Source organism: Apteryx rowi, unplaced genomic scaffold, assembly GCF_003343035.1.
Source record: "Apteryx rowi isolate R43461 unplaced genomic scaffold, aptRow1 scaffold_996, whole genome shotgun sequence".
In the NCBI taxonomy this organism is placed as follows: Eukaryota; Metazoa; Chordata; class Aves; order Apterygiformes; family Apterygidae; genus Apteryx; species Apteryx rowi.
Genome location: NW_020451311.1, coordinates 125,494 through 197,582, shown reverse-complemented (window position 1 = coordinate 197,582; position 72,089 = coordinate 125,494). Strand labels below are relative to the sequence as shown.

Genomic DNA, 72,089 nt, shown 5'->3' with positions numbered 1-72,089 from the left:
AGCAATTTAAAAATTGAGGACAAGAAAGTAGTACCAACTTGCACCTATAGAGCTTTCCCCGTATAACATTGCCCTAGAATTTTGCTACAGTAGGAGTGTGGTTTTATCACAAAAAAATGTCTCCTGCTGAGGAGGTGAAAAAAAACCCAGAGAGCAAAAATATGTCCTTTTGTGAATGCTACAACATCTTTATTTGTTTGTTTTTTGATATTTATTTTCTGCCCATAATACAGTTGTTTAATGGGAGAAGTAACTAAAGAACTGAGGCTAGAAAATACAGGTGGCATTTCCTGTTCAAATTTATCTTCCCTTGACTGTGGAATGGAGGGGAATGACAAATATTATTGAAGATTTGATAGAAGAGAAAAAAATATCTCCAAGCCTTATTGCTACTTGAGGAAAAAGGAACTACCGTGTGAGCAAGAGGACACTGAATGGCAAACTTTGAAGGCAAATGCTGACAAATGTTTCACAGCAAAACCTATCGACAGGCTGATACCAGTTTACCAAAGGTTTTAGTTACATTTAGCAACATGCTTTGTCTAATATATTGCACAGACAAAACATCATTACACTATTTTATATGCACAAAACAGAGGGGGAAACAGATTTCAACTGGAAAAAAAATAAATAAATTCTTTCAAGTTAATATATTAAAAATAAGCCCCAGCCTTGGCTCCTGTCTCTTCCCCAGAGCAGATCTGGAATGTCTGTTAGGTATCTGAATAGATGATTGCTGGTTTAAAGCCCATTCCAGAATTTGGGGTTGCTGTCACTTCTCCATAGGAGGGAAAGGTGAAGTTAGGGCAAACCTCCTGTGGAAGTCTGCAGCCTGGGAAAGACAATAGTTGCCTCTATTTTTTCCCCCTGGCATCAAGATAAACAGTTTTTCTAAGATAATGGTAAACTGAGCAAGCTAAGTTTGGGAAGTCCTCTTCTAGCTTGCATTCTAAAACAAAAATCTGTTCCACATTTAAACTCCTAAAATGGAAGCAATACTAAAGTGTTGCAATGAATGGGTACAAGCTCTTCAGGAAAGACAGGCTTGAAAGACAAGAAGTGGGGGAGATTCTCCTCTATGTGAAGGGGCAGCTCAGATGTATGGAGGTCTTCTGTGGGATGAATGACAGTATGGTTGAGACGTTGTGGGTCAGAATTAAAGGTGAGGCCAACAAGTGTAACACACTGTATTGGGAGCTTGTTATAGACCACCTGATCAGAATGAAGAAATTGAACAAAAACTTCTCTAAACAACTCAAGGAAGTTTCTAAATCACAGACTGGGTCTCTTGGAGGATATTAACCTCCCTGACATCTGCTGGAAAGGCAGCATGGTGGGATGTAAGTGGTCCCAGAGATTTCTGGAGGGTGTCAGGGATAACTTCTTGATACAGGTGCTGGAAGGGCCAACTGGGGTAATGTACAGCTGGATCTGCTGTTCACAGTTTAGAATTCATTGGAGGTCTGGTAATCACTGGCAGCCTTGACTACGGTGACATGGAATAATGGAGTTCAAGATCTTGAGGGGAGCAAAGAAAGAGTAAGAAAGTATGGACCTTGGACTTAGAGGATTCAGAAAACTGGTAGGTGGAGTTGCATGCGAGGCAGCTCTGAAGGCAAAGGAAAGCTGGCAGTCCTTTAAGGACAACATCCTCCAAGCAGAAGAATGGTCTATCCCAGTGCTCAGGAAAACAGGTAGACTTATGAGGAGACAGATTTGGCTACACAGGGAACTCATGATAGAGCTCCAGTGCAAAAGAAGCACTATACAGGAAGTCAAAGCAGGGATAGGCAGCAAAGGAGGAATTTAGAAATATTGCCTGGGTGCATCCAGGTGGTCTCAGGAAAGCCAAGGCTTAGCTGGAGTTAAAACTTGCAAGGAACGTCAAAAGCAGTAAGAAGAGCTTCTACCACTACATTAGTAATGAAAGGCCGAACAAGGAAAGTATGGGCTTGTTGCTGAATGGGACAGGTTGACAGCAGACCCAGATATGGCTGAGGAGCTCATTGCCTTCTTTCCCTCAGTCTTCACTGGCAGGGTCTTCCAGGCTTCTGTGCTTAGTGAAAGGGTTCAAGGAGGAGATGAATTACCAGCAGCGGGTGAGGATTAAGTAAGAGATTACCTGAGGGAACTTGACCCATACAAGTCCATGGGACCAGGTGGGCTGAATCCAAGAGCTGCTGAGTGAACTGGCCAAAGTCCTTGCAACAGGGCCACTTTCAATTAACTTTCAAAGATTGTGGAGACTGGGGGAGGTCCCTGATGAAACGAGAAAGGAATACTTTTTTAAAATAAAAAATCCACTCTTAACTGGTTTTACCCATGACTGGAAACTCCAGGTATGATTTCCACCTATTTTTCATACACAATCAATCAAGCTGAATATTTGCTTTGACTTGAATTTTGTTTCGCGTGCTCTCGTGGCTAGTAGACCTGGAAAGATCACATGATCAGGATACAAATTTAGCTATGTATGTGTGCACCTGTGTAAGTGTCTGAACTCCCACTGTAGTCAATGGAAATCTAGTCAAGGAATACGGAGTAATTCAGCTCATGCTACACTGGGGAAGGAAAGTGCAGTTTAGTTGCTTAACATAAGCACTGCCTGCTATTGGAGATGCCCTGAGATGTTATGCCCTACCTCTAGCTTCTACCCTAGAAAGTTTGCATCTCTTTAAATCCTGTCATTTCTGCCGACACCACATGAACGTCATAGATACTGTAGGGAATCTTAAATGGTGCTAAATCCCTATGTTTAGGCTACTGAATCATGTCTTATGTGACTGATCAGCTTAGAGCTCCATAGCTCTGCTGATTGTAATAGAAGCTTGGACACCTAGCTCACAGGTAGATACCTGAACTTAGATGTCTTAATTTGAAACTGAATTCCACCTGAAGAGTTTCAGCCTGAGAAACTTGCTTGATGAGTCTGTCCTTGGTTCATAGTACACCTTGATTTACAGATACTCTTTATTAAATAAAAACACCCTTCAGAATGTTGGTAAGTATAGTATTAACAGGGCCTGGCAAAAAATTTTAAAATGTGAAAGAAATTACCAGATGAAAGTACTTGGCAGAAGAAAATAAACAGATTATATCAGTTGCCAAAGTAAAGATTTCAAAATCAAAGCTTGAGAGCTTTGACAATTTTCAGAAGTTTAGCCAATCACACTGAAACTTTTGATGCCAAATAATAACACCAAAGTACCAAGTAAGACTTCGGCATCGATGCATGTTTCAAAAAACAAAACAAAGTATTTTTCAGTAAGTCCTACCTACTCTTGATTTATCAGATGCCCAAGGAAAGAAACGTTAAAGCAGTAACAATGGTAAGAATGAAGAAAATGTAGTGTAATTATACGCATCTTGCTTATCTCAGCATTAATGGAGTCAGGAACTTGTTAAAGAAAGCCATGAAGGAAGGACAGGTTGTATAACTTAAAGATATAGAAGTCGAACATAAAAAAAAAAAAAAAATTGTACTAAGTACAGATAGATCTGATAGTAGCCATTTGTCTGTGCTACAGAGTCAGAGTGAATTAACCACATTTGGGCAAAGCACCTATTTCTTTTCTCCGTATTCAGAGAAGTTGTGTTTCTCTGCATTTAAAAAGCTATGTGTTCTTTAAATCATTCATCACTGCATTAACAGGATGTGTTACAGCTCACTATTACTTGTTTTATTTTTATGCTGTGATTCAAAAGCATTGGATAATATTCTGACCAGTAAATAAAACTGAAACTTTAACTGTGTATTTACATGGAGACCTAGTTGTGTCTCATGTAGGCAGGTAAAAAATACTAGAGTGTTAAAATTCTTTACTTCTGCCTGATCATTATTAGTGCTAGATGTCATAGATACTTCGTGAGGAGAAATGGGATTACTACTAGCAGTTTCAGACCATTGGAGAATTGAATAAAACCTCCTTATACTAATGAGATCAGTATTTTTGCAAAGAAGTAAGGCTGGCTAATTGCTGCTAGAAATTTGCAGATCTGGTGGGGCTCAGAGAGGGTTGGTCTGGCTTCCTGCTTTTTGCACTTTGCAATCACTGTATTCAAAGTTTCAAGAATCTGCTACAAGAAGTAATTAATATTGATATCTTTCCAATGTAATGTTTTGCTGTATGTAAAAAGCTTTACTTTTCATGTCCTGATTTATTTCCACAATTTCCAGACATAACAGGCAAAAAATCGAGTAGAACTGGAAGACAATCAGGATCTGAAACTGAAATGACTAGTACTGACTTTTCAGTATCAGGAAAAATAGCTATTTACTGAATTTGTGTTCCATTTTATATCTATGTTTTAGATTAAATAATACTGTCAGTTTGTAAAATCATAGGGATTAGTGGTACAGTATTGCTACAACAGGATAAAATGAAGGCCAGACTGTAAAAATTTGCCCTGGTAATACTAGTTTACCATGAAGAATCAGAATAGTTGCATTTATAGTATTCAAAAGTTCTTTTTTATTCAAGATCTTTTTAATTATGGCATTGTACAAAATCTTTGGGAATACATATTTACTTTCTTGCTTGGAGAAAAATGTAAATAAATATGAAAAAATATTTGGAGGAGTGAAGGTTTCAGTGCTAACCACTATCACCAGTCCAGTAGTTAACAGAAAATATTAAACGAGTTCACTTTCTTCCAGTGTTTTTTCAGGGTAATACTTCAGCATAGTTGAACTGTTTAAAATTAAACCCTAACATTATAACCTGGGGTTAAAGAAATTGCTCATTCCCCATGTTTATGAAAAGCCAGCATTCAGAGTATTCTGGCATAATGTAGAACAGGATACAGGGCAAATATGCACAAGGCTAACTCTGTTCTGGAGAGATGAGTCTCCTTAGGCTTCCTTTGGAGTCTAGAGAGAAGTAAGTTTCTCCACCAGCTGACTAAGAGCACCTTAACTTTAGTCCTGCTCTGAATCACACTCTGCATCTCCACTAATCTTAAACAAAAGCTAGAAGGACTAACCTGCAAGGCTAAGATTAGTCTTTGTTACTTTATCCCTTTGGGATATTTTAATTCAATATTAAGTCCTAAAGGAAGTGAGAAGAAAGTAAAGGAAAAAAATTAAATTGGGAGATCTCAAGTTCAGAAGAATATAATTCCTACGTTATAACACGCTCCTCATAGGGTTCAGGCACTCCTGCTGAAGTGTGCCTCTGCCTCAAAGCAGAGTCAGCTAGGGCAGGTTGGTCAGTATCTTGTCCGTTCGGGTTTTGAGCATCTCCAAGGATATTCAAAATATCTCCAAGGATGGAAGTATTCAAGACTGGACACAGTCTTGAGCAACCTGCTCTGGCTGACCCTGCTTGCACTAGACAGGTCTGCAGAGATGCCTTCCCAACCAGCCATCTGTGACTGTGTGAAGGTACTGTGTTCTGGAGAGCCTCTGCTACGAGCAGTCAGGGGAAGAGCCTTTGGTCTCTCTCGAGCCTAGCACTGTCAGCTCTCTGCTGGGGCTTGGGGTAGTTGAAAGTGCAACCCCACTCTGTGAGCCTGTGGATACTGTACCACAGCTGCGCCACTTAATTAGGTCTCCCAGGATCGAGGCTTACAGATTCATCTGCCCCTTGGGTGAGAAATGCCTTGTTGTTTATGAGTCCCTTAAATTGCACTTGACTTAAACCAGATAAATAAAATTGGAAATTAAGAAAACACTTATTCATAACTTTCATAAAGACAACACAATTACAAGTGTTTATCAAAGATACAGATAAAAGAGAAATTATGTTTAATCTGCTTGCATTAAAAAAAAAAAAAAAAAATCTTTCCTTCATCGTGCTTGCTTACTGGTCCTTTCCTGACAAGCTGGTAGCTAGAGGTTTTAGTCTTTGTTCATGCTTCCTCCCTCAGTGGGATAGCTGAGCTTTTATAGCTGCAATTCTAAAGTTTTGGGGTGGGTCCAGACTGGTTTAAGCTTTCTCTAGTCCACATTTCATTCCTCCTTATTTAGGAGACAGTTTGGCCATCTTCTATAAAGTAGGCATGTAAATGCATAAATCTTTGTTCCATTAAGAGTCTTTTCCTGCACTTAGCTGGTTAGTAAATAGCATTTTGCTTCAGTGAGATAGAAAATGGGTTTGTGGTGATTCATTCTAGGTGCTTGCTTTTATGTAAACTGTAACATGTATATGTTGGAGAAATACTAATCAATTTTCCAGTAAATAAAAAGCATTATGAAAACTCAGAAATGCTGCTCTGTCATTGTTTACCAGAAGAGAGATTTTTTCCTAAAATGAATAAATAGGGACTTTTTTGATAAGGAGGAAGTAATTTCCTAAAAGTTCTCCTATGATTAAAAGTGATAGATCATTAGATAAACCAAGGTGCAGGGGGTTTTTTTGGTTTTTTTTTTTTTTTTGCGGGGTGGAGGGGGGATAGAGGAGAACCACAATTTTCTCAATGGAGAAATGTGAAATACAAATAGAGAAACACCTCTTGAGGGAAATTCCCAAAGTATTTTAGGTGTACAAGAATACACAGCACTATGACTTGTACTTCCAAATCTCACTGTTTAAAAAAGAAATTGAATCCTGCATTTTGCACATCTCTTTAACTTACAGAGAACATTCTAAGGTACTCCGCTAGATTTTAAAATAATATTGTGAAATTGCCAGCACCTAATATTAGAAGAGTCTTGAGAAAACAGGAAGCTGTATTCTGATCTGATAGTGTTGTCCAAAGGTGCAAGTGTGTTAGGCCAGAATGCAAATAGAATCAGGACAGTATCTGGAAGATGTCTTAAAGACCTAATTTATGTCTAGTTGATGATGCCAATTACCTCTCAGAACTTGCATTTGCAAGGTAGCTTGGCTTGAATTTAAAACTTATTGTAATGGAAAATGTTGCATTTATGATACAATGATCAATACTTATTAAAATGCTAATATTTATATTAGCTCTTGTTTTGAGAATAATTTTGGAAAGTAAATTTTTCTTTTTTTTCTTTTAAGTTTCATTATAAGCAACTCTTTAAAAGTAAATCTGTTACCATCTTGTAATGGTTTCCTGGGGTTCTGCTGCCATCTTAGGATGGTTATTTAATGTTTTTTGATTTTTACGGGAATTGAGATTATTGCAAGGTCTATCATAAACACTTAAATAGCATAATCATGTTTATGCAGTTCAAAGTAAAACTGTACTACTTTGTTTAGAAAAGACATTAGCTGTAGGATATGCTTGGCTGGATTCTATTGATATTTGTGTGTCTAGTGTGGCAAACTAAATTGTACATATATAATTCTGACTCAGTGAGGATCAGTTCACGGTTTTTCTGGTTTATAGATTATTTTTATGAAATATATATTTATGAGCAGAGAACATGATTATGATTTAACTTTCTCTAGCAGAAGTTAAATGCTTGTTTATCTTTTGGCCTTATATCCTCATACTTGTACACACTGAAAAACATAAATCAACTGCAGAAYGTACCATATCCTATCTTAATACGTAACTTAATGTATCAGCATAAAACCTTGATGTAAAGCACTGGATATTGTTGGAGCAGCACTTAGTAATGGCAGTAACATGCTGCTTCTCTGTTACTTGTGCAGTATTGACCATCACTATCTCAACACGTGTTTGATTTTATAAATACTCTCTGCTTTCAGTTGCTTTAAAAATCCACACTTGAACAAGTTATTACTGATCATTAAGAACTGTCAGTTTTTACTACTTACTCTCCTAATATGTGCTCTATTTTGGAGTGTCTGAAAACATGTTGCTGTATGACTCAGACGAAAAAGAAATGGATTACTTCTTTACTCCTTGTTTTTGTGAATGTTAATGTGTTAATGTAAAACCCAGAATAGAGAGGTTGAGTGAGTGATCTTTTTTAGTAATTGATTTTTGTCTCTGTACATGTGTATGTTCAAGAGTAATAATGGTCCTTGCTTGCACCACTTGGGTCAAACATGCAGAGTTAAGCAGACAAAGTGTTAGACTGGAGGATGCACTGAATCCATATGTATACTTGCAAAAGGTTAAAACTTACTGGGAGATATTACAATTCTTATCTTTTATTTGTGAATGGTTCTGCTAAGGAGACTTTACTGTTAGCTCCCTCAGGTTTTTCTGTTGCATAGTTTGGCATGATTTCCTTGTCTTTTGACTTGTAGTAATCCAAATTAAAATACCTGATATGAAGCCAGTTCCCATTAAAACATGTATTATGAAGCAATAGAATTGTAGTCAAATGATGTAATTTTCTGAAGGATGTAATCATATCTGGTTTTGTTTTTGTTTTGTTTTGTTTTTTAAGAATTTTTTGTGTACCGATGCTTTGTGTCAGAATTATCCCTGATATGTAGAGAAGTTTTATAATGTAGAGTATTTATAATACGTACATATGTGCCTAATGAGCAAAGGCATCAGTGATGCTGAGAGACATTTGAGTAGTGCACTTGCAATTTGTCTTTCTAAGTTTTTCATTGCCTCTGAATCCAAAGTGAAGTATTGATGCCAGAATTTTTTAATAGAGCAGGGTAATTTGGTACTTAATAATAAATGTAGCTGAGTGAGGCAGAACTATGGCTAAGTGAGCTCTAATTTCACACTTTATGGTATAAGCTAGTAGTAGTAGTAGTAGTAGTAGTAGAGATCAAAAAGGATATTGCCTGTTCCATAAAGAGCACAGAATATCAAAGATTAGTTGAGGGTTTTTTTTCTTTCCTTGATGTTCATTTAAGTCTCAAGCATGGACTCAACCAGTGGCAGTTGTATCTACCTAGACTGTATGTTGATTGAATATGAGAACTTTCCATGATAGGATTTGGATACTGAGCTAGATATCTAAACAGGGTGTCTGCAGCCAGGCTGAACATTGTTTTAGTTGTGCTTTCTGTTCAGATTTCAGTGTACAGTCTTGAATAAAACCTTTTGAAATGCAAAAAAAAAAATGTTTTAGAGAATTACATTCCTATTTTAGAAAATTGCAGTTTGGTCTGTTTTTGAGGAACTGCAATCAGAACAAAAAAGGCCGAGGTCTCCAAAAGGATGTTAAGTAAAAGGATGTTAAGTGCCTGAGCCTAAATTTGACCTATAAAGAGCCCTTAGGCATCTAAATTCCATAGGAACCTGAATTGCAATGTCAAATTCCCTCATTGCTCTAAGTTCCACTTCTCTTCATATCTGCATCAGTCTTCTGAGGGCTTAGGAATTTGGTATCTGTTTGCTTTGTGCCTAGTGCCTGCCAGTACCTGTTTGAAAACTTCAAGCTGGACATTCACCTGCCTGTACTATTGACAGCTGTATCATCTATCTCCTAATCCAGTTACCACATGTACCAGCAAGTTGAGGGAGGGGATCCTTCCCCTTTGCTCAGCCCTGGTGAGGCCACATCTGGAGTGCTGGGTCCAGGTCTGGGTACTCCAGTGTAAGAGAGATACTGAGCTAATGGAGTGAGTCCAACAAAGCACCACAAAGATGATGAAGGGGCTGCAGCATTTGTCATAGGAGGAGAGGCTGAGAGAGCTGGGAGTGTTCAGCCTGGAGAAGAGAAGGCTCAGGGGGATCTGATAAATGTGTATAAATATATCAAGGGGAGGGTGTAAAGAAGATGGAGACAGACTCTTCTCAGTGTATCCAGTGACAGGACAAGAGGCRGTGGGCACAAACTGAAACACGGGAAATGCTGTTTGGATGTAAGAAAAAACTTTTTTCCTGTGAGGGTGATTGAACACTGGAACAACTTGCCCAGAAAGGTAATGGAGTCTCCATCCCTGGAGATACTCAAAAGTCATCTGGACATGGTCCTGGGCAATGTGCTATAGGTGACCCTGTTTGAGTGGGGAGGTTGGACAAGATGATCTCCAGAAGGGCCTTCCAACGTCAGCTGTTCTGTGATTCTGTATTCAGATTGGTCCTGTACAAAATGTATTCCATGTTTGCCAATGTGCCTTCCTGATGCCTGTACCCTCGCTCTCTATGAGTTTGTTTAAATGACAATATATAGGATTGCTGATCTAAAGCTGTGTGTTAGCTCGTTGCACCATCTGCATATGATGCTTGTCTGCAATATCATACTATGTATGAGAAATTGAATTCTAACTGCTTTACTTCCAAGAGAGGATATTCTATATCTAGTTGACAACATTTTTGAAACTTTCTCTTTTTAAAACCTGTATTTCTCTAAAATTTAGTTGAAACTGGACATCCAGTTCAAAATTACTAGTGGTGACAGCAAATGGAGAGACAGACAAACGGGGCATTTCAGATGCATTTTTCCTTTGGAAACTGGTTTAAAACATGATTGATGAGGAGCTACTAATCTTTATGTCACCTCATGTGAAATACTTAGTTAGTTTAGAACATTCAACCAAGTTATGGGAAACGGGTACTGAGTTTCAATTTCATGTTCTGCATGATGGAGCGCTCTGAAACCCTGCTGTCTTTAAGGTGTTTCACATCTTAGGAAAGTTACAGATTTTTTTTGACTAGCAGACACATTGTGTTTAAAATCTATGCATAGTAATCTTCAGTGTTGTTGTACCCATTTTTAGCTGTGGCTTTACTCTTTGCTGCTTGACAGGTAGCTGATTCCTAGAGAATGTCATTCAAATAGGATGGGATGCTCCAAGAAACATAGGCAAGGAAGTCCCTCCTTAAGGAGAAATGAGATGTTGCTAATGCAGCTCCTCAAAGCACCTGTTGTCTAGTTTCATTTTGTTATTGTCTTATTTTTTCAAGTTATTTGAAGATACTATTGTTTGTTTGTTTTTAAAAAAGTTAGGATATTCATTTTATAGGTAATCCAAACCAAAGGGAGTGTATTATATATAAATTCTTGATTACTTCATTATGACAGCTTTAATTAGTTTTATAAAATAGTGTAAGTGATAAGGCTTTTCAAATGAAAAATTCTTAAATGTCATAGTATTCTGAACTGTTTGGATAACTTTTTTTCCATATGTGTGTTGCTAAAGTCTTTAYGTTCCTGTTCTTCATAGACCCACGCATGTGCTTTAAATATTATGAATAGTCAGAATCCTATGGGACTTTTGATAGCATGTCTTACATAAGTCTTTGCAAGAATGTGACCCAAGTACTTCTTAAACTTAATTCCCAGAATAGTCACATACACTGTATACATCAGGGGGTCATCAGCATATGGCACATAAGCCAGAGATGACACATACACTAGATTTTTTGAATGGTGCAGAACTGCTCTCTGATGAGGCAACAGATTCTAACTCCTACTACATTTCTTTCAGCATACTCAGGCTTTACTTTGAGAATAAAAATATGGTTGTTTAGTGGTTGCTGAAGCATCTACAAATTCTTATTTCCTTTCATGTGAAATACGAATAGCATGTTAATGGATATGTTTGGCTCATCTGCAAAGAGGTGTATGCACGCTTGTCTAAATCCAGGCATAATATAGTCAGCAGAGCATTTAGAGGGCAATTTCAGTGTACTGTTTCTGAATAGCCCTTCAGAGGCTTCATTAGCCTAAGCACCTAAAGTTAGGTAGCAGAAGTCAGATGAGCTAAATGCACTCACCCTCTTAACAGTGTTACATTAACTGTTAGTATGGTAACTGTAGTTACAGTTAATAACAATAACTCAATATTGTAACCCATGAATAACAATATAATTAGTAAAACAGTCTTCAATTCAGTTTAAACCATTCAGTTTGAAAGCTTCCTGAAACAAAAGTATATAGGTACTGTATTTGACATGAAAGCTATAGACAAGCTTTTCAGAATCAGTCCTAACCTGAAATGAGTATTATGTCCTCAGTTTTGACATCCTTTTCTTTCCTGTTCTGTAAATTGGTTGAGCAAATGGTAATTTTTGGACATGTGTAGTATCTCAGCAGAGTTTCTGTAATGTATCAGCCTTCAGATAAGGACAATGTGTATGAAAGGTAGGTTTTGGTAACAGACAAGCAATRTAAGTGTTAAGAACTAATAGCAAAAATGGTGTTCACGTGTGCTTCTTCTGCTAAATTAACCTTCTTCAATGTGGGGCAGATATAGTTGGTCATTTAAATCAATACACAGTGCTTTCCAGTTTTTTGATAGATAATGTGAATGATGTTCAAAGGGCTTTAATATTCAATATATTTATATTTAAAATACATATATATAAAAATAATCTTATGTTTGCTTTGGACAAAGTACAGAGTTCTCAGCCAGGTACGTTTGCTGTAGTATTTTAATACTTCCCAGTCAGCAGATATAAGATAAATATGCAAACTCATTTTTATTGATTTTAGTAGTAGTAGTATTGATTTTCATCTAAAGGTCTTACAATGCATTATACAGTATCTATGGTAATCTTTCTAGGTGCTTTTATTTTGAAGGTGAACAGGTGTTTTTTCAGGTTCACATGTGATCATTTGAAAGGAAAAATGGAGTAGATGTTTCTGAATTGTTCAATAATTGGTTATGCACATGTCTTCAGACACGCTAGAGGGGCTTAACTTTTTTATTGCTTCCCTCCAATCCAGCTTCTCTATGCCTGTTAGTAGTGGGATATCTTTATTTTTTGAAAACTGTGAAGTTTGGAAAAGGTATATATGATAGATCTAGTCCTTCAAATAACTGAGCTAGCCTACTGCCCATTTATTGACACCCCCTTACTTTGTGACCTCAAGGCTTCGCTGTCGTATTACCAAAATTTAGGTGTTCCATCATCATATGGACAGACCTTTAGTAGTCATGCCATGTGGGCTACGTTTTGGCCACATGGTAGATGCACTCTGGCTCACGCAACAAAAGAAGAAGTGTCTTGGTTTAACATAACAGAAAAAGGTGACCTACGATGATTAGTTTGGGTGAGAATACTAGAGGAACACAAAGGTGGGAAGGTGCTAGAAAGTTATCACCTGTTACTGTACAGTAAATGTAGATTAACACTTTCAAATGGGATAAGTGATTCTGGCTGTTGGTTTTGGATATGCTACTCTTAAGAGGTCTGCTCCTTTCCTTTGTTTCTTTTTTTTTTTTTTTAGGAGTCACAAAGAATTTACCTTCCTAAAATCACGTTCCTTTTGGGTGTTTAAACTTTGGAACCCAAAAGCTTTTGTGATCCAAAATTATAAGTCTCATTGTAAGCCTTGGCTACATCCTAAAATGTGTATGTGGGCATGTGCACGCACACGCGCTTGCTTTTGTATTGCATTTGGCCTGAGCACTGAGACATTTACCAAATTTTTAGTTCATTTACTCTTGTACTGTGAAGTTTTCTGGATGTTTTATTTGCTGTGATGCTCAGGGGAAAAAAACAAAACTGACAAAAAAAACCCCATATATTGCTCATTTTGCTTTCTTTGCTTTTTGTTTTACAGGAGACACATGAAATTGTGGCTATCAAGAAATTCAAAGACAGTGAAGGTAACCTTTTCTCTCTTATGTAATCTTTTATGTCAACAACTATGCTTTTAATATCTCTCTGGTTAAATAAGAAGTCTCTCATATCAAGATATGATTTAAAAATGATAATGATGTATTTGCTCTACGAGTATTCAAGGCCCTTGGTCCTTCATACCTGCCTAGAGACTGCATTATATACTCAAACTAGATAAAATTACCACCTTTTTTTTCTTGGTGCATCCATGTTAACATTGCTCAGATTGTGGTCCCACGCATGGTAGTAGGACTTGTCACTTGGAGGCTAAATGTGACAGGAGAATGGCAAAAACTCCTCTTGTAGAACTGGCTTGAGGCATCTTACTAATTTAAACAAAAATGAACTTCTTCACCATTTATCTGTGGGAGGGGATTTTAATTAAATATCCAGCATTGAAATTATTTTGTTGGAAAGGGTGACTTGAAGGGATAAATGGAGGAGACTGAGAGAGGTCGCTGAGAAGTTCTGCGGGAGTTTTCAGGGATCTGTGGGAGACTTTGAGGGAGCGGTGTAAAGCAGCAGGAGTTCTGCTCTCCCTTCAACTGGCTTCGTTCTCCCACAGGATGCTCCTCTTAGAGCAGCATCTATATACCATCCAGTGTCACTGAGTTTGCAGAGAAGGCTTACTGCTGCTGGCAAAGAGGGTGGTAGAAGGCAGGACCCATGGAACTTAGTGCTACTGCTGCCCACACCCCGCACCGCTCAGCATTAGTGAAAGTAAAGTCCTGGCTCTCTCACCTGCGTTTGTTGCTGGAATAGTCAATCCCAGTATCCTATCATTGGCAAAACTGGCAATCAGCCACTGCAGGCAGCTGTCTACCTTGCATGTGTCAGAACTTAACTCTGATCCCTAATGGACTAACGCAAACAAAATGAGAAGCCAAGTGTGAAGTAATAGAGGAGTAATCCTGGACTGAGGCAATGCAGCTATGATTTGCCATATACTATGGCTTTAACTAAAAGCTCAGGAACATTCTGATGATATATTTAAAGAAATAGCAGCCATTTTATTTTAGCAAACTTTTCTTTTTTGGTCTTGTTATGGGATTGCTGATGGCCATGGAGATATGGTTGGCTACAAGGACTTTAATTTTCAGAGTTGGTTGGACACAGTAAAGTCAAATTTGCCTCTGTTATTTCTGCAGTGCAAATTCTGTTTTGCAGCTGATGATGCCAGACACTTGAAGGTGTATTTGATAAATCTTTTAACTCTGATGTTTAGAAATCTGTTTTAAACCCCAGTTAAAGAATGTAGGGGAGTACTGAATTGTGGCTATCCTCTCAAGCAGGTCACGAGAGTACTTCAGAATTGCTTTTTGGTACTTGATCTGGCTGCTTAGGACAGATTCTAACCAATGAATCTCAGTATTAAGGCCCTAACAGGATTAGTATTTTAGCCATTCTATCAAAAAAACAAAGCAAAAAAATGCAACATTGCCATTAGGTATGACTTGCCAACAATGTTATGTAATATCAGTTTACATGACTGATGACTGCTTTTCAGAGCTGTAGCTAGTTGTTTACAAGTTTCAGAACACGAGAGAAGTTCTTCTGATAGATTTGATTCAGTCCATTTAACATCTGTCTTGTTAACAGGGTAGTTCATTAAAAGCCTATTATAATTGTTTCTATTGCCGGTTTTGTTTCATTGAATTTTTGTTGTTGTTTGATATATGCATGCTAAATGCACTGGGGAAGAAAGTGTCTAGTTTTAGAAGTATGTAATCAGGTTGATTCAAGCCAACACCAAACACTCTGCTTTAAAATCAGGTGATTTAGATTGCTCTAAATTATATATTTTTAAATCAAAACATTTGTGATGGTAGTAGAGTTTGTTGGGGTTTTTTTCCCCTCCTCCTCCTCCTCCTACCCTTCAATTTTTTTTCATTCTTCTGATGATGATTGTGTGTGTTTGTATGACTTGGGCTATTCCCTCTCCCCTGCCAATCTGTTTTCACCTTTTGCTTGTTTGGAAAAACAATTTATTTTCCTTTTCTTTTTTTCCAGTGTCTGTATGTGCATGGGCAAATTCACTGAATTAATGGATTTCATTTTACTAAATGAAGAGTGCAAACTAATTTGATCTGTTTTACTTGACATTTCTTTGGTAGTATCATCTAGAACCCAACCAGTTCAGGGCCCCTCAGTGATGAGAAGTTTACAAAGCTTTAGTAAAACACTCTCCTTTTCTTGAACAGCTTTCAGACAGCTAAGTTGTCAAAACATTAGTTGAATTTCTTGACTCCTTAGAATCGCAGATTCTAGGCTTCATTGAATCAGTGTTTGCTCTACTGCCTTCTGTGACCGCTGCAGTGGTCTGCTTGCTGAATTTGCACTAAACGACTTTTGTGAAAAACTTACAAGGCATAAAAATCTGTGTTTATGTCTTAAAATTTGTCATGGCTATTGGAGGATAAAGTTATTTTTAGAATGCAATGTCTTTCACACTGACCAAATATGAGCTCTCCATTCCAGTGTCTCTGCTAAAGGCATGTTAGCCTCACCAGTGCTTCATCCATGTGATATGTATGCCTGGGATGGGAGAGGTGTCTGTACACATATGCTTCCCAAAAATATGCATGTATATTACTACTCTGCAGAATGAAAAAAATAGAAATGCAAATGATTATTTCTTATCACTTTTTCTGCTACTGGAAACCTGGATGGTAGTGAAGGGAAGTCTGTCAAGGTTATATAATGAGAGCGTGGTCATCATGTGTCTCTCTTCCAATACAGAAGGCATCCAAGCAGCAGAAAGAGACCCTGCTGGAAAATGAGCCTTTTTCTCTGTAATATCCAGTGACAGAGATTTTAATCAGGGGTTCAAATAAAATATTCATAACACTTGTTACTACGTATTTTTATTTTTTAATAAATTTTAATCTGTCATTTTTACTTTGCATTCTAGAAAATGAAGAAGTCAAAGAAACCACTTTACGAGAGCTTAAAATGCTTCGTACTTTGAAACAGGAGAACATAGTGGAGTTGAAAGAAGCCTTCAGAAGAAGAGGAAAATTATACTTAGTTTTTGAATATGTGGAAAAAGTGAGTTGAGTTTGTACTATCCTTTCCACAATTAAATCATCAGCTTACTGAAAGTCTTTAAAATTACTTCTAAAAATGGCACTATTCTAATGTAAAAAGAGGAATAGCAGAAGTTGTTCTGAATCCAAATTGTTTGTAGTTAGACCTATATTGTGAGAAAACAACACCAATAACTTTATTATTGTTTTTACGTCATGTGATGTACTTTTAGTTATCTCTGAATAGCTTAAAAAAAATCTTTCATATATGAACACAAACACATTCAAATTATATAGACTGGAATATATATAATCTGAAAAAATAATTCCATGTGAACTCTATAGTCCAGTTTAATTGTAAAGTTGGTTAAATATCCTGTGTTGTGTAGTGAATCTTGACATAGTCTTTCAGAACAAGATCATGGGTTTCTGACTGTGGAATCTGTTGCAACTTTGTCTATCCTCCCCTGTTAAAAATAAGATTTCTGTTTCTATTTTTCTGTAACAAGTTCAGTATCAGTAGTTGCTTGGAGGGATTTGGCAAAGGTTGCTATCATTATTTCAAATCCTGACCTCATTTGAACCCATTCCAAAATTTTCTTAGATTGGCCCACTACTGCCAAGTGACCTGATCTGCTTCCAGGGAGAAACAACATAGAATACATTGGTCTTCCATTATTTTTGCAACCTTTACGGCCACAGTAAACCTTACTTTTGTATTCTAACCATTTACATTTTTTCATGAAAATAACTAGATATTCAGTTACATATATGCAAGCATAAAAAATATATTACATATATGTAGCTTTCATCAGGTGTTGTTCTCTTGATTGAAAATTGCATTTAATATTGAAGTGATGTTGCACGGCTGCAGAATGCTAGTTCTCTTCAGTCAGTTGTCCCTTATGTGTAAAGATACCTCACCCTAAATATTGTGTCTCCTTACCTCAGTTTATAATTGATTATGTGGTACAATTTCATTACATAATGTGAGGTGACCTATTCTATGACATAGTCTGGCAGAAATCAGTTGTGTGTTGCACCAGCAGATCAGCAGCTTCTAATGTGGTAGATCTTACTGAGCCCTAACATCCAAAGCTTGCCTTGCTCTACCTGTGTTTCCTGTGGTTTGTCCAGGCTTGTGGAATGTCTTTGATCACATACAAACTAGAAGATACACTTAATCTTGTGTTATCATTGACTTGGCTGAGTTTACTCTAGCAATGGTTTGGAAGATCAGCATAAGAAAAAATGTTTAATTGGTCTAATAAGGGTATATTTCAAAAAAAGGTTAACATTTGTTGGGTAAATAGAGCAGGCTGCAATATCTAACATTTGCATCAAAATAAAAGAATATAATGCTAAAGATAGACATCACATATAGCCTGTGCATGATATCATTTCTGTTTCAATGGTCATCTTTATTTTCAGCTAAACTTCACAGTCTATGAGTGTTTCTCATTTTCAGATGTGTAAAATAGTTTCCACAGCTCCTTATAGATGCCTTTCAAGACCAGGGTAATTTCTGTATTTATGAATGAGGAATGGTAAAAAGAATTAAATAAAATATGGTACAGTAGGCTAATTTTTGTTTTAACTGATTATAAGTGCCTTTTGTCCTTTAAGGAATCTTAGCTTTGCAATATCCAAATCTAGATTACTTAAATTAACATTTAGTCTAATCTCCTTTATCCATCATCCCCTTAGTTAACGTCTTCACACCAGATTGTGTCTCGCTATGTTGATTTTACTATTCTGGTTCATATCTGTAACACTAATTTCTTGACTAACTTATCCAAAACTACGGGCCTCGGCGTCAACAAGAACCTAAAACCAATGTGGTATGTGGTTTCTTAACAGAAAGTGTATTTCTAAGGAAACTTGCACTCAAATACATAAGTTCCAGTATTTATTCTCAGACTACAAAACTTGAAAATTTTCTGAAATATTAGCAAAGGCTTCATTTGTTTTGTCTCGTGCTTGTGTTCGTTAAAATATCTTAGAAGAAAAACCTCAGAAATACATTATTCAGTTAAAATGTTTGTCAAAGGTGAGGCAAACTTATATTAAATTAAAAAATCTGTATAAATACCCAAATTCATAATTAAATGAGTTGTGTAAAACAACTCATAGCCAAAATACTTATTTTTATCTCAAAATTCAGTAAATAAGGCTCTTTTTTGTCTTCAAGTGGGCTGCTGCTGCCCAGTATTTGTTCAATTAGGATTTAGAGTAAGCTAAACTCCATTGCACTTCTAAGTGTGCAAAATTGGAGACATTTGCTAACATAATGGAAATCTAAAGGTCCTTCAAAAGAGGAAATTTAGCAGTATAAACATTTAAATTAGTTTATTTTTCTCCTACATCTATCCATAAAATAGTTAATATGGGCATAGTTACTTTAGTACAAAGATATCTAAGATCAGTATATGTGATATATATAGCTATAGAGTACTCCTCAGGGTACTGTTTATGCCCATATGAGGCATTTTTTATATCTTTATTATTTGGTTCACACTGATAGTTTTTTGTCCTGCTATATGAAAGCAGTAGAACTAACTTAAAAATTAAGAAACCAGTATGTTAAAGCATAGTAGGATATTTACAAAATGCTGTTCTCTACTAAATTTTTCATATAGCAATACTGAGCTGGAGTTCCTGTTTAAGCAATCTAAGTAAATGATTTTTAGAAGTTTTAGTCTAAGTGGTTTGATGACAGATTTTTAAGGTCTTAGAGTAGGTTTGTGGTTTACCTTTAAGGAATATTGTCTTCACAAGTGCTTTCTCTAGAGTGAAAACAGCTAGTAGCATGTGTATGATTAAAATACACTCCTTGAATGTTAAACTGTTTTTCACAGCTAGACTCACAGGCATAAGTATGTTGCTTTAGTATGTTGAAGACATGTTAATCTAGCTACTACAGTATATGTATTTTAAATAATATGTCTTTTAAACACTTAGAATATGCTTGAATTGCTAGAAGAAATGCCAAATGGAGTTCCACCAGAAAAAGTGAAAAGCTATATCTACCAGCTAATTAAAGCAATTCACTGGTGTCATAAGAATGATATTGTTCATAGAGGTAAGTTTGTAGTTTTACATATAGAAGTGAGCTCCTGGTAGGAATTTACTATAGGAAAAGAAGTTATAGCTTGAATTAATTTGCAYTGATGTAAATATAAGTGCTTACTTAATGTCTAGGAAAAAAACATCTTTGAATTTGGCTGGGTGTTAAGCCTGCCAGGCTTCAGGTCGCTTTAAAACAAAGTTTATCTACATATAAAACTTTTTCCACTGGTGTCTGGCATATAAGTAGAGATTGTATCACGTGCACAGTGAAGCAAAACTACACCACAGACATTGCCAAAGAAAAGGAACTGTTTAAACAATTCATGGCACTCAGTCATTTCACTTTTCAACCTAATAATATTAAGAGAACAGTAATGCAGAGCTTAAAGCTTGGTCATCTGCCCTTACCTTTTGTATAAGACAGTTCCTCCAAACTCCCGTGAGTTCAGCTCTGTATATGTACTTTCCTCCTCAATTTCAAGCACTTGTAATACATACCCTGATGTGTGAGTTTATCTAGTTTTATTTATATTATCCTGATTTAGTAAAATCTTATTTTGCTTTATGACTTTGCAAAAGTAACATTTCTAATGTATGAGAACTTTCATCTATTGGAAACATTTAGTGTAATATTTGTATTTGAGACTGATCAAACACAGGCAAGAATCTGTAAATATTTTGTGAAATGTAGTTTGAAGAAATATAGCTTATACAAATACCACAATATCCATATAGGAATAAAAAACAGGCTTGTGAAACTAGAGAATATGTGTTTTCTAAAGAAAAGGCAAGAGGTGCACAAGAAGGTTGTCATAACGCCGAAGATGAGTGCACACAGTTAATGTTTTACTGGTTAACTGGGTAATTAAATACAGTTCTACATGTTACTTTGCAATATGCAATATTCTGCATGTTGCTTTGATGTCCAGGAATATCTGTAAGCACCTTTCATCTTCCTTTATTTTGTTGGGAAACTACTTAAAAGACCTCACATTATAGCAAATGAATTCTGCATGTTCACAAACATCATCATTTGAAGCCTAGTAATATTTATTTCAGCAGTTGCTCTTGTAATGCTTTGTTTATGATTGTTTGAATATCTTAAATACATTATACTGTTCACCAAGTTTAAAAAGAGAAGTTAACAGCTATCTTCCTTTTTTCTCTATTATTCCAATACACCAGATATCAAACCAGAGAATCTCTTAATAAGCCACAATGATGTTCTGAAGTTGTGTGACTTTGGTAAGTTCAGTAGCTAGATATATGTTTATTTCTTTTTTTTTTCTTTTTTGAGAAAATCTCAGTGCAATCGTTGCAGTGCAATGCTGCCTTATTCTTACGAGTTATACAGTGTGTACTGTTTAAATTCATTTTAGTGCTCAGAATTGATTACTCATTCAGGTTTGTTGCTTTAATTTGAAAGATCTCTGAGCTTTAATGTGCATATCTTGTGAAATACCAGTGTTAATACAGCCATTCTATTGACATGTTTCTTCTTCCTATATTCTGCAGGGTTTTTACTAGCAGTGTTATTGGCACTCAGCTAAGAAAAGTTCAGATGATAAATTGATTAGAAGGCTAGCAGAACTGTAGATTTATCTAGCCTTCATATATTAAAAAAAGTGTTCTTCATTGTTTAGTGAAGACACAATAAAATTCTTAAACTTTTTGTGTACTTCTTAAAACACTGGCTTTTATGGACTGTTATGTTTGTCTTCATTTGTATATATCAACTTGTATTATTGTGTTAATCAAGGAATCATGTGTGATCATACAATTAATGACTGAATGGCTGGAGAATAAAGTCAGAGTTGTGTGTGCAATGTTAATTTTGTTATTTCCTGACTTATGAATGCCTGTTAATGCCAGCTTTAAGGCTTTGAAGAATCGGCACCTAAGCACAAGACAAACTGTGCCCATGTGAGTAATCCTCAGAAGACAACGGGGCAGAGTATATGCTGATTCCAACAACCTGTATTTTTGTTCTAAATGCTACATAAACACAGAATAAAATATTGTCTCTAAAAAGCCTACAGTTTGACTTGGTAAATAAAAATCAATTCCAGAGCACTACACAAAGGCGCTTTCACTGAGAGCTGTTTTCATGAAAGCTGTCATTTCAGACCTCTGCAATTTTGAGTGGAAAAAGGAGCTGTTGAAAAAAATTAAATTGCAACAACTTTTAGTAATACAAAAATGGTGTTCATTTGCAGGGCTTATTTCTTTTAATCCTAAACACATTTTTGCTTAAGCATTCAGAAACAATCACCCTTTTAGGAAAAGCCTCCAAATTTTCAGTCCATATGAGTTCTTTGAATTAAGCTGCCATTTATTTTGCAGTGTAAAGAATGACAGAGCTCTAATAAAATGTAACGGTACTGTTGCAGGAGGCTTCGGTAGGTGCCTTAGCCTTTTCTGGTGCTGGGGGCCTTCTGTCTGCAACTCCGCAGCTGCTTTCCCCTGGCAGCTCTGGCCCCTCCACCAGAGGTGTAGGGCAGTATTTTCCCCTGGGCCTCCTGCGGCGGTGCCCGGGGCCCTGCCCTGCACACCAAGGCCCTTGAGCGCTGCCACCGCAGGTGCCCCGGGGCGTCGGGGCGTCACATGGGGGAGCCAATAACTGCCAGGCACGGAGCTTGACGACCAGTCGGCAGGCAGCACCTGCCCCTGAGCAGCATGTGCTCCAATCAGGGCCGACGGCATTAGAAGCGGGAGCAGCCGATAGGGGTGTGAGTGGGTCCTGCTGGAGAGGAGGGCAAGGCTGCTCGGCAGTGGGCCCCCCTCGCCTGCCTTCCTGCTGACCCCTGCAGAGGGGCTGCCCTTTCCTCCCTCTTTCTCCCTCCCCTTCCTCTTTTGTTTTTATTTTTTTTCTCCTGAAAGTGACTTTCGCTGTTAGAGTTGACGCATGCCATCAGCTAACAAATCTCTGTGCGTGGACTTGTCATGACATCCTTTGTGCAAAGGAGCTTTACAGGAAAATAAGCCAACCAAATGATGTGATCATGTTTTGGATGACAGTTTTCTCAGTAAAAGTTAGACAATTCTGAATTCTATCAGCAATGATGATGTTCTCTCTAGTTTGTAAGCTTGTTAATCTCATACACTGTAGCCAGATTTTCTTTCTAGCGTTGGAAAAGAAATGCAATCACAGTGTACTCCCAGTGCCCAGGAGAAGAAGGTGAATTAAGTTGTGAGAACTTGTGTTGTCACCATTGTTTACGCAGGTTACTTTGAACTTAGCTTCATGTTTCAGATTTGGTTAAATTTAAAATGCCAAGCAACTTTTATAATTTGGGATCAATTATTATTTTTTAGCCTTACTGCTAATTGACATTATTGTAAATAGCTTAAGTTAATACTGCAAAAATATCTGTCAGAAGGGAATTAACCATAAGAATTTCTTGCATGTGTGCAGCTTAGGGTATTAAAGTTTGACTTTTAAAGTGTTACAACACATGCTACTTGTCTACCTAGCTTATTTTATGTTTTGGAACAGAGGTACTTGTCATATACAATACGACATTCCTCATCTGATGACAACAAATGCAAACAAAAAGTCTTTACATCCATCTTAATGCAGATTTTAAAGTAACTAGGTGTTTCAGAATTAACACAGTGGACAAAACAACTTGAAAAAAAAAAGTTCAGAACTCTAACAAGTTCTTTATAGTCCTTGTGCTGTGTTCTGTACATATCGTACTAGATAAAAATGAGTTTGAATGCGGTGCTTGCTTCAGCACATGTTGTGTGGGTGTAGTTTCTGCCAATAGAAATGGAAAAAGGGAACAGTACAAGATGCCGACTACAGCAGATGCATCTGACTGTTGTTGGAAATAGTTATGCATTCTGACTAGTATGTGTGCTGTTTCAGCACCAGTGTTTCAGAATTACTTGTTCTAACAATTTCTTAATCTCCGTATGATGTGTATGCATAGAAATCTTGAAACACAGGACTGGAAAAGACCTCAGGAAATTCTGTAGTTCTTCCACCTACTTGAAGAAAGGATTAGGCATGTCTCTGTCATTCTTGACTGATGTTTCCTTAGTTTATTCTTAAAAATCTTAGTGATGGAGGTTCCACTGCATTGCTAGGCACCTAGTTAAGTGCTTAAATGCCATTAATGTTAGAATGCTTTACTTCATCTAACTTAGATTTGCCTTGCTTCTATATAAGAAACTGACAATCTTCTGAACTCCCTTTTCCCTCACACCTTTTTCCTTGACATCTCTCCTACCCAGTTATGAGTTTCCTCAAGTGCTTTCTTGAAATCTGTTGTTTTATTTTGGTTGTTCCTCCCTCCTTACGTTCTGATACATTTTGCAAGTTCATTTTTGTAGTTGCTCTCAGCTAAATCACCTTCCATCTTCATTTGCTGATCTAGTTCTTTCCTGCTGCTTAGAGTTCAGTCTAGTCTTCTCCCTGGTTACCTCCTCTTATTTTCATATCAAAAAATTGTTCCCACCACCTCAGCACAACTTGGAGGAAGGAGCAGTAGTGTTCTGAGCTACTTCTGCCACCACAGTAAATAAGTAATTGTGTCCTTAGGAAGGTATTATGCTTTCTTGAAGTATGGACTCTGTCCATCATCTTTCAGCATGGTAACATAGAATCAAAGCAGTAGTAAAATGGTTTCCTACATCACCCAGCAATATATGTATCGCACTGAAGCTCATGATAATATTTTTTCTTTCTGTCTTGCTGCATCAAATCCATGCTGCACCTTATCTGTAAAGGTAGGGGGCTAATCCTTTCTGGAACTGCATTAGCTGATGATGATCTCGGGACATGCTTTGTAGCACCTGCTTCTGGCCAGGTTCCAATGGACTGGCCTGGAGGGAAGATGCATCCTGACTCTTGTTGATTCTTCAGAGACAGATTTACTGGTGGGCTGCCAGGCTTGTGCCTTACCATTACACAGGCTGCCGTGCTGTGCTCATTTGGGTCATGTGATATCTTTTTCTCTTTCCTCATTCAGTTTGGGGCTTCCCACTCTTTGTTTTGGCTATCCACTTTCTCCTGGTTATTTTCTTCCCTCTCTTCTCTAAATAGATGAACAAAAGATTTTTTTTCACTGACAAGATTAATCAGATGGGTCATGTAATTTGAAACAGAAGCAGTACCACCTAAGCAGTTCTAAATATAGTAATGTTTATAATCCCAGTGTTAGTCTTCAGTAATAAAAAAAATCCTTTCAAGCTTTTCTCCATCATCATCAGTAATGGTTCAGTAGACTTTATGGAGACAGATCAGAATTATTCCTATTTTGGGACAATATTGAAATATCTGTTCCTCTTTGTACATGCCTTCTAGATTACTAACTCTTGAAGGAAGAGGCATCTTACTTAAGAAAAGTAACAACAGTAACCTATGCCAATACCAAATTTTTCATTGCTTTCTCGAATCACTAGTCTATTAACAATCTCTACATCTAAACTTTTTACTCCAACATCAAGGAAATTAGTGCACCACAGGGGTCAGTGTGACTGGACTCCTTCAGACTAAGCTGTCAAATGAGATTCACTTTCAGAATAAAAAAAGCCCACAACCTTACAATCATAGTTGTGTAGGAAAAGCGCTCTTGGCAGTTTCTGTGTAAGAACTTGGAAATAAAGAAAAATGACTGTTGCATTTAAGTAGCACTTACTGATTCTGAAAATGAAATTATGCCTTATACCTCTGCAGGACTCTAGAATTTTTATTCTTTCTTCATCACTTAGGAAATAATAGAAGGACCCCCAGTGATCTGACTGAAGTGAATTTTGGATCAAGTTTTAATGCCACATCCCAGTAAAAAAGCATTTTTAAAATGTTGCTTCTGCAATTCAGCCCCCCAAATTTGTCTCAGTTTGAGCTCCAGTAAGGAACATACACATCCAGAGTCTTGCTGCTGAGCTCTGTCTGACCTCAGTCTCACCTTATTATTGCTTATTTGAAAACAGCAGGATCCGTGATACTTTTCTAAAAATAATGACAACATCTGCCCTGTAGTACTTCTAAGTGAAGAATCTAATAACATCATCCCTGTGGTGCTCAGCTGACTTTATAAATTGACAATAGAGGGAATGAAAACAAAATTAAATTATTCCTACCTCTGGATTTTCCAGTATATGCCCTCTTCTCTGTGTCAGTCTTCTAAGCTGTTACGCCTTAGGACAAAAGTCAGCCTCTGGTACAATTGTAAATAACTAGGCAATTGTTGGTTCTTAACAAAATGATGTGGAGGAGGAAGTTATTTTAGATTTGGGTTCTGACTGTAAATTCACTGAGAGCCTTGCTTTGAATGTGATGCTAAAGCAGATGGGAGGCTTACACCAGTGGAGCATGATATGTAGATATATAGCAGTTTTGCTCAGACTCCTGCCTTTTGTAGTTGTGGGGAAATGATGACATTCATTGCCAAGTAAGGTGGACTGTGCTAGTCTCATATGAAAGTTAAAATCAAAGAGGGAGAGTCTTCTGCAAAAAGCACCTCACAATGAAATTTAGTGGCCGTGTTTCAGTAGCCTGAGTGGCATACTGACAAGTAATTTTTATCAATCTGTTTCTATTATGGCAAAGCACCAAAAGTCATGGCAAAATGCCATAGACTTCTGAGGACAGTGCAGAAGTAAACTTGTCATTAAAGCAAGCATGCCGACATTCAGTGTTACATCAATAAAAGCCTGTGTTTCAGCAAACATTTGCAATCCCTGGAGACATCATTGTGCACTAGGGGATGTAAACTGTTTCTATTTAAATAGGTGTGACCTCTTATTGCCAAAATCGGTAGTGGGATGCATATTTATTGAAAATGGGATATAATCTTTCACATTTATTGTTTCTTTCACAGGCTTTGCTCGTAATCTCTCCGAGGGAAGCAATGCTAACTATACAGAATATGTGGCTACGAGATGGTACCGCTCTCCTGAACTCTTGCTTGGGTAAGTACAGGTTCTAGAAGAGCCATGACATATAAATCTTGGCTAATTCTTTGCGTTTTGTCAAGTACCTTTTGTGAGATTTACATATGGGGAACTGTAGTTGACTTAAAGGGTAGACTAAAAGAAACTTTCAGTTTTTTATGAAGTATTTTGGTTCATTTCCAGTAAGTTGACATGAATTATTGATCATGATCACTGCTGAAGTGGCACAAAGAGATGGTGCTAGCTTTTTAAGTGGTCAGGAAGAATTTGTGGGAGGAGGCTTTGTGAATCACTTTAATAAAGCACTGAACAGCTAGTGTCACGCTACCTGTGCAAGCAGTAGTTGCATGAGTAGCCTCAGCCAGACGATTTAATTTTTTCTCTTTTATCATCTGTAAAATGAGGGATTTCCTACCTTGCAAGGCTAAATAGGTTTTCAAATATTATATGAATAAATTCATAGGACCCAAAAGGGTAAAGGAAGGGAGAAAAATAACTGAAGTTTTACTGCATGTGGTCTTTCCATTACTATCAAGTTTTACTGTGCATTTCTTTTAAACTTCATGAGAGCAAAACACTCCTGTACAATTCAATTCCTGTGTGTATAACATATACATACTTTCATATACATATTCTAGAAATAAAGAACTGGTAGCCACAGGTTCAGTCAAAGAGGAGCTTTAAGCCAAATGTTTCATGCTGCTGAGAAATAGGTCTTTGTGGAACCTTTGATTAATACTGAACTAGAAAATAGACATTTCTTGAATAGGTAAAGCATAAGATAATAATTATTCTGTCAATAAAGTCATCCCACTATTTAAAGAGCTCTGCTAATCTTAATCAAATTAGTATGCATTTGCATTGTTATATGCAGAATAGTATGTTAAAGTTGCCATTAAAAACCTCAAAGCTGAGTTTTTCATCTTTTGGAGAAAACAGATATTATTAAACATCCAAGAAAGTATATATTTATTTAAAAAACTTGGGGAAAACCATCAATAGTGGCCTTTTTATTTATATAGCATTTTATTCTCTGTCTTTATTAATGATTAGGTTTTAAGAGGAAAGACATGAAAAACTTGACATACACAGTATTTATCTGACCTGAAATTTTCAAAACTGTTTTGTTAACCCAAGGAAATTTATCAGGAATCATGGATGCATATAATTGACTAAATTTATCTGATTAGCTTGTAGAGAAAGGGGAGGTATGTGTATTTAATGAAAATGACTTCAACTTTGCTGGTGTACTTTTTAATGCCAAGTTTTTCTGGCACAAGTAATGTCTGTTTCTTGGCAATCCTATTCTATTTCCCAGACACTCCTCTTGCCCATTTGCCCTCCCCCTGTTATTTTACCAAATCTTTATAAGCATCTATGATTTGGAAGTCTTCCCAGGATTATTAAATATTTATATTTTACCAAACACTTCTTGACTTTTTCAAACTTTGAATTGTGTCCCAGAGAGGATTCTGTGTTGTAATAGAGAAGTTCAAATACTTGAATTTCATATGAGGAAAGAAATAGCTGCCCAGTTATTCACAGAGCATCCAAAATCTGCTCACATTGAAGAGCCTCAGGTAACAGTTAGTGGAGTACTCTGTATGCTTTGTTTATAAAAGATTGCTAAATACCAGCAGATTTTAAGGCATACCAAATTGCTAGTCTAATTTGGGCAAGAATAGATTATGGTATTTCTGATTTGTGGTCTTTGTATCATACAGAAATGAATTATTTCACTAATCCAGCTGGAACATTCTTGCATTGTTTTCCCTTTGTGACCCGAGAAGACTGATCTTTACAGTCAGTAAAACAGGAGACTCCCAAACAAAATATTTCCAGTTTAGTTGCTATAAGAAGTGGACAGTTGCTGCTTTTTTGACTACAGCGCATGTAACGGAAACTTCTTAAATTGCAATTCAACTTCTTTTATTCCTGTGTGCGAGGAAGGGTACTGGTCACTGCCTTACTGGGGTTTTAGCCCATTCCTCAATTCTAGCCCTAGCTTGGTCTCCAGGCCCTAGCCTGCAGCAGTCTACCTTTTTCCCACTTCACATGTCACAGTAGAGGAGCCTGTCTATTCAAAGAGTTGCTAATAAAGCTGTGCTTATTTTTCTCAGTCTTGTTAAAAAGGTAACTGTTTCTTAGTTACACTTTCACAAACTTTTTTGCTTTCAGGTACAGAATTTTTTAAGAACAGATCGTTGGCTTTGGAGTCTGTGTGTTGCATTTTGCAAAGTCCTTGCAACTGGTCCAGCTGGTCCTTCCTTGGCTCTGGCCTCAGACCTGACCTCATGGGTGAATTAGACTAGCAGCATCACAGAAGGAAAGAAAGAACATTTAGTCTTTCAGCAAATCCTCAGTCATTGTTCCAGATTACTAAAAGGAATTAATGGCCTACAGAACCATTGTTCTTGTAATACTTCAGGAGTTTCAGCATGCTCTGCTTTGCTGCTTTTGGTTTGTTGCCAGTACTTTATTCCAGTGGGGCAAATTTTGATTTTGTGGTCATTCTGTTTGTGAAAGGACTGCAGTGTCTCATGGCAAATTCTGAAAGGCAAACAGTTCTTGAAATTTTGGCATCCTACTTCAGCTTTCCTAGCTGCCTTGGCTCTGACAGCAGGCACCTCAGTAGGCCTATAATTTTCTTCAGGCTTTTGTCCAGCTAGAAACTAGCTTTCTCACCTTAACCTACTCAACTGATCACCAGGGTTTCAGGGTCCCTTGGCCATGTGCCCTGCCTATAGAGAGACATAACTAATCATGAGTAACCAATAGGGAAGAGGCAGATTCTTTTTTCTGTCTAAGGGTTTTCTCTCGCTAGCCATCTTTTAACCATCAGCATATGGAAGAAGCAAGGGGGTTAGATTTAGGATTAGATTTGTCACCTGCAACTCCAAGTGTTGCCACATCCCAGAAAAAAGCAGGCCAGCTATAACCTTGAAGTCTCTTGAAACAGAGGTTGAGTGCAAGTTTCAAAAAGAGAATCAATAAAATATGTTTTCTATTCAGCCTTTATTACAGTCTTTATTCTTTTTATATGCTTTTTCTTTGACCTCAGAAGAATTCTCCCATAATTCTGCTCAAAACCTAAGCATCCAAAAAAGATTTTTGGAATAAGTTAATGTTTACAGAACAATTAAAATCCAACAAGCAAGAACTCAGGCATACAGAAAATGAGTTGTTTTGGTCTACAGCAGGAGCCGTTAAAAGCCAAAAACATGTAATGCTTTAGCTGTGTGTGACTGAGGTGTGCTATTAAAGAAACACACCAAGGAACTGAACCTCAGAGTGAAAATCAGAAACTGTCCAAGAGAGATTCTGTGCTTCTTCAGTGTTTGTGCCTCTGGGTTGAATGTTGCCATAGTCTACCACCCTCTCCTTTTCATATAGATTTCCATTCTCTGTATTCCAATTTTCTACCCTATCTGCCTTGCAAACCATCCTCAAGCCTGTAGTCTCTCCTGACTGTAGCAATCCATAGTGCCTGTACTTCCATACTATCTTCCCAAGAAAAGCTGGCATAGCCTTTTCCACTCTTAACATTCACATCACTTAGTTCTGTTTCAAACAAGGACTCCCTCCATCTCCTCACTGCTGACCTAGCACCTTCCATCATCAGTAGTTTGAAATACCAAGTGCCATTTTCCCCGCTACATTGCCTGCATACACAAAGACCACCCACCACAATTTCTCCCCAAAGCCCCACCCTGTGGCTTTTCTCCAGTACAAGAATTATCTATTTTATGATGCTTTCCTTGTGTTCTAACGTGTGTTTTTCAACTCATGAATAGTTTCAGAGGCATTCTGTTTTCTCTGTAATTAAAATTCCACTGTATGAATGCTGAATGCTAGAACAAAGATTGCTTATCATTTCTGTTCTCTCAGTTGCCAAATTCAGTATGCCGATCCACTTATTAAGCACAATGGAAAAATAAAATGCAATACAGAAATACAACACAGTCATTAACCCCTGGTGAGAATGGAAGTTAGTGCTAGTTTAACTTTAAATGATAAATGCTTCCAAATCAAAAAGATATTCTTGTAGGTAAATTTTTCACAAGAGGTAACCAAATCCCAGGGAGCAGTTGAGAATTCCAGCCCTGCCTTTCCAAACAGGAATACATCAGATAATCTGGTGCAGAAACAGAGGACTTCATATTTGAGGTCTGTTCTTTAATATCAAAGTTAATTTTTCTGTGTTGCAAGAAAGCAGGCCGTAGAAAATATGGCCAATAAACTCAAATAGCTTAGTAAGATGAAGTAGTGTCAGTGGGCGGAAAACATTGTACATTTGCTTTTCAGAGCCCCCTATGGAAAGGCAGTGGATATGTGGTCAGTAGGCTGCATCCTGGGGGAGCTGAGTGACGGGCAGCCCTTGTTTCCCGGCGAGAGCGAGATTGACCAGCTCTTTACCATTCAGAAGGTGCTAGGCCCTCTGCCAGCTGAGCAGATGAAGCTCTTCTACAGCAACCCTCGCTTCCACGGCTTGCGGGTAAGAGAAAGCTTTGTCCTTTTTGTAATTTGTTCACACAGTATTTGCCCTATTGTCATTGATACCATGAAGATTCTTTCATTTAGATTGTGTTTAGTGTTATCTATTGCATGCATTTCTTTGTAAGTAGGCTATTTAGATGATAAGGCATTTGTAATCCATAAGTAGCATTCTGGTTACACCAGTATTAAGTTGTGTAAATATGTTTATTTTACTGTTAAAAGTGGGTTATAAATTTACTTTCATTTCTTTGACTTTTTTGGCATGGAGGTTAGCATTTATACCCAGCTTAGCATTACTCTGCCACAGTTGCACTATGAAGTTTAGTGGCATAGCTCAGGGTGTGAAAAATTCACACCTGCTCTCTAAGGCTGCTGTGTCAGCAAGTTTGGGCCAAGGGTGCTGCTACAATGACAGAAGAACTTTCTGCCATTTGGCTTACGTTACCGGGTGAGCTGGTGTAAGCTACGTGATGAAGAAAAGAATCTCTTCCCACTGACAGCATTGTTCCCTTTTCAGGGGTTTGCCAATATCCTGTATTGGCAGAGACTCACTGGTGTGTTGAAACTGCTCAAGTTGGGATGTACAATGTGGCAAGAGCCCAAAAGCAGTATATAAGTAATGGCTCTGTTGTCTTTAATAACTCCTAGTCAGTGATTGTACTTCTGTTTTCTTGTAATTCAGTTTTGGTTGTCATTTTTTTAATTAACATTGCTTAGAAGGGTGACTTTCCAATCTTGATAATTGGCCTGAAATTGCTAATGTAAAATCCAATAAAGAGATACATAACTATTACATCTGAAAATTAAAAATTGAATACACAAATATAAAATAGAAAAAAACTGATAAGGCAGGAGTACTGTATTGTTAAAAAAATATGATGGGTTATATTGGATCATGATTTGAATGCATACAGCATAATAATGTTTTAGAAGAAGCTGTCCAGTTTTTAACATGATGTAGAGAATATGCTAAAAAAAAATTACATAGAGGTTTTAAAAGATTTCACCTGTGGAGCTTTAAGTTTTACTCTGTAAAAGAAAAAACTGAGAGAAGCAAGGACAAAGAGAAAGAAGGGGACATAGTTGTCTTAAAATGTGCTAAAGGTTGCCATAAATTGGGTTTAGCTGATGATGGTAGAAAAAGAAGTAGTTGGCTTAAGGTGTTAGGATAATTAATTTAGCTACAAGGTTAGGTAATCCGTCAGAGTTTCTGATCATGTTTGCAGAACCTCTGTCATTGGAGGTTTTTAAAAACAGTTTAGACAAGCATTTCTTGCAATGTCCTGTATGTATTTGATACTGTTTTAAAGCAGTGGGTTGGACCATATTTTCTCATCTCTATGTGTTCTAATAGAAAGTAATTTTAAAATACTTAATTGAAGTCTGAATAATGGCTTAAATGTGAAAAATACTGCAAAAATATTGGTTCAAAATGATACTCATTAGTTAATTCATGGGAAAATTTTGTTCCACACCGGAAGACAGGATTAAAAAATAATTCTGAATGTAACTTAGTGCTTAATACTTAAAGATGTTCTGGTGCATAGCAGATAGAAAATATGCTATATATGCTGTGGTCATGCAAATGTTGTTTACAAGCTGGATCCGACATTGGCTTTTCTCAAGATAGAAACCAGCCCATGATGTTGAATTGTTTATCCATAGGTTTATCTCTAGACTTTGTGAATCCCTACATTACCATTACTGCAATTACTACCATATTGTAGCACAGGATTTTAAAAATTCAAATTCAAATACTGCGGCACCACATATACATGTATACAGATACATGTTTGCATACTTTCCCTCTCCCCTCCTTCCTCATTTTTTCCATGCATATGCATGCACAATTTTTCCCCCTCCTGAGGATTAGTGGTCCTTCTTTCTGTCCTTTTCAGGCAGAGAGCATCCATGCATTTTGAAGACCCAAGGACATAAAATAATACAGGATTAAAAAGTATTAATGGGCTCATACCTTTATGGAAGACATACCTTTAGTGTAGAGCTGTAGATATTATTCAACAAATAAGGTATAAGTAAACTGGTGAACCTGAACCATCCCAGTGGATAGCAATCTCATAGAACAGCTTTACATGGCTTTAGCACATCTTCATGTTTCCCTTATTATTCCAGATGTATGATCTTCTTTATAATGGTCGTTCTACATGAAGACAAAAATATTACCCTCTTGGATAGGTCGAAGAGAAGCTTGATAAGAAGGGTTAAATGGTTTGGGTTTGTTTAGAATATTCCACTTTCAACAAGGTGCAGCATCTACTGAAAACCCACTTGCCTCATGCAAACTGGTGGAAGAAGCATGGAAAGCTTGGCTCACTTAAGATGCTGTCTAAGATCAATATAGCAGTCTTGAACTTGCAGAATAGCTCAATCACTGGTAAACCACTTTAAAAGGATGCAAAGTAAAAAGAAGGATAAGTAGCACGGAGACTATGTAGGAACAAGCATATTCAAACTAATCTTCTTTCATTTTCCTTCAAAGCTCACATAATGTAATTTGTGAGAAGTGGTGCCAGTACACACAAGGGGAAGTGATTCATGATAGTGAATCCAGCACGTCTACATGTGCTCAGAGCGCACGGAATGTATTCTCCTTCCAAATAAAAAAGCCTTGTGGAAATGAGTGTTTGTACTGCATTACTCATTAAAGCATAGGTCTGAAGCTAGTATTTACTGTGAGGAAGGCGTGTGTGTGTAAATATGTGCACCTGGCTGTAGAGAAAATTCCCTAGATGTGAGTGAGAGTTGGGAAGATGTGGGAGATGTAAGTGAGAACAGGTAAAAGTAATGCAGTAAGGATCTTTAAGACTTCCTGCTCTTTGACACTTCAGTCCAAACGTTTAGCAAACTTCCACTTACAATGTTGTCTGCATATTTGTCATTTTTTTGTTGTCTGGTGTCATAATCACTGACCTGAATTTTCTTGTTTTCTTATGTTTTCAGCTATTTTAAACATAGCTCAATATTTTATGTGGGTATATTTTATGTATGACTCAAGCCCATTTGGACATACGGTGATGGCTTTTATGCGCTGGGGTAAATGTGAGTGCCGGAAGACAAGAATGCTGCATGTTCCCTGTTGTCAGTATTTTTGCTTTCATGAGTTAGCTCGAAAGGATTTTTTAGAAAATACATAGTTAGAATGTTGATGGGATCAAACTAGGCCACAATGAAGAACTTGTGTCTGTTATGCAAATAGCACAGCTCGGGGAACTGTAAACAAAGTGTCTGGATGCATTGCTCTTTTCCCACAAAAAAAAGTATATGTCTTTTGTTTTGAAAAATAATTTTGAGGAGTGTAAACTGCACTCACAGGCTCATCGTAGTGGATTCATCTGCACATATTTGCTGATATCTAGATGGATAAAATACTGCTAACAGGGTTTGTCATGTGCTACTCTAGAGATTATTACAAACCTTAATCTCAGTTCTATAGTTTTGGATATATTGTGATTAATGCCAATAGGCTCCTTTTTTCTCTTTTCTCTCTCTTTTTCTTTTCCTTTCCTTTCCTTTCCTTTCCTTTCCTTTCCTTTCCTTTCCTTTCCTTTCCTTTCCTTTCCTTTCCTTTCTTTTCCTTTCTCTTCTCTTCTCTTCTCTTCTCTTCTCTTCTTTTCTCTTCTTTTCTCTTCTCTTTTCTCTTTTCTCTTCTCTTCTCTTCTCTTCTCTTCTCTTCTCTTCTCTTCTCTTCTCTTCTCTTCTTCCCTCAAATCTGCTCTGGTATTGAAATGCCCAGTTTTCTCTAAAATCAGCATCAGTTAGGACCCATGAGGTTCTTGGAGGTTTTTTTTTGGGGGGGGGGGGTTTATGCCCCTCTTGGAATTCCAGCCTTTATTTCTAATTCTGAAAACACTGACATATATACTTAGCTTTTAAATTTCAAGTTACCTCACTGAAATCAGTTTATCCATTTTGTTTGTTGTGAGTTCAATGCATGCCATGCCCTGGGATTCGATCTTTGTTGTTTGTTTCTTTTCAACTTGTTGTATGTGACATTATGGTATAGCAATGAAATGTTGAACAAATTTTCTTTCATTTGATTAAAAGGAAGAAGAGGTTCTCTTTTCATTTAATTTGTTTATTCAGCTTGTTTACATATCAAGCAAGATCAGTTGGTGACAAACCTCAGTAATCTGGAGGAGCTCAAATTAATAAAACTGGATGTTCTGTATATGTTGGATGTCCTGTGCTGATTGAGGGGCTATCTTGTCTTCATAACTGAGATGACTTCTCAAATCAGTTCTTCTAAATCAATGGTGTATCTAAGTCTGCTTGTTTTGTCTAGCTTCTCGTTTTAATATACCAATGAGTTTATTCTTTCTTGTCTTTCTTTTTACTGCTTCTTTCACCATTGCTGTTACTTAAGGAGTCTTTAGTCTGAGTCAAAAGCTGTGGCTGTTGACCAGGGATTTGTGATCCAGTGTAAGAGTACCTAACTTTGTCAGGGGAAATTTTTAATCCAATATAATGTTTTCTCCTCATTTACCTGTCTAATTAAAAAAAAAATTGGCTATATTTGGCACCATAGACTTACTGAATATTTTTGTAACCTCTATCAAAGCACCAAGTGGTTTACATTAGAATGTTTTGTTGGAAATGATTGCATTAATATTGATATGAAAAATACAATGATTCAAATTTAGGAAAGAATGCAGCTGCGAGAATATACACTGTACTTTACAGCATTCATTTGGTTTTCTGCAACTCTACTTGTTCTGACTATTCAGCTAATGAATTTACTGAATTATTTTAACATTATTACTATATTCCTTTGGAATGTCCAGCCATACTTCTGTATTGGAAAACATCTGGAAAGCCTTCATAAAATCTTAAAGTACAAATATCCCACCTTTAAGTTCCAGAAGACAATGATAAGAATCTAAAATAAAAATAAACAAAAAAATCAACAAAAGCAATTCTGTACTTTATTTTTTCCTTCCTCAAATCATGCCTGCCTGTCTTCTTTCCAGACAGTTAGGACTAGTTTCAAATACTGCCTTCATCAGGTTTTGTCAAGACGGTAGCTGACAAAGATGCCCTCCAGCAGCGTGCAGTAATTCTCATGGTGTTGCCGGTTCTTACTGCAGCTCGACCAAAGGAGTAATGCTGAACCTTAAATCTCTGCATAGTTGCCATGCTGTTTTCTTGAAGTTTTTCCCTAAAAACATTTTGGAATTGTTGGTTAATCTTTGATATTTAGTTAATACTATATATGCAAAACAATGAAAGTATCTCAAAGCTATTTTTAATCCTTTTTTGGGGGAGGAATATTACTTATGTTAATTCTTAATCTATTTTAAACCACCCACCCTTTGTCAGTCATAATGCCACAAACATATTTATAAATCTAACTTGATTATTTTTCGTTTGTGAGAAATTCTGCTGATTACCCTCCTAATCAGGAATACTTTGCTTGCTGGACTAGATGCATATGGTACATCAGTTATTTCTTTCGCCATAATGTTTGTAATGTTTCAGAAAGCACTGTGACTCTCCTAGCACATATGATTCCACATGATTCCCATTAAGTTATATGCCTTTACTGACTGTGTAGTTTCTCTTTTTTGAAAGGTTGTATTGATGTATACCTTGTTTACCTTCTCTGTATATTTATGCTAAATTACTTTTACAGTTCCCTGCAGTCAATCATCCACAGTCTTTGGAGAGAAGATACTTGGGAATTTTAAGTGGTGTATTACTTGACCTTATGAAGGTAGGAAAATGTATTTATTTTCTTCCTGTAATGTGTAGGGAAAGATGTGACTTATCTTTTTTTCCTAACATAATACATTTAAAAATATTTTTGAAAAACTTCCTTTTGGAATATTTTGTTATTACCATTGTTTGCAGCAAGGATTTGATATTTCCAAGAAATCAGGAACATACCCTTTGCAAATGCCAAGGAGAGTCTGTTCAAATTTGTTTGATTTGATAAACAAAGTATATTCCAAACAAAAGAGTCACCAATATTTGCACCAGTATGCATTGACACTGACGACCATTCAGATGCACAGGTTACTCTAGTAATGCTGAAGTGCGAGTGTTCAGCCTGTGATAAATTTAGATAAATCCACACTGAAAGAGGGTTACGCTTACCTGAGGAGTTGTGCATTTGTTGCTGGATAAGCAGGAGGGCATGGACAGTTGTCAGAGATGAAGTTGATGCACAGTAATTTGTTTATATATCTGAGCTCTTAATCTGCTGGCTGCTGCTCACCTCTACACAGCCTGTTCGTTACGTTGCTCTCCACTCCAGTTTTGGAACAAAACGGCTAGTTCCCTGTGGCCACACTAGGATATGGTTCTGAGGTGGTTTCCTACAGGTGATCTGGAGAAGTTGGCTCCTTCCGAAAAGGTCCCATGCTGTGAAATATTCTGCTATGTATTCGTGCCATATTCCTGGGTATGCAATGCATTCTCAGCATTGTTCTGTAAAAATATCATAATGGTAAGCTGCAGCACAATCCTCCCATTATTTCAGCCCCACTAAGCTGAATAAACATCACAATAACAGAAATTATGTTTTTAGAATCACAGGGGTGCCATCTAAGAGTTAAAGGCAATCTGGGACAAATATTATGAAGTGCGGATATGGCTAATCAACTCTGAATGAATTGTGTGATCCCAAGCCAATCTGTGCCAGTTGTCTTGGAAACCAGAAGTCATATGTTTGGGGGTATACTTGGCTTTGTACTTGCCTTTAAAAGTATTGATGTAATCGGTAGAAATCCACCAGAGTTGTTCTTGTGTTTCCTTTAACACGATCAGTTCAAATCACTTTCATTTAATCTCACTGCCTTATAAAAAGAGTCAGCATAGTTTTTTGTCTTGGTTTCATGTAGTCTGCAAAATTAGGCTCCTTGGGTATATATAATTGCTTGTTTCAGTATTATACATTCTCCTCGATTTTGTAGTTCACAGATAATAGCTTTTTCTTGGCATTGCAGTTAAGTGTAGCTCAAGCTTTAGTAGCATATATTGAGGAACGGCAGTTTGAAGATCATTCTTCAGACCATTGTTATGCATGCTCGGGTTTTGTTTTTATTTTTTGTTTTATCGTATTTCTTATATGTTACACCTCAGTGTCTTCTGGGTTCTTTTGCTGTGTTTTAAAAGTTACAAAAGTTGCAAAATGAAGCACTTGAATTTTAGGGAACATAGGTTTCCAAGTAATTCCATTCCACTTTTATTTAAGTAATTCTTTTCAACATTTCTGTGAAAAAGGTCAGGGATTCTGTAGAGGGGATATTTGTGTGTTAACCTATATTGTTTATTTCAGAAGTTGGAAAGTTGCTAAAGATTGAGCAAAATACTACAAGAAAAGAAGAGATGTGTGGTTAAGTTGCGTGCTATAAATGCTGCACATACTTTGCTCTATGCCTGTCTCTTCTCCAGACACTGGGCAGTCTGACACATGCCCGCACTTGGTGTGTTCCACATTATCTGCATTCCCAGGAACCTCAGGTCTGATTACTAGATTATTGAATAACCTAAGCTTCCACTTATGTCAGCTGAAGCTGTGAGTTCTTGATATATCTCTAAATAGGGCATTTGTGGTCTAGATGAGTGAAGAGGCATCCAAGTTGGGTAATCCTGAATTTTACTGCTCTAGACAGGAGACATCCATCTGGCCCCATGGTTTTGTTGCTCCCTTCCTCCCCTCTCCTTCCCAAACCATGCCGTTATGCAAGCATGCATTTGGGAATTTAGGAGCAATCTTTGCCTGTGACGACTTGGGCAAACAAGACATTGAGTATTTCAGCCTTTTCCATTTCATCTGCAATTCAGTTGTCTCCCCTATTCAGCAACAGACATGAATTTTCTCTGAACTTCCCTTTGCTGCTAGAACACTTGTAGAATCCCTTCTTGTTACCCTTTATGTTCCTTGCTTGCTATAGCTCCAGCTTTAGCTCCAGACTTTGGCCTTCCTAATTTCATCCCTTTTGTGCCAAAGCAGTGCTTTTATATTCTTCCTTTGTATCCTGTCCTTGACTCTACTTCTTACATGCTCCATTTTTGCATTTTTGTTCATTAAGAAGTTCCTTGTTTAGTCAAGCTGACCTGCCAAATTTTGCAGTCTTCTGTACAATGAGATGGTTTATTCCCGAACTCTCGGTTTTTCTTTTTAAACCAGCTGACTTTCCTGGACACCTTTCCTCTGATGACAGTTTTTCAGGGGATTCTGCCTAGCAATCCCCTAAAGATGTTGAAATATACTCTCCTAAGTCCTGGGTCCTATCCCTGCTGCTTATCTTTCCACCCTTTCTTTGAATCCTGAGCTTAATCACCTCAGGGTCACTGCAACCCAAGCTGCCTTGTTTGACCGGATTTGTCACCAGTTCTTTACTGTTGATGAGCAACTGGTCAAGTAGAGTACAGTCCACCCCTTGGTTGGTTGGCCTGTCCAACAGCTGCATTAGGAAATTGTCACCAGCATAGTCTAGAAATCTCATTGGTTGTCTGCAGAGGCTGGATGTTTGCATAGTTTAAATCCACTGTGAGGATAAGGGCCTGTGGTCAGGAAATTTCTGCTTGTTGTTACGGAAAGTCATCCACTTCATCCTTTTGGACACATGGTCTGTAGCAAACCTCCACTATAACATAACAAATATAGCTTTCTCTTATAACCCTGTCCCAGAAACTGTCTGCAGACACACTTTCTGTTTCATAATTGGTGCAATCCAGGAACCCATTTATATAGAGTACCACTCTTCTTTCCCCACACCGCATCCTTCTGAAGCCAGCCATACCCATCACCGACCATGTTCCAGTGCTCTCCCACCAGTTCTTTGTGCTTCCAGTCATGTTCACAGCCTTGTGATTGTCCATGGACTTTTAGTTCTCCTTGCTTGTGGCCCAAGCTCTACAAGTGAGTGTAAAGGCACTTGAGGTTAGCCTCTAAACATCCTCTCATCTAAGCAGGAATGTGAAAGTCACACTTGTAGCCTTCTCATGTTTGTTTAGGCCATTTGAGATACTGTAGTGATGAGCAGAAAAAAAGTTAGGAAAAAATTAATGATTCAGTGCATGTTTTGTCAGTTGGAAAAGACAGATGCTACATATCTTATGCTGAAACTGCATAGAAATGTTGAATATTTGCTTTGTTTCTTGAGCATTTTCCATTTTGAAATGCAGGGATCAAGCCTGTGAAGGGAAGCTAGTGTGTGGTTAAGTGATTAAATACTACCTTAATGCATATGTAGATACAGTTTTTTGTGTGTGTATGTAAGTGGTGCGTGTGTGCRCACACACACACGCACATATATACATAAGGCTGTTCTTTATTCAACCCTTAAAAGGGTTTATATAACCCTTAAAAATAGCTATTCTTGGTATTTAATAGTCATTCAAACTTTTATCCTTGCTCACAATCATGCATGTTGAAATATTCCAACTTTTTAAGTTTCTGCAAGAAACTTCTAACTTCTCAAAATACCCAACCCATTGGTTTCTAATGTTATAATATAATGTTCATTCTCTACATGTMAGAAAGTGTCTTTGTTCAGAAACATAACAGATCTAAAAAATTGTAAGGCAGATGTTATTCTGAGCACGTTCTAAACAGTTTAGATGAGTCTTTAAAAATATAGATGGACTTGAACCCCTACTGAAGTAAAAATCGGAATCATTTATTTTTAATAATATTATATTCAAAAGAATATTTTTGTGTTAATAAGAATGCTCTGTTCATATGCTTGTTCTGTTTATGTTTATAAAGCCTATTTCATTGATACCATTTTACTACAGGTAAATTTAATGTTTTTCATTCCAAACAATATTCTTGTAAGGTATATCCTGAAAAGTATGTTTAAAAAAAAAGTAATAATATTCATGGTAAATAAATTTGAGACCTTCCACTCATAGATAGAACATAGTATTTTGAAAGTGTTTATTTTGCTTGTGTTATATGTAATTTAGTAATATAACATTAAATTATTCTGGCAGTTATGTCTAATCACAGAAAATCTGGAGATTAAAAAACTATCCCAATAATGTTCTTTGCTTCCTTTTAGTTTTTGCTGATGCAAATACAGATACTAACACTTAAATTCTGGGATTTGTTTTCCAAAGAACTTACTAAAGCTAGATCCTGCAGATAGGTATTTGACAGAACAATGTTTGAACCATCCTTCGTTTCAAACTCAAAGACTCTTGGATCGCTGTGGAAGTTCACCTTCGCGGTCAACTAAGAGAAAACCTTACCATGCAGACAGCAACACGTTATCTAACAGGTAAATGCAGTCATGTGACCATCGTACCTGTCATTTGTTATGCCAGTGAGTAAGTTCCTGTCATGCTTAAATCCAACATCATCTTCAAGAAAAGTAAAGTAGTTGTTCAACACTTTAGGCACGTTAAGATAGATATATACAGACATATATCATTCCATGTTGTGGAACCATACTGTTCCATATTGTTCAAGGAAATTCTTCAGTGCAGAGAGCCTCATGTTGTTCCTCTAACAAAAGATTTACTAGAGCTGATCTTCTAAAGCGTGCAGAACAATAGCTGCTTTTAATCCTAGACATGCCTAGGATTGTTCTGCACGCTTTAGAAGATGACCTCTAGGCTTTTTCTTTAGCTTCTCCTCTGAAATCCAAAAAAATATTCCTCATTTTAAGATCTGGGGCTATGGCATTTACAATCTTTACTGGCTCTGAGATAGACACCAAAAAGTTTTAGCTGCCCTTGTAAATGTTTAGGATAGAAGTTTTGCCGTTCTGATGCCAAGGCATCAGAAAGGAAAGCCTGGGCCCTTTGGAAACTTTTTGTCTAATACAAAGCTTTGCCTACCTGCTTGATTTAAAATTACTAGACTCCTTATATCTCTAAGCTAAAAGTAAAGGAAGATATCTGTCCTTTTAACTAAAAAATATTTTAACTTGACATTAAAATTGCTAAATTTATATGAACTATAATAGAGCACATAATTAGATCACTGAAAGTAGGTGATACAGAAGCATTATCCAGTTATGATTAACAAGGTCAACAAAGGTATGAACTTGTCTAAACAGTCATCTCTCAGTTTATTTCTCAGTAGTATATCTGAATTCTAAATTATGATGGAATTAGATGCAGAGATAAGTAAGTTAGCTCTGAGCTAAACCAGCCTTGGTCCATCAAGGCTAATGGGCACAGACACAGCTCTGTTTAGTCATGTCTGCACTGTTTCCAGGGCTAGCATAAGTCCAGAAGCAGAACTGTTTTTATATGCCGTAAGACCTGAGCTAATAAATCCTCCTAAACTCAAGCTGAATGTTTGCAGAACCAACTCATGATCCCATAATAGTCCTGTAATTCCAAAACCCTGAGAGCTGGAATGTACAACAAAGATATTGAGTGGCCCTGCACCAAGTCCATCTGGTTCCAGCAAGTCTGGTACAGTTTTGGGGATGAGTTAGTATGCCAAAAATTGGGATAGTGCTGAGTTCTGCAGAGGTCAGGGTTCCTGTGTTAGACCTGGTTGTCCTATAGGGCTTGCTAGGCCACACTAAACTCGGGCACATTCCTTTTGGATGTCTTTACCAGCACAATATACTCTATTTTTCACCCTCCCATCCTCACACCTCCATTACCTGGCTGATGGAGCATTGATTGTGTAGGGTTTTTTTGTCAGTGTTGGCATGTTTGATTGTTCCACCTTAACTTTGGTATGCCAGATGTATTTAAGAGTTCTTTCAATGGATATATAGCTAACTCTCATAATGATTAGTGCTTACATTAGTGATCTACATATATATTATTCACACACACGTATGAACATGCAAATGTATATGTTGGAATTTTTGATGTTATATTTTAAAACGTTAACCAAAGCTGAATTTCTCCATCAGGATTTAGCCAATAAGAAACAACAATGTACTAACACTTGCAAATCTGTTATTCTAGGGGCGTTCCTGCTGTCTAGCTGGTAATATTTGATCTCACTACAGTTAAATTTTGTGTTTTTAAGGACACCTCCATCTTGACATGAGTGTGCCTTTATTAAAGTTGAGGTTAGTAATACATGACTATGTTATCTGGTATATTAATCCTTCTTTATGCATTTTGATGTAGAAATCAAGCCAGCAAAAGTTCTGCTTTGCAGTCACATCACAGATCAAACAGCAAGGATATACAGACTCTAGGGGTTGGCCTGCCAAGAGAAGAGGGTCTTCCAACAAATGAAAGCTTTTTGAACGGAAACCTCCCTGGAGCTGCACATAGTCCAATGCATACAAAAAAATCAAGCAACCCACCTGGATCTGGCAACAAGGATCTATCCAATAATAACATGCCACATCTCCTCAGTCCAAAGGAAGCAAAGGCAAAAACAGAATTTGATTTTAATGTGGACTCAAAAAGTTCTGATGGTCCAGGTACAAAATACCTGAAGTCAAACACCAGATCTCAGCAGAACCGGCACTCGTTTATGGAAACTTCTCAAAACAAGACTGGGACTCTGCAACCTGGTGATAAGCATAGTCGCCATAGCTATATTGATACTATTCCACAGTCTTCTAAGAGTCCTTCGTATCGGACAAAGTCAAAGAGCCACGGGGTTCTGACTGACTCTAAATCTGTGGGCAATCTTTCCGAGGCCAGGGCTCAAGCTGCAGAACCAAATAACAGTAGATATTTTCCATCCAGCTGTATGGACTTGAACTCTCCTACCAGTCCAACTCCTCCCCGACACAGTGATAACAGAACTTTGCTCAGTCCATCTGGGAGGAACAACCGCAGCAGTGAGGGTACCTTGGACACCCGAAGACCGTCAACAAGACACTCCAAAACAATGGAGGAGTTAAAACTGCCAGATCACCCAGATGGAAGCCATTCTCACTCGCTGTCTGCTCCACATGATTCTTTTTCCTATGGTCTAGGTTATACCAGTCCTTTTTCTTCACAGCAGCGCCCTCATAGACACTCTATGTATGTGAGCCGGGACAGAGTGAGGTCAAAGGGCTCAGAGGGTGGCTTAAACGTAGGGCAAGGGATGGCAGCCAGAGCAAACAGCCTGCAACTGTTATCTCCACAGGTGCAGCATAAGTCACTCACAAGGTCTGTTGGCTCTTCACGAGAAGACTGTACAGAAGATACTAATAGGGTTAGTTCAAAATACTGCCTGTAATGGAGGACTTTCCTTCCTCTGTATATTTCATGTAGGGAAAGTGTTCTGCTTTCTCTCTTCTACTTATTTGTTTGCATAGTTGTTTGTTTATTTGTGTTGTGTTAAGGCAAGGAATGTTAGATTTTTCAGACAGGCTAAATAGTCAGAGCTCGAAGGAAGAGGCTGTTAAAAAAACTCAAAACTTGAACTGTGAATACCATTCTTTTAAAGTACTAAAATGTGAGAACAGACAAATGTGTCTGTGAAGTTAAAATGTAGTAAGGAGTTGCTATTCATTGGTTATGCTCTCTGATGTCATTTTTACCATATTGTTTTCCTTAATTAACCTTCTCTTATTTGTTTTTGTTTTTTTGCTTTGTTTTTTCTTGCATATCTTTTTGCTATGAAAGCTAATTTTAAATATTTTGGAAGTGAGTTTTTCACTCACCTGCAGCAGGAGATTATGGCTGAAATGCCATAATTTACTAGTGGAATATCAAAAATGCTGCAATATTTCTCTTGATTAGTATAATAAATAACAGGGGTAGGCTAGAGATTTTATAGTGGAGAAACCACTGATTAACTGACTCTGTAACAGTGATGCAGTGATTACTGTCACTAGGTGTCTTGTTATGTTTTAATGTGATCATTATTTCATGAGTCTAGAGCAAGGACCAGTTTTAAGTTGATTTACCTTCCTTATACAGCACTTCTGAATTATCTGAAGTTTTACTCAGGGGGATTGCATTTGTCCCCGTCTTTAAATTGCTGTAGCATTGATGCAGATTGCAACAAAGTGGTGCAAAGAGAAGTACAGAAAATGAGCTTTTTTTATACATGTATCTGTGGTAGAGTGACTTCTAAGGAGAGAACATCTTGTTCAGATTTGTTGACAAAATTGAAGGAAGTCAGAAAAGATCTGTAAAAATTACTTAAGGTCTAAATAATATGTTTTAAAATGAGAGAGTAAAAGACTTTAGTCTACTTAGAAATAAGAAATATTTGAAAGCTAGGAAATATTTGTAGCCAACTTGATAGCAGTCTACAAATACCATAGGAAGTTTTCAGTTATTTGGTGGCTCTTAAGTTCAGTCGGAAAAAAGGCATAAATCTTTTTTTCTGTTAAGCACATTAATACATCATTTTTGTACTTACCATATCTCCTCCGCTCAGGCTTATCTCTCTTCATTATAGGGAGAAAAATCTCATCAAAATAGGAGAAGTACAGTCTAATTTAAAGGAGAATAACCATTTAAAAGGCATTATAGCAGCTCCATTTCAAAACCAGGTTTTATTTCTTTTTTTGTATAGTCATTTTCTCTCTCTGTCATTTCAATTGAGCTAGGTCTTACTTATTCTTGAAGATGTTATTGTAAAAGGGCAGTAGCACCAGCATTTGAGTTTTGATAATAAAAGCTCACACTACCTTGTACTCTTCAGTGTATTAGGATCTTTTTCTGCAATATGTAAAGCATGTTAATTTGATAAGCAATTTTAATTTTACTTCATATTATGTAGAGACAGTGTTCTTATCAAATCATTCTTTCTCTTTGACAGCTGGTTGACAAACTTGTATTTTAATTAGAAAAACTGATGTACTGCCCATTGCTTATGATTTTGTTCATTTTGGTTTGCTTTGGGATGCATGTTTGAATCAGTTACTTCTAATTATTTGCAAAGTGTGTGTCTTTATCTCTTACAGTCAACATCTTTAAACTTAAGTCTTCCGTTAAATGATTTAATTTTAAATAATTTTAAATTTACTTTTAAATGTATATTTCAACTGAAATCTGAAAGGAAAAATACTATTCTGTAGTGCTCTTCAGCTATTTTTTGTTTTCATGAGTTTCAAAAACAAATTAGAATTAACGGTCTTCTTATTAAGCCTCATAAAGGCATTTTCACAAAGAAATAATTCTTGGGTTTTCTCCTATCCCATGTGTTTTTTTGACATGTTCTATATCAGAAATAAGAAAATTTCACTTCCCTCAACATTACTGAACTCACAAGTTCAAGAATAACATAATTGTTCTCCGTGTTTCTTTATTATATTCCTATTAATTTTTTCCGTTCAGTTCTACTGGTTTCTCTCCCTCCATCTTTCCCTCCCTCTTCTCTCGCTTTCTCTCCCTCTCCCTTCTCCTGCTTCTCTCTCTCTCCTTCTCTCCCTTTCTCTCTCTCTCTCTCGCTCCTGCTTTTCTTCCTCTCCCTTCACATTTTATGAAGTTTAAAGAAAAAACATTCTTTGTTTTTCTGGCTTTAAACCTTTGAAAGGGATTTAAAAAAAAAGATGTTCAGTGTTAGTTTTGGGGCTTTACATGTCTCAGTAAAATACTTGGGCGGGGGGAGATTCTTTTTAATTTTTAGGTTTATGTACACAAAAGGGGTCAAGCAGAAGAAAATCAAGTACAAGTTGCTATTACTGTCTCTTATTTGTAGCTTAACTGCTGACAGATAAGAGGTATGTTACACAAGTAGTAATTTAATCAAATGCTTCAGCCTCTTGTAAATTTTAGAAGAACCAAACTGCAATTTAAAGCATTGTTTTTAGCTGCATTTCTCATCATGGCACAGTTTCAAGGGTTGTTTTATCTGTGCCAGTGAGGCCAGGTCATTATTAATAAAAGGCAAAATAGATTTTGCAGATCACTTATGCAGTGAATTGAAATCAGAATCCTTTTGGTTTTTAACCTTTTGTCCATTTTGGACATTCTAGATTTATATATGGGTTTCAGTATAATTTCCTGTGTGGTCTTGGAGAGATCATTTAATTTTATCTGGTCCTTATTGCAGAAATAATTGTAGCATCTGGTTCATTTAAGATTGGGGTTAAGTCATATTTGGCAGCAAATTATGTGCATATCTGTTTCTAAGGACATGCTTAAGTTTTTGCTTAAAGTGCTTTCCAGAAAGTACTTTATTCAGTAAAATAGAGATGATGGTATCTTTTTTCTATCCTGTCTGACTTAACTATTTAGCTTACAAATTTTTAAGTTCAGAAGCTACCTCTTATTATTTGTACAGTAGACTTTTTGACTGTCGGTACCTCTAGGTGCTACTGTATAACAGCTGATAAGAGATAGTGCTATAGTGTTGCATTTTTCACAGATTATATGCATTTCCTTTTTACTTTTTAAAATTTGCTATTAGCAGAGTGACCAGATCCCATCAGAAATGAATTTAACAAGACCTCCAGGAAAAGATTCCTCCAGAGATGCTACAACTGCATTTCATTCACGGCAAAAATCTGAGGTCTGAATCATGCTAAAATCTTTAAAATTACAACTAAGGGCAAAATTTTATTAATGCCATTTTTGTCCTTTTGGAAAAAAAAACAAAAACAAATAATTATTAATTCCATAATCTGTGGTTTGATAATGGCAGTTATTAATTACATGACAGGAAAATCGTGTGTAGTTGAGTTCAGGATTTCTTACTTATGTACGTTGGTTAGAAACAGTACAGATCAGTTTATGTTCTTTAATTTTAAATAGTTGACTGTTCTTCTGTTTAGGGTGGAACATATCATGATCCACACACAGAAGATGGAGCATCTACTAAAGAAAATAGAATACTCTATAATGACCCTGTTCCAAGAAGAGTCGGCAGCTTTTACAGAGGTAATTTTATGATGGATCTTTCAAAATTAAACCAGTTTTAACACAGAATATAGCTGAAATAATAGAAGTGGGCACTGCAAACTAAGACAAACAACTAAAAAAGTTTATAAGAAAAAACAGAGACTGGGTTGACCTGCTAGGTAGTATATAGCAACTGTATTAGTATCATTATATTATTTATTTGCAAATGCTAACTCACTTTGATTGAAAAGTATATCCGGTGCAGTACCTTGTAAAACACAAGGTAGTTTTATCAGGGGGTTAACGAAGATAAATAAAAATCACCAAAGTAAACAGTTTATCAATGTTTTTAAACATCAATTCCTATCTTAAATTCTTATTAACATTGTATCTAAACACCTTTGTACCTATAACAAATTAACATGCTTATTGATCTATTTCAGATAATGTGGTAGGTACATGGAAATGCAGTTCTTGCTTTTTACCAGTAGACTCCTATATTTATATCTTTTGTTCAGATTTACTAAAAATCAGAATTTCCTTCCTACCAGAAGTAAAACACATTTATGTAATTCTAGTTCAGAATAAATAATAGAACAGGAGTGAGTACTGTAAAAAATTATACATACACACAGACACACACAAACATACACTGTTCTGTGATAAACAAAAGAAGGCTATTTGTACACAAAAGACGGTGATTTCTGAGCAGCTGCCTCAGGGCTAAACCTGGGTAATCCTTTTGAAGAGGAGGAGGAGGATGATAAGAAGCTAATTACTGTCCTGCAAGTGTTAGGAGCCTTGTGAGACTCCGCTGATCATTAAGAACTCCCAATCAGCTAAAATTTGATTATGAGTCACCTAATAACCTTAAGTAGAGTCACCAATCTCCCACTGATCCTCTTTGGGTTCATCAGTTGGCTGATGACCTGTTTTAGGCATGTTAAAATCTGCCAATCCTTTTAAGTATCCCATTGCAATATTAAAGCTTGTGAGCCATGTTAAAGCTTGTACTGTTTTGGGCAATGCTTTTGAGTTTACTAAGGTTTTGGAGCACGTGGAACAGAGAATCCTCAAGGATCCTCAACCCTGAATTGCTTTTATTAATCCTTGAAACGTTCCTGTAAATTGGATGTGGGCTATCTTTTTTTTTTTTTTGTATATATATACATGAAGAAACAAGAGATTCCAAGGCAGAATGACTTTCCATAAGTCATGTGCTAAGGAAACTGTAGGTCTGGGATTGAATTCAGTAACTTATTACAAACTAGATATTCCTTCCTCTTTAATTTTATCTATAAAACAAATACATTTTATTTCACAGATTTAATTATCTCATTGGAAAAGCAGTGCTGTATTTAAATAATACATTGATAATAAACCTATTGACAGAAAAAGTTACTCTGAAAAAAGTAAATTCATATTTGCTCAATTCTTAAATATTGACTTCCAAGTATACAAGGATTATTAGAATATATTTGTGTATTACAACTTAAACAAAAACTTGTTACAGTCCCCTGTTCTGTCTTCAGATTCCATTTTGATGGCTAGTACTGCATGATGCTGCAGTAATGGTGCAACTAGCATCTGATTTGTTTTTAATCCAATACAGATGTTCCTGGTGGGTCTTATAGTTTTGATAACAAATTTATTTTTAGGTACGTATAACCTATTTTCAAAAATCTACAATAGGAATTCTGAGTTGAATACAATAGGTCTGTTATTAAACAAAATATAGTGTCTGATTTTGATTCTTTAAATTGTACTGAATAGTATCTTCCTCTCAGTAGTTGCATTAAAGTCCATATTAAAATTTTTCAGGCCAAGTGTTTTTAAAGGCCTAAGTGAAGATAAACTGTAAACTGTAGTAATTAATGTCTTTAATGTCAGTATTTCAACCTTTTATTCCACTTCCTATTTTTAAATATCATTTGCACTTGCAGCTCCCTATAGATAGATATGGTCTCAAAATCCAAGAATGTGTTGCCCAAGTTCTGATGATAACATACTACCATAACATTATCTTGACAATGTCACAAAAACTAGGTTTCCAACCTGTGAAAATGTACACTGATTTCTTCTAGTTGTACATAAAGTACAACGGTGTCTTCCATCTTCTATAAAAGTGAGGAGGAAACAGACAACTGAAAGATGTGACTTTAATGGAGTTCAGTATACATTGTTTGCTATTTCTCTGTTCAGTTCCATCTCCACGTCCAGAGAGTACATACCTAGAAAACAATGTGTCAAACAGAGCCCCTGTGTTACCAGCAGACAGCAGCACGGTGGCAAACCACTCAAAGAGACAAACCACCTTTGATACCTGGTGAGTTGTTATTTACACAGATGTGTAGAAGGTAGCAGGAAAAAAGGGATCGTTGAGAGGAAGAAATTACAAAGAAAACCAAGTTCTTTTTTCCCCCTAGGCTGTTCATTTTGAAAAGAATATTTCATAACTCTTTTTTGAAATTTGTGGTTGCCTATACCTGATTAATTACTCCCTGTGACTATACTGAAGTAGCATTGCATGATTTCTGTCCCCTTTTGAGGGACAAGAAATACTTTATTACACTATTACAACAAATGCATTAAAATTATATACTTTTGTCTGGTCTTTCCTGATTTTTTTTCCCATTATCTATCTTTGGTTAAAGAAATAGAAAGTACCTGTGTGCATATAGTATGGATAGCAAGGCCATAAGCTTCATCTGTGGATTCCAGAAGCCTGAAGTGTCAGACAAATGGAAAAAAATTGTCAAACTGCATGTTTCCATATATAAAATAGGACTGTATAAATGAAGAATATAATATTCGCCCTACAATGGGGACTGCTGCTCTCTTTTTGCTCATGCACCACAGAAGGAAATGAGTGCATTCTATGAGATAATGGACTAAGCAATATCTTAATGGTGTATATTGATTTTAAAAGATTAAAAGCACCACATGACTCCATTATATAACATAAAACAATTAACTATAATTATGCTAATAGAATGATGGCATATATATAGCTTTGCAGGACTTAAAGGGAAATACCTTAATTTTGTTGCTATGAGAACTATTCAGCTCTAAAATACTCTTAATCTTCTACTTTGTTCAATTACAATAAAGCACACTCAATAAAAACAAGTAAATGGAGTTTCAAAGGACTGGCGGGAGGAAGGGACTGTATGTATTCTCATGAGACAACTGTACTTCATACCACTCTGAAACACTGCTCTCTGCAAATGTGGTAAAACCATGCTAATTAACGAACTGTTGCAATGGTTTGTTAACTTAATGTATTTTCACATGCACAACCTGTTAGTTACCTGGGGCTTTTTTCTTTAAAAAAAAGGAAAATGGGGGGAAAAAGCCCAACGACCTGTAATTCAGCTTGTATTCAGGTTGTATACCTCTGTCAATAATAGGAGATGTTTATTCCAAAGCACTGTTGCCTCCTCTGATTCAGTAGACTTCACTTTCTATCTTTCAGTAACCCCACCTGCCTCTATTTTTATGGCAGTTGGTTTGGGGATCTGGTCATTTATGTAAAAAGATGGTACTTATATTGTGACTTACTTTTATGTGACTAAAGAAGGTACTGTTTCCACTATTGAACCCTTTTACATATTTTGTTGTCCTTCGTATCTGAATCTCATTATCTTGCATATAACATAAGCCATTTGGAATTTTTCTTTGCTTTCCATATAATTCAGCAATGTACTTCCTTCTATTATGTGGTTGCTACAAAGGGTCATGCAATGTTATATTAACTCTGAACTGAACTAATAGCATATGTTATTAGAGCTGGTTGGGAATTTTTTGACCAAATATTTTTTCACTTAAAATTCCAAATTATCAAAACTGAAACATTTCAAAACAACAGACTGATATTATGACCTAACCTTTTATTGGGAAGGTTCTTCTGCTCCAGGATGGAATTATCAGTCAAAACGAGAGAGGTATTCACCATACAATAGCAAGTATTCTGGGTTCAGTGTTATTTCTTAGAACGTGAAGAACTCAAGTTCAGGGCCTTTGTTCTTTGTTATATAAACCAGAGATGTGAACCAAGATCTTAGATCTAACCAGTGAATGTCCTGAACCAGAAATCGCAAGTTGTTCTGAAGCACATTCTCTATTTCCCTCAATATCTTCTCTTGAAGCTGTTTCATCTTGTTGAAATAATGGAAGGACCTCAGAAATGCTGAGTATAGTCTAGTGATTAAGGCCCTCAATGAACTTTGAGACAATTAGATTTAAGTCCTTGCTCCAGTTAATATACTTAAATATTTCCACAAAGTGGAACAGCTCCTTTGAGAGAAAAGCCCACAGAAGAATAAGCACCACTTCTTGTGAAATGGAAGAATGGCAGTGCCCTCAACATCGAGCTATCTGCTGTTTGGCATACTTTTCTCTTTCTCTTTGTTTCTCCTACTCCCTATTATCCTGAAATGTTTCCTGCCCAGCTCTACATGTTATTCTGTGCAAGTTGTCCTGGCAATGGTCTAATGTTGCAAAATTGTTCTGTGCCATATATGGAGCTTAATCAGATTCTTCAGTGATGTAGAGTCTGTTTCTCTACTTAATTTTCTGTATAGAAGTTGTGTAAATGCCTATGAAAATGTTGAAAGCTCTAATGGAATGTGATTCTCCTTACATCAATTTTATGATGAAGTAAATATTTAATGTTCTACTGGCATACATAACTGGTATGTGACAATTCATCTAAAATTATGAGTGAAGTATTCCACCTGGACTTGCCACTACTGTAAAATATTACTTCTATCATACTATTGCTCTGTGTTGCCTTTCTTCTGTCAAAGATTTTGTGAATGTTTGTTAGACTGAATTGTCACAGATGTTCCTTTGTCTTTGTGTGCATATCTTTACTCTGTCCTCACTGTCCTGCCTCTATAAAATAAAGATGTTATACTGCTAAACTCGACTTTTGTCATCAGGATTTACTTTTAAATCACTAGATCATTTCTGCGCTTTAGACAACTTGATTTGAACAAAGGCAAATTGTTCAACTTTCCAGAAAATCTTTTGTTTGCCTCAGTTGAATTTCCTCTAAATGACCTTGAACTTCTCTGTCATTTTTTCTACTTCAGGTACAAGAGTAGATGTTTTATTCTCTTTCACTTGTACGAGCTTTGTCTTAATAGGCAAGATACTTTACCTCGTTCTGCTAGAGTGCCATAATGTGGACCGGAATTACACTTACCACTGTTATAGTTCCAAGTATCTCTTTGCGATGAACTCTAACATGCCGTACTTTATCTCTTATCATATTGGAAGTGCTTGCATTGATTGCATAAAGATATTTGGGGGCTTATGGAAACCTCTGTTGTTTAGAACTTCTATGTCCAATTAGATATATTCATTCTATGAGAAACAGCTGGTCGTATCTTCTCTAGCATATACTGTATCTTCCTGCAAAAAGAATATATATTCATATGTATAACACATATATCTTTATATATCTTTTTTACTTTTGTATAAACATATATATGCAGAGATGCACATATATATAAACATACACACACACACTTTCTTTATTTGTCACTCCAAAAAAAAAAAAATTCCACACTCCTAGGCATGTCAAAGGCTTACTGTTATCTATCTACCATTCGTTTTCAAGACCCCAGAACAATACAGGATGTTATAAACAGGAGCCAACTGTCCTTATTCTTTCTGTTTCAGTATCAGTGTAGCAATGTAGTCATGGCAAGAGTCTGTCTGAGAAGCCAAGTAGCTAGTTCACACTGAAGTCCATGAAACTAGAAGGTTGTCAGTACCTAAGCAAGCTAGTTTAAAGCTTGCTCACCTGTGTCTGCAATATGACCTGTTCCTGCATTGTAAATACTTTTCAGTTCCGTTACAGGTTTCTGGAATTTGTCTAAAATAATCAAGGAATTGCAAAATTTGTAACTTGCAAACTTAAGAGTTAACTATGGTTGAGGCTTTAGAAGCCTGCTCTGCATAGCTTGAAGATGTTCACACTTCCTAATGGTATAGCTTTCCCGATGACATTTCCTGCATAAGACTCTTGCATATGTATTGTCACCTACTATGTTTGCCTTTTTCTTTTTATCTACTTGGCAGCATCTGAACTTCCCTATCAGTGCATGCAACCTCTTTTCAGTGTTTTTTCCCTGTCCTTTCCCCAGGCATCAGTGGTGTTTGTTTTGTAGTCAAAATTAGATGATGCAACCTAACGCTATTTACAAGGAAATTTTCCCAAATTTGTAGTCATCAGTATTCTGCCTGAGAAATAAACCTAGTGAAGTATACACTTTACAAGTTTATGGAACCAACCACTTCCAAATTTTTATGGTTACTAGTGTTGCATAATACATATATGTGTGTATATATGTATATGTGTGTGTGTGTGTGTATATATATATATATATATATATATATGAATAACCTTAGGTGTTATATTTGCAGGTAATATAGTGGTTACAGCAGCTTCTGGGTGGTATTCAATATAAAAGATGGCCTATCTAGGTTTTATTGCAGTTAATAAATCCCTCTTTTTCACCTGAAAAAAAATTTACAGTTTTAGCAAAGTTCAGGTTTGACCTCTGATTTTTAGCTTTCAGATTTTAGGCCAAGAAATTTTGCTATAAACTTCAGCATTTGGGATTGAGATTCTTATGTTAAGTAAACCACATATTTGAGGTGCTTCACTATTTCTGACATTTTCTTCCTCCGTTTATGGTAATGCTAACCACTGAGGGTTTTATTTTAAGCAAAACCAAAAGTTAACTTTGAGAATTAATAACTCTTCATTTACCTTCCAAAGAAAATTTCAGACATTTGAATAGTTCTTCCTTTAGAGCAAAATCTTACTCATGTAATTGTGAGCTGTTCTGTGAAGAGGGTAGTAAATTGGCAGTTAAAGATGATTTACAAAGCAGGCTGCCTGTTGAGATTAGCGTAGCTGAAGGAATAACAGAAACAGGCGTGAAGAGTTACCTCCAAAAAGGAGCAGAGTGCAATATAAGTCTATCTGTGGCAGCATGAATGCAGCATGCTTCCTGTTTGACTTTTTAACTAATGTTAAGACACATTAGTTTGCTCACCTCATGCATGTTTGCTTCTCCACCTCATTGTACCTGCATGAAATTGGATACCTTTCTTCCCAAGGACAGCAAGTGCTAGTGTTAGTTACAGAATTTCTGTTTACATTTATGCCTTTCCCAAGTGTCTCAGACCAGAATAACCAGTGACCCATATTATATGTCCTAACCATGCAAAAGGAACAAAATGATAAAATAATGGGAAAGAGGACATTTTGCCTTTGGTTTCTGCTTGAGGGTGAGCACTCAGAATGAGGGCTCTTTTCTGCATCTGTTAAGACTGGAGATTTATTTGCTGGTAAAAGACACTGAGATTCCTGTGTAACTGCTTGCCTCCAAGAGCTGAGGCTTTATGCAAAATAACAAGACTTGTAGTTATGTTGTAAGAATAGGCAGTGTTGAGTGGCTGTACAATCCCATTTCTTCTGATAATCCTAATTTTTGCTATACTGTCCATTGTGTGAAAATCTTTGGGAATGCCTGAAATATCCCGGTGTTTCATATCATCGATCAAAATGTTCTGCTCTATTTTTACTCAGTACAAAATCCTTGTGTTGAACTTCCTGCTATAATGCTATATATGTTCACTCTCTCCACATAACGGGCATGCATTTTGAAGCAGTTGCTTTTCAAGGTCAGTGCTTTTTCAGACAACAGTACTGCAATATGAGTCATAGGAGCTAGTGACATAAACCAGTCAGTGTAAAACCACTGGCTAATGGGTAAGCAACAATTGGAAATGAGCAGAGTCCTCCTCTGCCCCTTGTTTTTCTCCTCTGTCTGGTAACTATAGTTTTAGGATATTATGGCACACAATTTCACTTCTCTCCTGTTTCCTCGTCTGGGTTCATTGGGCCAAAGAAAAGAATCACACTTGAGTGAATCTCTGTCCAAAAGTGTGGCCACAATAGTCCCAAGTTTTATTTGGAAGATAAAATTCATCTTTAGAAATGCAGTGTCTCCATTTCGCAATGGACTTTGGAGCAGAAAAGTCATAGGAAGAGATTGAAAAATTCTGAAGTACAAGGCAGAGTAACCATGTTGGGACTGTCGTTTGGTCTGAGAGACCGGTTCCTCTATAGCGACATAGTCACTGGGTTGGTAATTTGCACTAGGGCCATGGTTGGGGCATGTTTGTTTCCTTGCCTTTTAGGTTGCATTTTGGGAATGGCGCAGAGGCATCTGTGGATGCACAGTGGCTCCTCTGGGGCAAGGCTTGGACGGTTCTGTTCTCAGCCCCCCTTGCATTGCTTTCAGAGCACAACCGGGTTACTTGGGGTGCATGTTTTCCTCCGAGCTTCCTAACAAACTAAGGAGGATGAAACTCCTGAACATAAAAATCACTTAATAAATAATTCAGGAGCTGTTTTGTCTGTCTTAAGTCAGCCTTGTGAGTTGTCAGAATCTGTAAAGCTGTCAGTAGTCTTTACTCTTGGGCTTTCACGTGGTGTTGTAAGTGAATAATACAGGACTGCCGTATTGCTGTCATGCAGTGGTGCCAAATACAGGGACCTGATGGAAATGGGAATCCTTTGCAATCCTATAGCTACTTCTAGCTTTGTAATTTTTATAGTAAAATCTATATCATTGAACATTTGAATAGTTTTTTGGATTTAGCTTTATGTTCGAAAAATCTAAATTAGAAACAATTCCACCAGCCTGTCTGCCTGTAAGTCTTTCCTCTAAGCGTTCTCTTATTCAGCAACAGCAACTGATCAAACCACGTATCAGAGTAAAAATACTCTTATCAATAAGGAAGATAACTGTAGTGATTCCTACCCCAATTATGTGTTTCACATTTGCTTGGAAAAAAATGTCAGCTGGGCATGCAGCAGCTGCTGAATCACCAATTTATAGCATAGCATTTTAAGCCAGAATTAGAACCCAAAGATAACTATAGCAGACAGCTAAGAGTTGCTACATTACAGCTACTCCAAGGAAAGCTGCTTCTGTTTGTCATCCAGAGCACTTAGAACAGTGGCTGTCCCTTAGGTTTTCCATCCAGCCACTGGGATAATTTCGTTTTTGTTTTCATACAACTTAAGGCTAAAAAGGACTATTAAATCACCCAGTGTGACTTCCTGTATATTAGTTGCTATTAAATGTCATCCATTCCCTGGGGGGCAAGCACGGTAGCATATCTGACTAATGTGCATCTCCCAGAAGGGCGTCCAGTCTTGCTTCGAAAAGTCAGAGATGGGAAGTTCACTGGTTCCCCTAAGGACTTTGTTCTAGCAATTAATAAATCTCATTGTTAAAACCAGTGCCTTATTTCTAACACAAATTTCTCTGGCTGCATCATCCACCTACTTGTTCCTGTTATGTCTTTTCCTTTTACTTTAAAGATCCTTTTCGTACTCAGTGATTTCTCCCTAGAAAAGTACCTATGCATAGCAATCAAGGAAACTCTAAATGTTGGGGTTTGTTTGTTTGCCTGTTTTAACGTACTAGAGAGATTGAAATCTCTGTCTCTGTTACTGTAAGCCATTCTTTCTATCTCTGAAATTATTTCTGTGAAACTTCCCAGCACCGTTTCCAATTTTCAAAATATATTAGAGGGCACTAGAACTGCATTCAGTTAATGTCTTACCAATAAGTTAAAACAATCTTTTTACCCCATATCAGTACTTTACATCCATCGTTTACTGTATATGCTTTAAAGTAACATACTACTTATCAGCTGCAGATAATTCAGTTTTAGCCGAAATAAGAGGTGAAATAAAAATGCAGACTGCAACTATTCCACTTTTGGGTCATCTTCTCTTGGCAGCACTGCCTCACCCATGCATAGCAAACTTTTACTGAAGTTGTTAAGGTGAAATGGACAACAGTAGATCCCCAAGCTTCACAGATGATAAATTTGGAACCATGTCAGCAAAGGTCAGGAATTTTGACTGAAGTCAGTTCTGTCTGACAAACTTCTTTGCAACTCCTGGCTCTCCAGCAAGCAATGGATAAACTGGATCTGTGCTTTTATACCTCATCATTGTTTGTATGTTCTCTCAGATATGATTTTAATTTCTTAAAATATCTTGTGTGTGATATTTTGGTTTGAATATTAAATTCTATTTAAAAAAGAAGACATGCATGCTTACCTTTTCCCTAAATAACTATTCACTGTTTTGAGCTAATCATTTTGCCCTAACACTGTGTTCTTCCTATTCCATTTAATAAGACTGTTTATCCTTTATTTGTATAGTAACCCTTGAACCAATGAATGCTAAAACATTTAGAATCTTTTTGCTTTAATCAGTAATTTGCATTCTTTGGCATAAGATCTTGTTATTACATAAAATTTACAGAACATCTAAATTAAATCTCTCTTACAATACCTTATTTCATGTTTAGGAAAAGTCCTGAAAATCTTAACAGTCACTCTGAACAGCTCAAGGAGAAAGAAAAACAAGGTTTTTTCAGGGCAATAAAAAAGAAAAAGAAGAAATCTCAAACCGTAAGTATACAGTATTTCTAAAAGAAAATACATAATTATCAGTTTTGAATCGTACCATGTTAATATGCTAGATCAGTACAGTACCTCTATATTATTTGTGGTCATACCTGCGTATATCTTTCTTTTAACTTCTGTTTTCAGTATATGAAAATCAACTTCTTTTTCTGGTCAGGGTTTATTTATCTTCCTTTTCAAACATTAATTCACCTACTAGATACACTCCTGTGCATATTTTTTTTCATTTAGACACTTTGGGAACCAGTTTTGATGTGAGCTTTAAGCGTATGTGGCAAATTCTTTCACAGTATATGGTGATGACATTCTAAGAATAACAGATAAACTTTGGTGCATCCTCAAAGCTTGAATAATTTATTAGACACCTATTAGAAGGCGATAAAACTGTTAGAAGTGAGATTTCTTTCCAGTCTTTTTCATGGCAGTGCCTTGAAGATGGTGCCTCCATCTTCTTGCCATTTACTGTGGCTGGAAATAAGGATCATGTACCTTGATCATTCTTAATGTTCTGTGGGTTTTTGGGGGTAGGAATTGTGGCTTTTGTTATGTAGTATAAGCCTTTGTCTTCTGTGCATTTTTACATTTTCTTCTAGTTGTCAGGAAGGATAAAGAACTTTCTTTTGTCAGAGGATAGCAGTATATTAACTTTTCACAAAGTTTTAAAATGAAAATTCACCTAATAACTGAAGAAATCTAAACTTCCTGTCATCCTATTCTTGGATGGCAGTCATGGAAATGTTTTAAAGCTTTAAAGTTACATTTACTTAAGGTCTGTTTTACAAAATTTTAAAACTGCAGGTATTTTATCTTAAATTATGGCTAATAAATGTGGTCATGCAATTCTCAGGCCATTAGAAGCAGAACTTCTGAACTTTAAAAAAATTTCTTACTAGTATACTAGCATGTTACTAAATCTCATGTGCAAAACAGTGTCAGAAATAAGCCTTCTTTGTCTTTTTATGTTACCTGTTCTTTTCAGTGGGCTTCATTCTTGTTTCATTTTTCTGCATAGTTTGAGCAGTAAAAGCTAAGAGTTATACCAGACTTTTCATTTTCATTATTTTAAGGTGGGTTTTTCACTTTAAAAAGTGACTTCATCATTAACCTGTTAATAACAATAATTCCTTATTTGTTACTGGTATTGTGTCAGATGTTCTCTGTGTATGAATAAGAGGATAAGTTTCAGACTTGAGCTGGAATCTGAAAATCAAACTGTGTTCTATCTCACAGAGCAATCGTCATGCCCAACAGTAACGTGTGCACCACTTTTTGGAGGAGCTTATTTAATTCCACGTGTTGCGGGTTATGTTTTGTTTTAAGTACTCAATGTTTTATAAAAAATAAGTTGCAATACTTCTGTAAGCGAAATTCCAGTGAAATTTCGAGGTTCTCAGAATGGAGTAAATCATGCTCACTCTTCTACAGTTGAATTGGCTTCAGAAGTTGTTAAGGGTACCACAGCGCAAAGGGGAGTAACTAAATTAAAATATATGCTGTCATAAAGTGAGGTGGCATGACTCTGGTTGTCAGCAGAGTGCTGATCTGTTGAAAATTGGGAGAGAGCAGCAGTTTTCTTTCTTTATTCTCTTTGAACTGCATGGAACGTGTGCACGTATGTTTTAACTAGCACACAAAAAAATGTGCCTTGCCTTCCTTCTGGCCAGGTTTTAGGGCAGTGGCTCCTACCTCTTCTTATTTCACAGATATGGCCTATGAATGAAAGCAGAAGGACTTCTATCTCCAGAAACACGTCAGACTATTTTTCACAATCCCTCTCTATCCTATTGTGTGGTTGTGTGTGCTATATATATGAATCTGTGGGCAGCAGTGCACAAAATTCCTGTTAAATAACACCTTTTCATTGGCCTGTGCCTTTGCTGAAATTATTCTTAATTCACATTAATGTAAATAGATGCAAAATAAGTGGAGATCAGATTTTAAGCTTTGTAGGCAGTGGGGCTTAATCTCTTGCATATGAAAGAGGGAGGTTTTTTAAGAAGTTCTACCACTGTGTGGGATCAGATGGCATTACATTGAAAATATTCTCCACTGAACATTGGTGCAGCAGATTGTTTGGATATGCCGTCGACATATACAAAGTAAGTGACTGTTGAAGCTGTGTGCAACATACATTTTCATGGCTCACAGTGCAAGTTTTTGTAAAGGATCTTCATCCCAATTGCCTCCAGTTCCTTTTCTATTATGTTCATCTTCAGGTTCAGCTGCTAAGTTTGTATCACAATGCTAGTCTTCCACTTCTTTTATCTCTGTATGTACTTTGTATGTTAGTTCTATTTTTAGGACAAATAGCAAAACTTTTTAAAATCTTTTACATACAATGATAGTGTTGGTTAATAATTAAATATCTGCTGATGTGCAATCCCAAACAGCTGCATGATTCTGAACTTGTTCATCCTGATACTTGTGTCCAGTTAAAATATGACCATTTGTATTACACAACTGAAGAAAATATCTGTATTTAAACTCTGGTATTATTTGCTATCAGAATGTCCCTGCAAGGAAAGCACACCTAATACCATTGGTTCCAGTGATGCATTTTCCAAAATAATATTAAATTTGCATTGCTGTGGTCTACCCTGATTCAAACCATTTAGGCATGGTGGTAGAGACCACTTTAAAAGCCTAGCTGATAGTGGATCAACTACTTCCAGCTTGAACTATGTGAAGGAAATATAGACTGGATTGGGTTGCATCTTAAAATCCAATGCTTTCCAAAAATTCTAAGTGGCAAATACTTGAACTGTAACTACCAAAAACATCATTGATGACAAGACAGGACAGACTTATACACAGTCCTTACTCCTGTTTTGTTTTGTTTTGTTTTCCACACTTAAGGTGAGAGAAAAAAAAGTTTTGCATAAGGGGAAATTATGTTGGCTAGTTAGAGCTAGTATCTCACAGGAAGATGCGTAAAATTCTTGCAATGATGTAAAACTCTTGCATTCTGATCTAGAGACTTGCGGACACCAACTGGATCTTTGGATCCCACCAGAGACCGCAAAATCTTTTTTGATTTCTGCTTACTTGTCCCATTTAACAGGAGCGTATTTGAGGATAGACTACGCACACCAATGTAAAGTACAGGTGCCTCGTTCAGACACTGATCTTTGTTCGTTACCAAATGTCTATTAGTTGAGAAAGTCTACCTGAAAGCATTGGGATGTTCATTAGGATCTTCCAGCACAAACAAAAATGTTTACCTTCAGTTCAGCACCAAATTTGCCTTCAATAGTAAAAGCTTTTAACAGCCATGTAGTAACAGCTCTTCAATCACAAGAAGAATGTTTTTTACAAATTCACATTAAAATTGCTAACATGTGGCTTGCGACTATCCAAGTTTTTATTCTGAGGCTCCCAAGTCTTCTAGACTCCCAGAAGTATGTTGTTATGCTTACTTTACTCCAACACAGACATTCTTCAGCAAATAAAAAGCTAGACCTGAGAATCATCATAATGCTGAGAAGCGTGTAATGGAGTTAGAGTTTGTTAACAGCGTGACAGTATCACATCTGCTAGCTACTATTTACTTTTAATATCCTTTGGCAAGTCTCATTTAGCCAGTGATCATAAGAGTCATGAAGGATATCTTAAATTGGATTGAAGATACCTTCTTAATAATGTCATTCTCTCAATCTCTAATAGTCCAGAGCTGGCATCAATTCAGGATAGTTCCTCCTGCAGAGTTGTTTCCATTAATCATTCTCTCTAGAGTTCTCTGGGTGTAGTTCTTCGTGGGATGATAATTGTTACTGCCTGCTACAAGAATTCTTTGAATACTGTTTTTGCAGAGCTAGTCTTACCCATTTTCCTTTTTATCTTGCTTGGAGTCTTTCTGTAATGTAGCAAAAGGTTTTGAGGATTGTTAGAGTCACAGTTCTTTCTGTAACCTGGCACCAAACATTTGATATCCATGAGRGTTATGTGCAGTGTCAATAAGCACAGAGGAGCTCACGTTTTGCAGATTTTGGCACATATTCCAAACTATGGCTCTGAAGAAACAATCTCCTTTGGAAAATCCCGTTGCAGGTGAGCACTCCTCCTAGTGATGCTTTGCTTTCCTTTTTGGTTTACTGAACTTCAAACACAAAAGTCTTCTGATCACAAGATTTCTAAAGAAGCTATGTTAATTAGTGACTCTGTCTTTCTTTAGTTTGGATATTCTAAGTGGAATCTAGAAGCTGAGAAAGCTGTCTGAAAACCTTCTCTGTTACTAGTGTTTCCATCATTCTGTTTAGTCTATAATCATTATATGGTATTACAAAGGATTTTTTTGGTAGGCAAAATAATGCTAGACGCAGCATATGCATCCTGTGCTTGTTTGTACATGAGAAGAGGAGGAATATTCCCCCTTAAAATTTTAATACTTGATAATTCTGTTTGTTGCCTGTGCATCCATTGGTATGCCCTTTGTTTGTACTACAGAAATCAGACTAAACCAGCCAGTGCCAAAGCTCAGTAAAGTCAACAAGAGCTACCTGTTGTTTTCAAAAGGCTTTGAAAGGTACTCTGCATTCCTAATGGAGCATGTATATAAGAATAGGTGCACTGATCTCTTTTTACATTCTTTATATGCGTTGAATTCCTTGAATTTATTTCATACACTTCTTTTCATTCAGAACATCAATCAGTATTTTATTTTCTTCAAGCAAATTATAGGATGAATGCCATATATTGTTGGAATTAAAAAAATACATAATGTATGAATATAGTAAGGACAGATCTCTTGAACTGAAATACTATGCATTTAGTTTTTGTATCTTATATTACAGACAGACTCAACCAACGGGGAGAATCCAAGCATCAAGAAATCCCTCTTTCCTCTTTTTAATTCAAAGAATAATTTAAAGCATAGTTCTTCTTTGAAAAAGCTTCCTGTAGTCACTCTACCCATGGTATTAATTTTTAAGTACAGTAGCACTGTAAAACGCTCCAGTAAACTTGTTTTACTGACTACAGCAGCATGTATTTTATTTTCACGGGTTCACTTTCTCTTCATGCCAGTTAAGTACCTGGGCCAGTTCGATAAATTCTAGTACAATTGGCAGTTCTGTTGGAATAGATTGTGTTTTTTAAAAAATGTTTTTAGTAGTCTGATATACCGAAAATTTAATGTACACAGTTCCAGGTAGAATGAGATTAAAGGAGGAAAATAGTTGCAAAGTCACACAGATTAGACTATCTCTTTTTGTTTCAATCAGGAAAAATTAACCCAATTTATTTTATAGCTATATTGGAGATACATTTTATGTGCAAGCTGATTCTTTATATTGGAATTGAATTAAACAAATACTGTAACAACAGATTCTCTGAAAAAAAAGTTTTTATCTCATGCTTCTGCTATATTTTTGTTTCTCCTGATTGTTCATGATAACCTCTTTTTAATGCAAGTTGTCTTTAAAATTTTAGTTGTCCAATTTTTCGCATTAAATTCTTGGAATGGTATAAAACTCTTTACATATAAAAGCTTAAAATAATCTTTCTGCCATAARTTTTGTTGAAGTTGCTGTTTGTTTTTCATTTTTCAGGGAGTTTTTCAATTTTCACTTTAGTTTGGAATATTTGGGAAGGAGAAGAAAGATGGGGAAAGAAAAAGCTCTTTTTCTTGTGATGGCAAAATGAGCCAGACATCAGTTTAGAGACAATTTTGATCTGCTTCACACAGGAACAAATTTATGGAACTGATCCATGGTCTTAACTGCAGTATGGAATGCTTTTTAAGTGAAGATGAGGCGCAACAATTTTTTTTTCTTTGGAAGCCTTGTTTAACTGCTCTCTCTTGCAGCAGATAACACTAACAGCATGTGAATGCTTTAAGGGCTAAGGGTATAGCAAATCTGCATGATATCCACAGCCACTCATTATTTACTATGGGGAAAAATATTGAAAGTGCATTACAATTCTGCCACAGTAATGGAATTCACTTGCATTATGTAGTTAACTGGGGAGAATGGTTTACAGCTATTTTTAAGAATATATTAAGAAATCACTAATTAATATTTTGTTGCAGATGCCTAGTAGTGATGGTCAGGATCTTTTGGCATTACAGAAAGCCATTCACACTTCTAATCACCAGAGCAGCAGGCAGAAGGATTGGCATCCTGAGAAGATGACAGAAATCCAGCCTCATGTAAGTGCCATTATCAATTCCCTGTATTCTGAGATCATTGATGTGTCTTGACAGCTTTTTCTGTGGTGAATAGAAAAATTGCATTTGGCATTATTTCCCAGCCTCCCCATTCCTTGCTCATTGAATGTAAAAAGTCATGTGCCTTCCATCCTGCATAATTCTTTGGTAATCTAGACATGAATGACAGGGAGAAGAAGAGAGACAATAAGTCCCTCTGTCAGTCTTTGAGTCTTCTGAAATATTGGTTATGTTTTTCCGTTAGAGGCAAACAAAATCTAAATGCACATCTCTGGTAGGCACTGGAGCATTGTGTAAGGACCCTCCAGTTTGCGCTGCAGGGATTGGTGTGTCCTAGGGGTGCAGTGCTACCCTACACAGAAATACTGGATGGGGTCCTAAGGGCATTGTAACCACATTACTGTGCAGCTCTGCCTCAGCTGGCACGAACTGCAGTTTGAGCAGGTTAGATTATCAAAGTATAGCACTGCACTGATGCAGCTTTGTTTTCTCCAGTTCTAAAACCAGCTTTTGGGGATCAGGGTTTGTGAGAGAGCCTCTGTGCCATGCTGTGTTGCCATTACAACGCTGAAAACCAAACAAGGGGGTTTGTTACAGCTGCGGTGTTCTATGAGCTGTGGAATTTAATGAAAGCAGTTCCCTACCAGTTTGTGTTCTCGGGCTCCCCCAGGTCCTTACCCATTTCAATAATCCTGTGTCTCTGTTTTTCTATGACCTGCTCACCAGCTAAAGAAGCATGTGCTATGAGGGACCAGAACAGCTTATCACCCAGCTGCTGCCTATAAAAATATCAAACAGCTGAGTTCTGCCAGCCTTTATCTCAGTGCAGAGTTATTCAGGTCTCTCTCTATGCCATGCTGATGTTCAGGAAACTTTAAGGAGCTTTGTATTTCCAAGATCAGTAAAATATGGCCATAAAATATGGCTGAGGCTCTAAAGTTAATAGCTGCCCATCTGTCAGGACTCTTACTAATGCAGGTGCCTGTGCCTCCTTTCTCATAGGAAATCAGCCTAAACTAATTGGTGGGAACAAAGGTTTTTCTGATGTAGCCATTTCCTCTTTTCAGGTAACTAATAGATTTGAATCATAATGAGAAGACATTTTTTTAGGTGTGTAGTTGTAGCTTGAACTGAAATATTCTGAATGAATGCATATTAAAAGTGATGAAGTCCTGTGAAGTTCAGAATGTTCAATTATATTAAGATATGACAGTTTTGCTACAGGAAGCCTGATATAGTATTATAACAACAAGAGGGCACTAGGTCAAGTGCTTTCTGCCATGTCTTTCAGAACCAGCCATTAAAATCTCTTCGAAAGCTATTACATCTCTCCTCTTCAAATCATTCTGTCCCTGCTGAGCCTCGCTTCCAACCCTTACCAAGTCAGCCAGCCAAAGCTTCTTTTTCTGAAGTGCGAATTCACCCCATGAGTCAAAGCTCCAGCAGTGGCAGCAGCAACGTACGGCAAGAGTCTCAGTCAAAAAGCAGGCCAACACTGCAGATACCTGGCCAGCTGGAACCTAGCTGGCACGTCGCGCCAGCGAGCAGGAGCACAAACGACGGGCCTCCCTACTCCGATCAGCTGCCTTCCAAGAGCGGACAGAATGGGCACGCGTATAACCGAACAAACCGATCACGAATGCCAAATCTGAATGATTTAAAAGAGACAGCCTTGTAATTGCACTCCAGAAAATAAGCCAGTTCACATGGAGATCGACGTAGGGGAGCGGTAGTGGTTCTGGTGATGGTAAGTCTGTATTTTCAGCTTTATAAAGGTGTGCAATATGTACATGTGGAGCTATGCTGTTTGGCACCACAGTGAGAGTCAGGGATTATACAGTAAAACAAGTTGAATTATGAATTGCCAGTCATCAGAAAAGTCATTGGATACCAGGCAGAGTGTGCCATTCGGGGAGAAAAATGTATTACTGTTTTCTCTCGTTTACATTCCAGCTTAGTGCACATCTCTGTCTGAAAGCTGAGAGACTTTTGGTATGTATTGGCACTTATAAGGGTGAAAACATTCATGTCTAGACCTATGCCCTTACTACATTTTTTGCTGCCTAGTTTAAACAGTGGGTTTATGTGATAGAAGTGTATCCCTGTTAAGGGTTTAAAGTTAAATTGTACGTCTTAAATTTGTTTTTTAAACTACCATATTTGATAGGATTTGTAATATTTATTTATGATGACCTAATATCGTACTGTTATAATCATATCTTTTATGTTATAATGTAAAGTTATTTTGAGCTGTTTGAAACATTGTGAAGCAGTGCAACAGCTACAGTAGTTTCTATAAAAAACTAACAGTAACATTTATATATTGCATCAGGAGTATTTTATTCTATATATAAATATATATATAAATGGAAAATAACTGTCTGTTTTTTAAATATACTCATTTAAAAGAAAAGTATTGTTATGACACTATCTGCCATATTTTTATACATTTGTGATATAAAGTGCAGTATTATACTTCTAATAAAAGGAAGTTGAATGTGGATATAAGTGTGACTGTAACAGTATGAATCTTGCTCAGCTATTAGAGCCCGGCATTATAGGCGTTATTGATAAAAAACAAAAGACAACATTCAATTCCAAGCTTTATTATGGGCTATTTTGTTGGAAGTATTGGCTAACTGTAAGAGACTGCAGAACTGTACAGTAATCTAAATGTGGTGTGTTCTCCCCTAACTGTGTCCTTAGCTTTCCTATTAATATTAATGGAAGTTTTGCATCTGCGTCATGAGCATAGAGCCCCAGTACCAATTTTTTTTCTCTAAAGGTATAAAGTGCCCCATGACTACAAGCTAAAGCAGGTGCTCTTCCACTTAATAGTAGGGGTGAAGACCAAAGAAACCTAGCATGAATTGCAAGTGAAATGCCAAACTTTGACACTTACGCATAGCATGCCGCTGCAGATCATGGTATAAGCTTTTATGTATATGTGTATTTTACATCTTGTTTAACAATCTATTAACTATTAAGATGAACACTGTATTTAAATTTAAAATACTCTTGCACTTTTTATTATATTTCAGGATGTATTTAAAGCTACCAGTCTTATATTTGGATATTGAGGGAAAAGGTTGCCATGCAGCTTATTTTCTCCTTACATTTTGCTCTCAGAATACTCCAATGCACAGTTCAGTTTCCAGTCTCAGCAAAAGAGTAGATCTTGGGTTCCAGTCTCCTGTAGAACATTGTTAAAACTGCCTTTACACTGGTGAATTTCAAGTGTAGCAAATATACAACCTGATTCCTCTGTTGCTACCAGTAAGGTCAATCACGGGTGAGTTGGTAGGAGTCAAGAGTTATGCCAGTCCAGTGCAATAAGAGGAGAGTGAGGCCTGTAGTGTCAGAACAATATAATCTTTCCTTTTTAAACTCATTAGTTCAACTCTCCCATTACTCTGCAGCATAGTTCATTTTATATACAGTGTTCTCATAAAGTAAATATACTTGCAAATATGTTGTCTTTTCCAAAAAGAGATTAACCTGAATGTAAATTTGATGATTTAGCCATAGGTACATTTAACAGAAATAGCCAGACGATAAGAGCTGAAGTTCCTACTTTGATAACAATGCAAACTGGATGTGATGATGTTCAGTACCTCTTGAATCATACCAAAGTTCTAAGAACATTATACAACAAAATTGGCACCACTGCTTTAAAAGTCTTTGTCATAAAGTACAATATGAAAGTATGTCATTTCAGGTTTGTCCAGGGCAAAAAGTAAGTCTAGTAAATCTGAAAAACTACAAAGTAAGAATTCTTTATTTGTGAATTGCCTGCAAGAAATGTGTATGTGTTTTTTTTAATAGATATATATGATATATTCTGTGTTTATGTATCATATATATCACATATATAAATACAGTAGACATGACAGGGTGTTCATCTTTTTAATAATGTCATTGGGCATCCAAGAAACACATTGTGATGTTTACTACTTGTTATTATCACAGTATATTTCTTCTGACCTTTTAGAAATCTTTTTTGGATTCACCAGTTCATCACAATTGGGTTAGTCCTGTTCTCTGCTCTGAACTGGGCTGATGCCACTGAAATCCCTTACAAAAACATTGTCTTTAGATCAAGAGTGGGGCTCTAAGCAGTACTATGTGAATGTCTCAAACTGAGCATTCAGACTAGACTCTTCTGTACTTTCTGGATATAATTCCTTTTGCCTCTACCAGACTTTTACTTTTGGTAAAAGTTTCATGCTTGGGATAATCATACAGGGCTGTCTATGGTTGTTCTGATTTCTGGCAGGGAAAAATGTTTCCAAAGGATTTTTCTTCAGTACCCATTGAGTTAAATTAGAATAATCTCTGACTGTACTTATAGCTGTTTAAAATAGTTAGCAAAGCTTCAAGGGTCACCCAAGGAGTGTTCAAGTATTTGGTGGCCCATATTTACAGAGAGTTCTTCCTACTTCATAGTGCATTTTCTTCTCAAATTCAACAAACCATAATAGATTAAAGTTGAGTACTAGATCATATTGAGCATATGTAATATTTTCTTGCTTCTGTTGGAAAGAACTTCCAGCAGCTCAGCCAGCTGGTGCTGGGATAAATTGAGTATTTTTAACCTGGTCTAACTATTTAGAGTATTGCTAATGTAATTTTGCTGAGGCTTCCGAACAAGTCTTATTACAGTGACTGAGATTTGCTGACTCAAAAAAGGAGAAGAGAATTACAGAGCAAACAATTTTGTAAGCGCGAGCTTTCTTCTTCATGAGTTTGTGAGTCTTGTGCTACATGTTCTATAGAGTTATTTAGGATAAAACATCTTAGACTGTATTTTATTCTTTGGCAATCTGTTTTGCCTTATTATGGCATCACTAGTGATGTGAATAGAAAAAAAGCCTACATTTCAGAAATGAATTTTAGTCATTTTGCAGAACTCAAGCTGCCTGAACTTGTCTATATGTTTTTACTATTATTGAGCTCTCGTTAACTGAGAAAAGGCACCTTAAGCTCCTCTTAATTTAAATTGCATATGTTTAAGTTGTCCTTTCAAACTGCCATGAAAACGTGTTAGCCTAAAACAATATTTTTCAATAGACCTGACCGCAGAGAACAGTCTCTTAGAGCCGTTTAATATGTTTTGTTCCATTATCACACTCTGAGGTTCATTGCTCCTCTGAGAGCTCACCAGGACAGAGTTCTTGGCAGGAAGTCAGTGATCTCAGATTCAGTCCATTCCTTCCCATCCCACAGGGCTCAGGACTGATACCAAACTTTGATTTCAGATACCAAGTGAGACCCACCTAGATATAGGGGTTCTGATACAACTCTACAGATACTTGCTCTTTTAGATCACTGTTAAAGCAGGCATCAAACTTCAAGTCATATAATACACCCTAAAATCATCTTTAGGCTTGTCATCTTTCTCTCTCCTAGACTGACTTGCTTCTGAGAGCAAAGTTAGAGTGATTCTTTAAGGAGTAGAGTCCTGTGATAAGCACTTGGCTTTTGGCCATTCCTTGCCATTCTAGCTGGGTCTCTTGTGGAGGATAAATCTTAGTAGTACAGACAGCTACATGACCAGCTTCATTTTGTTTCCTTCAAAAGCCACTGTCACTATTAGCTGACTAAACTATTGTGCTCACCCACAAAAAGCTCTGTATTCTAAATGTTTCAGCTCTGTAGACCTTCCCTATAACAAAGGGAATACTCATTACATAAGTCTGAAAGCACTGTCGTAATCTAAGACAACCCAGGCACTTTCAAGAGGAACCGTGAGCTAGAAAGTTTTATTCATGTTTCAGTTGTTTGTGGTCTTGAAACTTTATGGGAGTGAGACATGCTTTAAAAATACCTGCATCTAATTAATTCTCTATATGTTGAACACTGTTAGAGTAGAGGGGGGAAAAACATTTGACTCCCAATCTGTCACACAAAGTATATTAAAAGGATAGCCATATAAACATACCACGAAGTGTGGGGTGGCCACTAATGTTTAATTTCTTCCATCTCAAATTCAGCATACACAATACATCTGTTAATGGGATTACACCATAAACCACACAGCTGGGCTGTTGTAGCTCATGTAAGTAGGCCCACCATGTGAAATAGGATAAGAATGTCACAGAAGATGCTTAGAAAGGTAGTGTGGCCTATTTAACCATTTTTAAATAACCTTCAATCAGGACACTATTTAAGAACAGGTGCCTTTCCCCACACAGCTCTCCCTAATAGTGTCATGATATTAACCATTCATTAACTGAGGTTTGTAGAGAATGAGGAGAAAAGCCATTTAACTTCTAGCCTTTGTTAAAAAGGGAGCAATTTGAGTAAACCCTTTTAACATAACACAGCTTGGAAGCTTCTAGACATTGGCTCCTTCTTCAAAGGATCAAACAGCACAGTGCATCATGGCTGAAGGCCTTTCAGGCTTTCAGGCTAATGAAGGCTTGTACAGATCACATTACTTGGCTCAGATGTTATAATGAAACTGCAAGATCTTTCATTCTGCAATCACAAAGCAAATTCCATGAAAATTGAGCAAAGCACCAAATAGAATTTTATAGGAGATCTTTTAATCTGAAGAGAAAATCTTTTGCTGGATAATCTTTTGCTTCAATGGTCTATTTTAATATCTATTGCAGGAGAAAGCAGATGTAAATCTGGTAGATGAGGCTTGAGCTTACCCACTCCAAGTTCTGCTTTTGTTACTGGGGTATCCTTACGTAGCCAGATTTGCAGCAAAAGGTGTCTTTTTTGACATACTGACTAAATGCAAGATGTGTTAGAGGACCACCCCTTCTATATTTTGATGCTTTTATTTCACCGAATCAGATTGCTTCTCAAGCTCTTTTAGAATGTAACTCAAATATGCAGCCAGGCAAATGTGACTCAAGACATGGCCCAAGGGTCTGAATGTGGAATTTATGACATGGACTAAGAGGTCAGGGAAGTGACTCTAGACCTCTCTTGTCACCTCTGCAAGTCGATCTACCTCCTCTCTCTTAGAGAATATGGTCAAGGTTTGGTTTGTTTGTTCTCAGTTTATTACCGACTGCAGATTTTGAAGAGGCATAGAAGAAGATTCTTCCTTTAGGTACTGTTAGCAACCAAGTAATAAAATTTTGATGGGCCTTCATCTGATATATTTCTAAAACCTTCAAGCCATCTCAGCTCTCCTTCTAGAGTCCTAATGCCATCCTTTGCACTGCTTTGCAGTCTTCCCTTGCACTTCCCCCTGTGGTTCTTAAATATTGCAGTTGCCTTGTTCTTTCTTGTTTCTCTAGTGCAGCAGATTATCAGGGAGTTAGAGGCCTTATCTACTACTCCACCCTGTTTGCTGTTTTATTCAAACAGCTATCCTTAGACTTGCTCAGGATTTTCTTCATTTTTATTTTTCATTTCTTTTGGGTGAGATATCTTACCTCGTTGTGCCCCTGCTGAAATATATTGCCTACCAGGCTTTTTGTTCCACCAGGTCTCTGTTTTCACAGGACGTTGTTTCTCTGGATCCATTCTGAGAATTGCATCTTAAATGTACAGGCATAGAAATGCTATGTCAAGTAACTGCTTTTGTAGAGCTTTCCATTAGCAAAGTTAAAGCATGTCCATAGCACAAGACAGAAGACTCTTGACATGTAAATCCAATGGCAGAGCTTCTAACTGTTCAGTAACAAGGCAAAGCTTCAAGCATAGGTCAGATTCAGGTAACTGTCTACACTTTCTCCCTTTTTTATTCCTTACCTTTTTATTGCTAGTGCACATCTTAGACTCATACGACTGAAGGATATGTCTAATCAAAAGGAGTAACATCTATATTTGGTTTATATGGAACAATAAGCTAAAATCTTCCACGAAACCATAAT

General features: G+C 36.8%; 1 protein-coding gene across 1 annotated transcript; it reads left to right on the top strand.

The window, feature by feature from the left end:
- Positions 1 to 13,306: 13,306 nt before the first annotated feature.
- CDKL5 (cyclin dependent kinase like 5) lies at positions 13,307 to 66,766 on the top strand (the record flags this gene model as incomplete). Its single annotated transcript, XM_026055377.1, has 15 exons — positions 13,307 to 13,352; positions 16,277 to 16,413; positions 19,353 to 19,473; positions 20,646 to 20,705; positions 26,291 to 26,381; positions 30,669 to 30,858; positions 36,511 to 36,591; positions 40,950 to 41,110; positions 42,936 to 43,965; positions 47,119 to 47,220; positions 47,483 to 47,588; positions 49,752 to 49,875; positions 57,968 to 58,070; positions 64,114 to 64,233; positions 65,543 to 66,766. Coding segments are annotated over 15 exons (2,859 nt in total), but the record flags the coding sequence as incomplete, so codon positions are not given.
- Positions 66,767 to 72,089: the final 5,323 nt, after the last annotated feature.